General features: G+C 42.1%; 2 protein-coding genes across 2 annotated transcripts; one reads left to right on the forward strand and one right to left on the reverse strand.

The window, feature by feature from the left end:
* Positions 1–20,168: 20,168 nt before the first annotated feature.
* Positions 20,169–54,991, reverse strand: PRRC1 (proline rich coiled-coil 1). The gene is made up of 9 exons (XM_004609825.2): positions 54,864–54,991; positions 48,157–48,268; positions 46,784–47,179; positions 44,552–44,712; positions 41,613–41,715; positions 37,537–37,700; positions 30,887–30,990; positions 28,512–28,614; positions 20,169–23,375 (listed from the first exon to the last, which is right to left on the reverse strand). The coding sequence occupies exons 2-9, from the start codon at positions 48,257–48,259 to the stop codon at positions 23,166–23,168; spliced, it is 1,344 nt and encodes a 447-aa protein (XP_004609882.1). The 5' UTR covers positions 48,260–48,268; positions 54,864–54,991; the 3' UTR covers positions 20,169–23,165.
* Positions 54,319–55,116, forward strand: LOC129405612 (basic proline-rich protein-like). Its single transcript, XM_055142040.1, has one exon. The coding sequence runs from the start codon at positions 54,319–54,321 to the stop codon at positions 55,114–55,116; it is 798 nt and encodes a 265-aa protein (XP_054998015.1).
* Positions 55,117–72,089: the final 16,973 nt, after the last annotated feature.

Genomic DNA, 72,089 nt, shown 5'->3' on the forward strand with positions numbered 1-72,089 from the left:
TCAAGAGGGATGGAGGAATCAAACCAAAATCGTCCACATGCAAGGCCAACGCCCTACCGCTGTGCTATCACTCCAGCCCCTGTATCACTGTATTCTGTCATCCCATTGCTCATTGATTTGCTCGAGCAGACACTAGTAACGTCTCCATTGTGAGACTTGCTGTTACTGTTTTTGGCATATCCAATATGTCAGCGGGTAGTTGCCAGGCTCTGCCATGTAGGCAAGATACTCTCAGTAGCTTGCCGGGCTCTCCAAGAGGGATGGAAGAATCAAACCCGGGTCAACTGTGTTTGTTTGACAAGGCAAATGCCCTACCCGCTGTGCTAAATTGAAATGTTATTTTTTTTTTGACTTAAAAATTTTAGAGTTGGGAGATTGGTTTGGGGGCTACAGCAGGCAGAGCTCGGAGGCTCCTCCTCACAGTGCTCTGCAGTCACTCCAGGCAGTGCTCAGGGGACCATGTGGTACTGGGGAGTGAGACCAGACCTCCTGCACATACAACATGTGCTCCAGCCCTTTGAGATCTCGCCCTCCCCTTCCTCTCCCTCCCGCCCTTTCTTCCTCCCTCCCTTGCTTTCCCTCCCCTTCTCCCACCTCTGTCCCCCTTCTCTCCCCCTCTCTCCCCCTCTCCCTCCAGTTTTCTCTAAGCTATCACTGGAGTCTGACGCAGGGAGATGAATTTCACCTCAATGCTGCCGTCCCTGCCAGGCATCCTCCCCTTCTGCAGGATCCGAATTAATGTCCTTGTAGAATTCACCAAAGGTCTCACACGGTGTCAAGGGCCAGCAAAAACAATGAGGTGTTGTAATTTGGAGGGGGGAGGAGGTGGCACTATTTTTATATCCTCTTAATTTAGTGCAATTCTGTTATAAAAAATGAGTTCTTGTTCCTCAGTGGTAAAAATGAAATAGATAAGGAATGAGGTATTGGGAAGTTTCCTTTGGGGAAGTCATGTCCCTGTGACCTTGTGCAGCTTTAAGAGTGGGCATGGATGGTGACACGACATTTTATATGCAAGTGGTGCCCTCTAGTGACAGGGGGAAAACTAGCAGCCCTGTGACCTCAGGTTTTAGCTCAAGAAATCCTCCTCCTCCAGCACTTGCCCTGCCCTTACCTAGATTGTCTCAGAGGAAAGAGAAAATGGTGGCACTGGAAAGCCAGGGACTACTGGGCGCAAAGGGTCCTGCGTGCCTCTAAGGGTTCCCGGTTCTTCGGATACAGGACGCACATGCCGGCAGTCCATGAGAGAGCTGGGCTCCTCCAGTCTGTCTCAGATCATTCAGGCGTGCTCCAAAGGTCACACCACTCCTTCCGACCGGAAGAATGAGTCAGAGCTATGAGTCAGCCCCACGTCCCTACTTGTAACAGAATGGGGACCTCTTGTGGGCACATGTCCTGTCTCAACCAGAACCAAAGACCCCCCCCACTACCCACCACAAATATTACTAAGTATAATACCCACTGGGCTGCAGCGATAGCACAGCGGATAGGGTGTTTGCCTTGCTAACCTTGGTTCGATTCCTCCGTCCCTCTCGGAGAGCCCGGCAAGCTACCGAGAGTATCCCATCCGCAAGGCAGAGCCTGTCAAGCTACCCGTGGCATATTCAATATGCCAAAAACAGTAACAGCAAGTCTCACAACGGAGACGTTACTGGTGCCCGCTCGAGCAAATAGATGAACAACAGGATGACAGTGTTACAGTGCATAGTATCCATTGTTCTCCTGCCGATTGAAATGATTGAAACGGCTGCTCCAAGCCTAGAGCTCTTCCTTACCTCCCAGGACACTGACCTGGCTTCGTTCTGATCCACCATTCCCATGCAGAGGGATGTCATTCATTCCTCAGTCTGTGCCTTCCTGGAGCCAGTCACTTCTCAGAAAGATGCTTTTGTATCTCCCAGGTTGGAATCCCTCTGACTTGCAGCTTCATCTTTACCCTCTGGCTACCTTTCCTCCTCCCGTCACAGTCCGGTGTTTTATTTCGTGGTGAACTGCTAGAAAGGTGTGATACCACATGGTCACCTCCTTCTCCCATCCCCAACCCCCGACAGACAGTGCAGTGCCTCCCTGAACACGTCCCTCTCCACCCGCCTGGGCACAGGGCACTTGCTCCATCCTCTATCGGACACTGCACTTTCTTCATGCCTGTAAGTGGCACTGCCTCCAGGGAGGGTCCCCAGCATCATGGTAGCTTCCTTTGTGATCTAACCTCATCTGCTGACAGCAGTACTGGTCATAGTGGGTTTGTGGTCACTCGCTTCTGGAGTCCTTTTCACATTAGTCTCCTTCCGTATGCCCCGGCTTAGCCTGGCAGGCAGCAGCCAGTTTACCTGTGTCTCTCACCCGTCAAGCTGCGTATCGGAAGAACCATGGTCTGGAAAGTGCGTGGAGCTCAGCACATGGCAGAAAGGGGCACCTTCGGCAAGTAATTCCCCTTTGGGGGTAGGGGAAGCAGTGCTCACAGAGTATAGGAGGCTTGGTACTGAGGGACCTTGCAGTGCCTGGAATTGCCCCCAAATCTCCTGAGATTGGCCTTCTGACCTCTCTCCTCTACCCCATAAATTCACCTTTTTAAGTGTAGGTTTCTCATTTGCAGAATGGAAGTGAAAGTATTGTCTAAATGAAGTGATGACTAAGTTGAGTAATGGGTGTAAAGTCCCCAGGAGGACTAGATCTGGGGCATTCACTGCCTCCATCTGGTGCCTAATCACTTTGTCCTATGATCTGGATATTGGATCTTTCTGGAACAGGAGTGGTAGAAAATCCAGTTAATTATCTCTTCGCTCTCCTGCTGAATATACATGCACTTTCCTCCGTGATTCCCTGCATATTTTCACTTGTATTTGGCACAGACTAATTTCTTCCTTTTTTTTTTTTTTTAAGAAATCATGAACACTTATTCAAGGAGCAATTATTACTTCATGGAAAAAAATCTCCCATTGCTTAGTTTCAGACTAAGAAGCAATGGGGAGAAGAATGTGTTTTACTAGACAATTTAATCCTTTTTCTCCTCATACCTTGCATCCATCCACTGGGACCAAGTCAGCTGAAAAAATAATAAAGCCACGGAAGTAGATCTCTTTCATAATCTCATCTCATGGGTCCCTGCTGGCAGTGCACATTCCGAACACCCAAGACAGGGTGTTTTGAAAGAGACAGAGGAGCTCCATCTCCCCCTTATTTACTACTCTCCTTTTTTTAATATCTGATTTATAAAACATTGCCTGGGTAATTTTCTGTCTGTCTGTCTTGAGACTGAAGCAGGGCCCAGGAGGCCCAGGAGAGATGTAAGTTGCCAGGTCCCTGCTGACAAGAATACTTGCCTACACCCTATGAAAGTACTTAACATAGGCAAAGGACCAGGGGAAAAAGAGCCAGCTTGCCAACAAACCATTACGCAAATCTAAAAATGTGGCATTAAGTTTTGCTTCCTAAGTGTTCTTTCCATGACAAACCCTGTTACTTGGTGCTTTGGCTTCAAAACTATTTCGGTTTTTGTGTTACAGGAAAGACTTAAAATTCTAATTACCTGTGTTTGTTGTAAGCACTTGGGGGTTTTCCCCTAACTGTTTTCATGTTAAGTCAAGTTTTATCACAGAGTCAAGTGAAAGGTGTATTAGGCCATTACATTGGGTTCCAATTTTTCAAAACATGTTCAGATTTATCTTGGATAGTAAGAGCAACTCAGTGAAGACAAAAGAAATTCTCTTTTGCTTTAGTTAGGGGAAAGTGCGGGTGAAACAGCCTACATGGGTAATATAAATCAGGGCTTCTCAATTGAGGGAACCATGAGCATATTCCTCACAGTGGGTCTCCAGAACGTCCTCAGGGGTCCATGGCCCTGGACGAGGAGAGGTGAGGTGGCACAGGAAGAAAGCAAGCACTTATCTATATGATAGGTAGGGGGCACCACTGTCAGAGATATGTGATAGTTTGGTTTTATTCTTTTGCCACTTTTTTCTTTTTGTGGCTATTCAACTTTCCCAGTAGCATTTATTGAAAGATTATTCTTTCTGCATTTTTCAGTTTGGCTGTTATAAATTAATCAATTATAAATGGATGATGCATGGGTTCAGTTCTATGCTCTTGATTCTATTTCACTAATTTATAGATCTTATGTTAGCATCGTACTGTTTTGATAATAATAGCTCTTTAATATTGCTTGATATTAGAAAGTATGATGCCTCCACCTTCACTCTTTATCAAGATTTATTTTGGCTATTTCGTGGGTCCCCACAAACATTAGGATACTTTATTATATTTCTGTGGTGAATTAGTACAGAGTTTTGATAAGATTTTCGTAAATTTTTATATTGTTTTGGTAAATATGGACACCCTAACATTCTTATGGATGCATCTTCCCGTTTATGACATCACCAGGGTTTTTCTTTTCTTTTGCCTGAATGTTCAGTGTACAGTTATTTTACCTTGGCTAAACTTATTTCAAAATATTTTGTTTTTAATGCAATTGTAAGTGGGATTGATCTCTCAGTTTCTTTCTAAGAGTTCATTAGTGTATACAGAAACAATTTTATAGGCTTATTTTAATCATCATCATGCCCGTTGATCATCGATTTTCTCAAGCGGTCTCAGTAACATCTCCATTCATCCTAACCCTGAGATTTTAGAAATCCAAGAATATTACTAAATTCATTTACAAGTTTTATAGCATCTTTATAATTTTAGCTATATAACATGTAATCTGAAAATAGTTATGATTTTACTTCTTTCATCCCAATTTTAATGTTATTTATTTAGCCTAATCATTCTTATTTAGAATAAGATACTATGTTGAATAAAAGCAGTGAGTCTGGGAATCCTTGTCTTATTCTGAGTCTCAAACGAAAAGCTTTCAGCTTTTCACTCTTATGAGATTGCTGTGGACTGGTCATTAGATTGAAGTAATTGAGATGACCATATGAGATGATTTCATTTTGTCTATGTGATATATCACACTGATTTGAAGATATCACACATAATTTGCAGAATGAGACTTCCATCTTTAGAATAAATCCCACACCATCATAGTGAGCCTTGTAATGAATTGTCGAATTCAGTTTGCAAGTTGTTTTTGAGGATTTTTGCAAAGTTCATAAGGAATATTGGCCAATAATTTTTTTCCTTATGGCATTCATGTCTGGTTTCAGTATCAAGATGTTAATCATAGAAAATGAGTTTGGATGGTTCTTCTTTGTATATTTTTGAGGATTTTGAAAAGTAGTAGTAATTACATGGTGGTGGGTATGTGAGTATGTGGGGGGATGCTCAGGAGGTCCAAGGAACCCTCCCAGGGACTTAGAGCCAACAACTGGACCTGCAGTTCAAAGTGAGAGTCTGATGATGGCAAGTGCCTGGGATTTCTCGGGCTATCAGTGGTGCTCTGGGCCCTCCATCCAGAGCTGTACCGGGCTATGTTCATTTTTCTGTCTATGTTCGCTTTGCATTTTGTTGGATTCCTGTGATCACTGTTCACATAATCAAAATCTGGAACCAATCCAAGTGCCTGGATAAAGAAGCTATCAAATATACACAATGGAATAATACTCGGCTAGAAGAAAATATGAAATTCAATTTGCTGCTATGTGAGTGGATCTGGAGAATATCATGAAGTTAGTTATAAGGACAGAGACACACACAGGATAACCTCTCTCATATTTCAGATATAAAGAAACATAATCAGGGCATAGCAACTACTCCAAAGCAACAGAAGACAGAAATGGAAATTTACCACAGCGGAAAATTACCACAGTGGAATGATGGGGGAAGGTTTTGAGAGAGGGACATTGGTGGAGGAACATGGACACTTAGGGATAGTGTAGTGAAGGATTATGCATGAAACTGTATCATTACTAGTACTGTAAACCATGGTGCCTAAAATAAAATTAATCAAAAGGTTAAAAAAATTGTGTTATATATTTAGGTGTGTCTATTTGGCATAAAAAATGTACAAATGCAATATTCTTTTCTTAAATGTACTCTTTTTACAATACATACCCTTTGTCTTTTATTGGTCTTTTTTCTTAAAATCTATTTTGTCTGATAAGTATCCCAACTTTATTTTATTTATATGAACATAGAATATCTTTTACTATTCCTTTACATTCCATCCTTTACATTCCATCCGTATGTATTCTTCTGTCTGGTGGTGTGTCTATGAACTTCAGTGCTTGGCTTGCACCTTCTCAGAGATTTAGGTTGTGAATCTGAAGAGCCGAGCCAGTGGGTAGGTGTGTGGACATGGAGGTGATTTTGGAAGGTGGGCGTGGCTGCCGGGGCTTCCAGATGGAAAGGGGTTGGGGGAGGCTGCCCACCCCAACTCAGAGAAGACCCCAGAGTTCACACCCCAACACTGGGGTACCCGGAGTTTACGCAGTTTAGTATCTGTAGAGCTTCTTAGTGTAGCAGTGAAGTCAGGCCTTCATAGGTAGGATGGCAGCAGTGCCTGTGGGTTACATTGTTTTAAATGTACATATTTTTAAAAATACAGCACAATTGTACCACAGAAGTTTTCTATTTTTCAATTTTTCTGTAATCTAGTTTGACTCCTTATGTCTAGCAATAAATCAGATAAATGTCTTAAAGTTAGTCACATTGTCCATGTGACTGTTAAGAAAATGTGCAAAGGTTAATGCATGTTTTAATTATCTACAAAAATACCTATTTGATGGAACTTATTCGAAATATAAAAAATAGATAATTTTCATGTTAATATACTGTTTTCCACACAGGTCAAAATGTCGACAATAGTCATAATGACCTCAGAAAGCCCGGCAAGCTACTGAGAGTATTCCGCCCTCACGGCAGAGCCTGGCAAGCTACTTGTGGCATATTCGATATGCCAAAAACAGTAACAACAAGTCTCACAATGGAGATGTTACTGGTGCCCGCTCGAGAAAATTGATGAGCAACGGGATGACAGTGATACAGTGACAGTCATAATGACAGTTATAGGAAAAAATGTAGCTCAATCACCAAGTTAGGAAGAAAATAGGCAATTTATCATATAAAAATGTTAGTGATTAGCTGAGGAGTTTTTTAATTTAACACTTGATCTGCATTTATATTATTCTATTTCACCCATTCCACTTATTAGTTATATGTCTAACTACAAGGAAACATTATATTGAGCTAATTAAAATAGTATCAGTAGGCTTGCTCTCCTGTGCTTTTTGTTGAGATATAATTGGTATGTAACGTATTAGCTTGTAGTGTATAACAAAGTTGTTTTTATGTATTATATTGTGATCATCAGCAGTATAACCAATATTATGACACATAAGGATTGTTTTGTTGTAGTGGTTAGAATTTCCCAGATCCACTTTCTTAGAAATTATCAAATGTACACCAGTTGTTATAATTAACTTTCTTCACCAAACTGTGTATCATATCCCAGGATTATTTATTTTATAACCAGAAGTTTGTGCCTTTTGAACATATTCACCCATTTTGCCCATTCCTACCCTTATTTATGACAGCTATTAATCTGTTCTATGTGTTTTGTCATGTTTTGTCATTTTAAAAAGTTTACATATAAATGAGATGCTATGATAGTTATCTCATTTAGCATGATATCTTCTCAGTCCTTCCACGTTTTTGCAAATGACAGAAGTTCTTAATATGGCTGAATGACAATAATATATAACGCAGTGAGGCATGCACACATGTGCACACATGCGCATGCACACACACACACATTATTCATTCATTAATGGCCACATAGGTTGTTTCTATGTCTTGGCTGTGGTCAACCTGGCAGTAAAGATAACTTATCCATTTATTGTTTTAATTTCCTTCATTTATAGCCAGAAATGGGATTTGAGGAAATATAGTTTATTTTTAATATTGTGAGGAAATGGACTAGCTGGACTAGAGTGATAGTATAGCGAGTAGGGCATTTGCCTTGCACATGGCCAACCAGGGTTTGATTCCCAGCATCCCATATGGTCCCTCGAGCACCACCAGGAGTAATTCCTGAGGGCAAAGCCAGGAGTAACCCCTGAGCATCGCCGAGTGTGACCCCAAAAGCCAAAAATATATATATGTATATATGTATATATGTATTATATATATATATTGTTAGGAACTTACATCCTTCCATAGAAGCACCACAACCTTAGTTCCCACTAGTAATTCATGGTATGTTCCCTTCTCGCCTGCACACTGTTCCTTATTTTTCCCAGTTAAATACAATTTTTAATTTTAATTCATTTAATTCCAGAAGAATGATTAAAAATTAATCTTCACTTAAAAAATAATCATATTGGTTTACAATATTTTGAAATTTCAAGAGTTTAGCTTCATCTTCCTGGATGTAATTGCAAACACTCCTTCCACCAAAGTTCCAGTACCATGTGACCACGCACACGTTCTCTTCTCGTTATTCCAACCCCTCTCGCCCCTCAGTGACTGACATAGTTTTCACAACATCCAGGAGTTAAATTTTTCTTGTCAGTTAATTTGATTTAGTAATTCAAGTTCCATATTAGTGAAATCATTCAATGATTCTTTCACTTTCTTATTTCACTTAGCATAATCACCCCAAAACACCCTACCCACGTACTATTGCTCCAGCCCCAACTCTTAACTTTTTTATCCAGTCACCTGTCAATGTCTATTCAGATCAACCCCGATGTTTTGGTATTGTGAATAGTGCAGTTTAAAACACCAGGAGGTGTGTTCTTTCAAATAAGTGGTTTCATATCATTTTTGGATGATTGTTATAATAGTATTGCTATATCCTATAGAGTTTCCTTTTTTTTTTCTTTTTGGGTCACACCCAGCGATGCTCAGGGGTTACTCCTGGCTTTGCACTCAGGAACTACTCCTGGCGGTGCTTGGGGGACCATATGGGATGCCAGGGATCGAACCCGGGTCGGCCGCGTGCAAGGCAAACGCCCTACCCGCTGTGCTATCGCTCCGGCCCCTAGAGTTTCCATTTTAAATATTTAAAGAGTCTCCATCTCATTTTTCCATAGTGGTGGTAATAGTTTATTTTTCCCCCAGTAGCGTCCCAACTTTTCTGCACCCTCACTTTTTACCAGTCTTTCTGGTATAGAACATGATCATAGCTGTGTAGTGATAGTAAGTGATGCTGCACATGGTTCATTTGCCTGTAGGACACCTGTATGTCTTCTCCGAAGACAAGTCTTTTCAGGTACTCTTTGTGTGTGTGTATTTAGGGGATACACCTGGTGGTGCTCAGATCTGGCTCATTCCTGCGGGTCACGGGAGAACACTTGCAGTTCTGAGGATTGACACGCACTCAGCAGCATGCGAGGCAAACACCTCACACGCGGTACCCTCTCTCCAGACCTATTTTTCCTTCTTAATTTTTATTCATATTTCTATTGATTTGCTTGCTTTCTTGTTGAATTATGTGAGTTACTTATATAGTTTGGATATCAACCCCTTTTCACATGAATATCCTGCAAATTCCCTTCTCCAAATTGCTAGGATCTCTTTTTGTTGTTGTGGCAGTTTTCTCACCGTGTAGAAACTGTATTAATTGTATGTAGTTCAAATAAATTTTATCTGATTCATTGCATGTACATAGATTTATGTACTTTGATTCTGTACAGTCAGATATGGACTAGGGGTCTCCTAGCAGTAATCAGTATTGATAATTGTTCCTTGCACTCAGTTGTTAGGGGTGGTGCAGCTGCCTTGGGGATTTGCCCTCAGTATCTTTCACTATGGAGAAGTAAGCACCAAATTCTCCCTAGTCTGCCTAGCAACCAAGATTTTGTTGAGTTTTGCATCTACATGACATTAGAAGTCCAGTCTATAATTTTGGGGTGTGTGTGCATGTGTGTGTTTGTGTGTGTGTTGGTACCACACCTGGTAGTGCTCAGGGCTTACTCCTGACTCTGTGCTCAGGAGTCACTCCAGAGTGTGCTCTAGGGACCATATGTGGTGCCAGGATTGAACTGGTGTCAGCTGCATGCAAGACAAGTACCTTGTCTCATGTACTATCTCTCCAACTCAATTCTATAAATTTTGCAGAATTGGAACCAGAAAGATAGTACAGTGGTAAGGCTCTTGCCTTGCATACAGCAGCTGACCTGGGTTCAATCCCCAGCACCCTATATGGTCCGCTGAGCACCACTGGGTGTAGACTGACAAATAAAAAGAAATTTAAATAAATAAAATTTTGTAGATGTACTGGTGAAGCCAACTAATCTTTTGTCCCCAGGAAGACCTTTTATGATTTTTTGGCATCGACATTATGATTGGTCAAATAATACTTTCGATTTCTTCCTGGCTCAGTCATTTCTGCTAGTTTTGTTTTTGGTCCACACTCAGGGGTTATTGTTGGCTCTGAACTCAGGAATTACCCTTGCTGGTACTTGGGGGACCATATGGGATGCCAGGTATCAAACCCAGGTCGACTGCATACAAGGCTAACGCCCTACCTGCTATACCATAACTCTGGCTGCTGTACTATCTATCTCTCCAGCCTTATCATTCAGTCTTATAGAGCTACATGATTCTAAAAATTGGTCCACTTCTAGGTGGTCCAATTTGTTTGCATATTGATGTTTCTAGTAATCTCTTATGATTCTTTGTATTTCTACAGGATAGTTGTGTCTTCACCTCTTTCATTTCTGATTTTTTTAATCAGATGTCTCTCTGCTCCCCTTCCCCTACATGGAGTTAGAATGGAGACTGGGCAGACTAAAAATCAGGAGGAAGGGAATAAAATAACTGGAGCAGAAACAAATAAAATAGAAACCAAGTAATTATATAAAAGATCAACCTAAAAGAGCTGTTTGCTTGAAAGGATCAATAAAGCTGACCCTCAAAACTGCATTTGCTGCATCCCATTGCTCCCCCAATATATAATTGCTAGTTTCAAAACGTTGTGGTCAAATAATATTTGATATAGTTCATCCCGTATATCCTGATAGCTCATCTCTTTGTTTTTCTTATTCAGGTAGTTTGAAATTTCCCATTTAATTTTTTTGTTCACTATCCAAAAATATGTTGTTTAGTTCCCATAGTTTGCTTATTTTTAGTTTTGCTTTGGGGCCACACCAGCTGTGCTCAGGGCTTACACCAGTCTTTGCATTCAGGTTTCACTCCAGGTGGGAAATAGGGACCATATGGCTAGACACTAATGTACTATCTAATTCTATCTTGTCTTTTTCTCTTTTACGAGGGCAGGGGGTGATGGTACATCCAACTGTTCTCAGGGTTTATCCAGTGCCTGTGCAGGGATTTTTCCTGTCAGGACTTGGGAGACCATATGCAATGCCAGGGATCTAACCCAGGTCAGCTGTGTGCAAGGCAAGCTCTGTACACTCTCAAGCCTTTGTTTATCTTTTCAAAGAACAAAAATCCTCTTATCTTTTCACTGTTATTTCCCTATGTCTGCATATATATGTATGAAGAAAAAAATATATATGTATGCTGGGGATCAAATCCAAAGCATCATACATGCAAAACAAATGCTCCATTACGGGGTTACATCCCTGAGCAAATACTAATTCTGCTAACTTTGGGTCTAGGTTTTAATTTTTTTTCTAATTCCTTTGGGTGTAGAAGAGATTGTTGTGAGTAGACATAAACTAGAAACATCCCTCTCATACTATTGTTGCTATACTCCATTGAATTTTGTATGTTATTATTCTTTTTACGTTTGTCTAAAATTTCTTGTGGATCCATTGGTTGTTCAAGACAGTCCTTTTTAATTTTCATTAATGAATTTTTCAGTGTTCCTCCAATATATGATTGCTAGTTTCAAAACCTTGTGGTCAAATAATATTTGATACAGTTCCGTTTCTTTTTTGTTTGGTTTTGGTAAGTGCTTAGAGCTTACTTCTGGCTCTGCACTCAGGGATCACTCTTGGAGGTGCTCAGGGGACCATATGGATTGTCAGGGATCCAATCTTGGTTGACTGAGTGCAATGCAAGTGCCCTACCTGCTGTACTATCTCTCAGGCCTTGGTTTATTTTTTTTAATTTTTTGATTTTTTTTTCTTTAACAGAACTTGTTTTATTTTTTATTTTTTTTTAAATTTTTTATTGAGTCACCATGTGGAAAGTTACAAAGTTTTCAGGTTTAAATCTCAGTTATACAATGCTCGAATACCCATCCCTTCACCAGTGCTCATATTCCACCACCAAGAATCCCAGTATAGCTCCACCCCACCCCCTCACACCCCTAACCCCCCCAGGCCCCTAGCCCCCCCGCCCTAAGCCCCCCCCGCCTGTGTAACTAATAAATTTCACTTTACTTTCACTTTGATTGCATACAATATTTCAACAAAACTCACTATTATTGTTTGGAGAGTCTCTCCCCTAAAGTCAATTTTTTTCTTGACTCACAAAACTTTTGTGATTACGTTTCAGTCATACAATGATCGAGTACCCATCCCTCCACCAGTGCCCATTCTCCACCACCAATGTTCCCAGTATCCCTCCCGCAAACCACCACCCCACCCCTCCCCCTGCCTGTGTCAGGCACATTCTCTTTTCCTCTCTCTCTCCTTTTGGGTCTTATGGTTTGCAGTACAGTAATTAAGTAGGTCCTGGTTTATTTTTGCTTCCATTTGACTTGCTACTGGAGCTGCATCAAGGACATCCCTAAGGCCAATGTTGAACAAATACCTGCTTTCCTCTATGCATTAATAAGCCCAAACGTTAAATCCAAGCTTTGAATCCATTTTGCATTTTTGTGACGTCAAGGATCTAGTTTCATTCGTCAACATGTCCAGTTTACATCATAATAACTTTTGTTTAAAAGACTTTCTTGTTCCATTGCATGGTCTTGGCTGCTTTTTCACATACGACATGCTCCCCATTTGGGGAAGCATGCAAACTCCCCAAATTATACCTATGGTTTAATTCTAGGTTCTCAATTCTTTGCCTGGTTGATCTGTGGTCTGTTTTCATTTCAGCACTAAGTTATTTTATTTGTTTAAGTTTTGTTTTGTTTTTGGGCCCATACTAGGCTTTGCTTACTCTTGGCTTTGCTCAGGGATCCCTCCTGACAGGACTCGGGCAATATGAGATGCCAGGGGTCAAAATTAGGTTGACTCTGTTCAAGGCAACTACTTTACTCCCTGTACTTTCTCTCCAGCCCTTCTCTCCCCTCCATCTTAAGGGGACCACACCCATTTGATGTGTTCCCAGAGCCACTTCAGGCAGTATTTAGAGGCCACCAGAGCCTCACATAGGCAAGGCACCTGCTTCAACACTTTGAGCCCTCTGCAAATCCAATTATCTCCTTTTTTTAAAACAAGATTTTTTGATTTCCAGTGTACAAGTCTTTACCTGAATTTACTCCAACGTGGGCCAGAGAGATGGTACAGGACTAAGGTACTTGTTTTGCATGCAAATGACTTGACTCTAATCCCAGGCACTGCATATGGCCCTCTGAGCATAGCTGGGTGTGGTCCACCACCTCCCCAAAATTTATTCCAAGGTATTTAATTTATTCTGATAGAATTACCAGTGGGATTATTTTTTTCTCTTGCTAATTTGTGTATATACAGAAATTCAATTTTTTTAAATGAAAATCTTTAGTCAGAACTTTATTGTTTCTCCTATTGAGGTCTTTGGGATGGCTCATGTATTTTATGTCATCAAGCAAATAGTGACAGCTTTATTTCCTTTCCAATTTGAATCCTTTCATGTCTCTTTCTTGTGTAGTTGCTCTTGCCAGAACTTTCAAATACAGTATTGAGTGGTGGTGGTGACAGTGAACATTGTTATTTTACTCCTGGGTCTGAGAGGGAAAGCATCTGGTTTTCCACCATTGAGTGTGATGTTGACTATGCATTTTTCAATATGTGATCTATATAATATTGAGATATATTCCTTCTATACATATTTTGTGGTGGATTTTTATTTTTTTTTAAAAGTTACATATGGGGCCAGTGAGATAATACAGAAGATAGGGTGCTAGCTTTGCATGCAGCCAACCTGGGTTTGATTCCCCACATTCCATATGTCCCCCAAGTCCTTCAGGAGTAATTCCCAAGTGCAAAGTGAGGAGTAACCTCTGAGTACTGCTACGCATAAAAACAAAAGGTTGGATCTAGTCAAGTGATTTTTTTTCTGTAACTTTAATCTATCTTATTGTTGACTGGAATCATGTGTATTGCATATGCTGAGCATCCCTGAAATAAGTCCCTTATAACCATGGGATTAATAATTCTTTATTCTTTAAATTTTTTTTTATTTATTGAATCACTGTGAGAACAGTTACAAAGCTTTTGGGCTTAAGTCTCAGTCATATAATGATCAAACACCCATCCCTTAACCAGTGCACATTTTCCACCACCAAGAACCCCAGTAACCCCCCCATCCCACCCCTCCCCCTGCCTGTGTGGCAGATGATTTCCACTTTATTCTCTACTTTGATTACATTCAATATTTTGACACCAGACCCACCATTATTATTTGGAATTTTCCCCCAACAATCAGACCGGCTGAACAGGCATCATTGGATAATGTTTTCTATTGCTGATTATGAAGACCATACAATGTTGCGCAGCCACAATAGTGGCCACACAGTTTTAGAATTCTGATATTTTAATAATTAGATCTGGAGGGATTTCTGCCAAAAGCCTCTGGGTTCCAAATTACTTTGTGTGCCTCTGGGATCATGGCTGTTAAGGAGCTCAAATAGTAGCAGGAGGAGCCATTTTTGGGCGGCAACTCAGGGTCTCGTCAGGGCGAGGGAGAAGGGCCAGTTCCACCCCCCATCCTGTGCAGTCCTTCATGTCTTGTCACTGCTGGCTTGTACTTGAGTGTCTAATAGGCAATAATAGGTGCCATCTGAAAGATGGGGGCCACCGAGCCACCAGGGGGAATAGGCAGAAGGGACAATACCTTTTCCCACCCAGGGTGATGCAGCACCAGTAGCTTAATGCAAAGTCCGGACACAATTCTGCCAAAAGCCACTGGGTTCCGAGATTCTTTTGTGTGCCTCTGGATCATGGCCATTTAGGAGCTCAATAAGTAGCCAGAGGAGCCGTTTGTGAGTGGCAACTCAGGGTCTAGTCAGGGGAAGGGACTTAATTCTTATTTTTATATTTTATATTCTTTAATAATTATTCTTCATCATTGTCATCATCCTGTTGATCGTCGAATTTCTCGATCGGTCTCAGTAATGTCTCCATTCATCCTAGCCTTAAGATTCTAGAAGCCTCTCTCTGCTCGTCCTTCCCAACGATGCTGCATTGGAGGCTCTTTCAGGGTCAGGGGAATGAGACCTAACTTGTTACTGGTTTTGGCATATGAATACACCATGGGGAGTTTGCCAGGCTCTCCCATGTGGGCAGGAAACTCTCGGTAGATTCCCAGTTTCTCCCAGAGGGAGAAGTAGGCTATAAGATATAAGATATAAGCTTTGCGGCCACATGGTTCCAGGAGCTTGCTTTTCAGTCTCTGGATGTTGGCCATTGATGGGATTCCACAGTGCTGGAGGCAGTCCCTGGGTGTGACTGACTAGCTACTGGAAAATGGGAAATCTGAGCAGAAGAGGCCCAGTCCCGATCCGAGCAGGCTTGAAGGTCTCAGCCCTGGGTCCCACACACCTGAGATCCTCTGCTGGTACCTTCATGCGTGAGGCTGTCCAAACGTGTGGAGAGGGGCCTTGAGCATGGCTGTGGCTAGGTTCCAGAGGTCTTCAGCGGCCGGGAGCTCTGCTCAGGGCGGGGAGGGAAGCTAGAGCCCATCCCCTCCCAGGGGCCCCGGGGAAGACAGTCAGGAACTCGGGCAAGAGACTCTCTGCCAATCATTAAAGAATGAAGAATGAAATCACAAAACTTGCTTATAAATGGATGTGGAGAGTGTCACGCTGAGGGAAATGACTCAGAAGACATATAGAATGATTGCATTTTTGGGATATAAAAATATATATAGTATGAAACTAATATCCAAGGCCAGGGAAAATAGGGGCCAGGAGGACTGGTCAATGGTTGGAAGCTTGCCACAAGATTGTCTGGGGGGGGCAAAGGGCAATTAGGATAGAGAAGGAATCAGTATGACAGTAACAGTTGGAAATTATCATTTTGAACAGAACTGGGTATTGAAAGTCAGTAAAGGGATATATACCTGATAACTTTTCAGTAGCTGTATTGCAAACCATAATGCCCAAAAGTGAGAGGGAGACAGACAGAGAGGGTGCCAAAGAGACAGTGAGGGGGAATAGGAGAAAAACTGGAGATACTGGTGGTGGGAAGTGTACACTGGTGAAGTGACTGGTGTAGGAACACTGTATGATTGAAACCCAATCATGAAAAACTGTAATTTGTAACTGTATCTCACTGATTCAATTTTAAAAATCCAATAAAAAAATCTAAAATAACTAATTGGTAGCATTTTAAGATTTTGCAAGCTTGCTCACCAGAAAAAAATGGTCTCTGATTTTCTAATTTTGTGATGTCCTTTTTCTGATTTCAAAATTAGATTGATGTTGTTTTCATAGAATGTGCTTGTTTTCCTTCCCTTTCAATGGGTTTTAGGCTGGAAGAAGGGGTATATTAATAATTTGAAAGTACAGTAGAATTCACTAATGAAGTCATCTCATCTTGAGTTTTTGTTTTTGGGGAAGGGTTGATTGTTTCAACTACCTTACTTGTGATTGGTTGACTCATATTTTCTTTCTTCCAGATTCAGTCTTGCTATAAGTGTCTAAGAATTCATTTGTTCTAGATTGTCCAATTTGTTGTTTTATAGGTATTCATGATACTCATTCCTTGCATTTCTGTAATACCTGTTGTCAGTTGTTTCATTCCAATTTTGTTTTTTCTATATTGTAGTATATTTTGTATTGCTTTTTCATTTTTTGTTTTGGAGCCATAGCACAGTTTTGTTCCCCAACTGTGCTTATGGCTTACCCTGGTTCTGAGCTCAGGAATCATTTTTGGTGGGGGATGGGGCCAACATGTGGTGTCAGGGACTGAACTTGGTTGGCTACAGGCAAAGCAAGCGCCTTATCCACTGTACTCTCTCTAGCGCCTATTTTATCTTGTCAAAGAACCAACTCTTGGATTTCATCTTTTTTTTCTTTAATTTTTATCATTTTATTCCTTCTGCTAGCTTCTGATTTTGTTTTCTCTTTCTAGTTTCTTTAGGTATTGGCTCAGACTTTTTTAGTTCAGGTTGCTATTTCCACAGGTAGGCCTGTTTTGTTATCAACTGTGAGCCTCACTTTGTGTATTTAAAGAGGTCTCCTCTTCCAAATATTACATGTTTGCATGGGCCAAGAGTTGGTGCCTCTAGTCTTCTTCCAGCCCTCTCCTCATCCCCATGGCTTTTTGGCTGATCACCCCTCCAGAACGTTACAGCCTTCATACATCTCTCTGCAGTCAACTCACACCACATACAAGGTGCATTCCTTGGCATGCTTTCTAATGCCACCTGTATTGGTCTTTGTCCGGAGATAAGGAGGTCCATTAGCTTCACTACTGTGCTGTGTCACGGGAGTGTCCCACTCCTGGTCATTTCAGTCGTGCCTCTAGAGAAAAACAAGGAACTCCCGTTGTTACTATTTTGATGAGATCTCTCATCAAATCCCTCATTGTTTTGGTTGCCTGACTGAACCATTTGAAATGTTTTCCTCACTTTGGTTGTCACCTCTGCTCTCAACGCTCTCCTGCTGTTTTAGCTTGAAAATTCCTGTTTGGGGGGCTGGAGCGATAGCACAGCGGGTAGGGCGTTCGCCTTGCACACGGCCGACCCGGGTTCGAATCCCAGCATCCCATATGGTCCCCCAAGCACCGCCAGGAGTAATTCCTGAAGCCAGGAGTAACCCCTGAGCATCGCTGGGTGTGACCCAAAAAGCAAAAAAAAAAAAAAAAAAAAATTCCTGTTTGGGTGTTGGTGATTTTTAATGGTTCCTTCTTCCTAGTTGAGCTTTTCTTTTTGCAAGTGCAAAAGAAAACATACTTCCATGTATGTTCATGGAGTTTACCTAGCATCCTAAGCTTTAAGAGGATTACTCTGATTATTTGTTTTCAATTTCTCTTTAGGGTCAGTTTTGGAACTTTTAGTTTTCCTTTTGTGTTGTCATGTTTTATGTGATTTTTCATGATTCTTAATTCCTTATGCTAACATCTGTGTATTTAAAGAGGTCTCCTCTTCCAAATATTACAGGTTTTCATGGGCAAAAACTTTTTCGGCCTGCCTAGTATTGGTAGGCACTTTTGCAATAAAGCTCTATTTTTCCGCTGTCATAGTTTATTCCTGGGCAAGGCCACTGAACTCTGAGGTCACACTTGGAGTGGCAGGGTGAGAATATAGAGTTGGCTGAGAATACCTGGATAGGACTATTGATGGTCGCCTTCTGACATGAGGAATGGAGGGTGGACTGCAGTTAGCCGAGCTCTCTAGTAGGATGGACTGAAATGGTCAGGACTGCACAGGACACTCAGCACTAGGTGGGGCTGTGCACTGTCCTCCCTGTCCTGTCCTGAAGGGGCAGCGAGATTGTCTGGGGAGCCAGACCAGAGAATACAGAATGCCTTGGAACACAAACATCTAAACCTTTTTAGTTTGAAGACTAACTTAACAATATTATTTCTGGCTTTTATTCCAAAATGATACTTAAGGGGTAAACCTAATTCATGGTTTCTCAAATATGGGAAAGACTATTTAAGTGGCATAGACATATTCTTCATGCCAAAGAGCAAAGACCAAAACTGCCCTTCCAAACAAGAATTTTATTACAAATGGATAAACACAGAGAGTATCATGCTAAGTGAAATGAGTCAGAAAGAGAGGGACAGACATAGAGGGACTGCACTCATTTGTGGAGTGTGGGGTAGCATAACATGAGGTTGACACCCAAGGACAGTAGATACAATGGCCAGAGGGACTGCCCCATAGATGGAAGACTGCTTCGTGAGCGAAGGAGAGAAGGCAGATGGAATAGAGAAGGGATCACTAAGAAAATGATGGCTGGTGGAACCAGTTGGGGTGGGAGATGCGTGCTGAAAGTAGATAATGGACCAAACATGATGACTTTTCAGTGTCTGTGTTGCAAGCCATAATGCCTAAAAGTAGAGAGAGCGTATGGGGAATACTGTCTGCCTTAGAGGCAGGGGGAGGGTGGGAAAGGGGGGGTATACCCAGGATATTGGTGGTGGGGAAAGTGCACTGGTGGAGGGATGGGTGTTTGATCATTGTGAGATTGTAACCCAAACATGAAAGCTTGTAACTATTTCACAGTGATTCAATAAAATTTTTAAAATTTTTTTTTAAAAAATAAGAATTTTAAAATATGAGGTAAAAAGTCTTAATATTGTGAAGTTAAATAACAGGAGGGCTTTGCCTTGTATTATTTTATTAGTCTAATTTGACGAATACTTAAAAAGGATTAATATATGCCCTAAAATTCCCTGAAGCAGAGGTTCAAAATGCTGTGGATGAGAACAGTTTTGACTTTTGTCACTGTAACTCATTTGTTGTCATGATTCTAGATAAGCAGCATAATCTGAGACAGTGACTTTATTACCACCAAGTTCATTCCTACTTGACTGTACAATCAACTATAGATTAGTTTGTCCTTTCCTTACTACTTTAAATTCTCAAAGATTTCTGTAGTGTTAAATATTTATATTTGACCACATATTTTCTCTGGACAAGGTTTTTTCTCTTTTTCTGGGGTGGTGGTGGTGGTGGTGGTGGTGGCCACATCCTCCCGAAAAAACCTGGTTTTTTTTGGTGTGGTACTGGGGATCAAACCCAGGTCAGCCATAAGCCAGCCGAGTGTCCTGTCTGCTACACTATCTCTTAGGTCCCCAGTTCCTTCCGATATGAATTGCAAATTCAATGGTATCTCTTGGCAAGGTCTCTCTTCCCCTAACAGACTGAAAAAAATGTTCTCATCCTGGAATAACCTGGATAACAGGTTTAGAATGACAGATACAGTAATGAATATGTGTGTTTTTCTTTAATTTACCCTTGACCACCAAGTTTTCTTTTTAATCAGCACTCCAGGGGTCTCCTGACCAGAAGCCTGAGCTTCTTACCCAACAATGCTACCTCTAGTGCATCCTCTACCATAAAATTTCTGAATTCTCTCACCTTGAAGGTAGCAGCTACAATATTGTTCAACATTATAGTTCCACTTGAAAGATCATCTTGTTTCTTTACAATTCTTGCACACACCCCCACTTAGAGTTAAAAAAAAAAGGAATACTAACATATTAATATCTTGTGTTGAGGTATTATTTATTTGTGACTTATTTACATACTTACAGAATTGTTTTTAACACATCATATCCTGCATAGTACCTTAAAAATGAACACTATTCTGGAAGTAAAAAAAACCGAGTTTCTTAGTAATTTGTCCATAAACCCAACATCTTTTAAAACACAGTATATGTATCAATTTGGTTTCAGACAACACAAATTCCTGTGCAGAATTTTTTTTAGATAAGAAAAAAAAGTAAGTACACATATTAAAGTAATTTAGTTGACCCTGAGTATATTTCTCATTTGCATATTTCTGAACAGATATACATCATAAGCTTTTGCCAGTACTCATTTAATTATACTACCCTAACTCCACTTCATTTATATTCATTCCCCTCAATTTTCCAGCTAATGAATAACCTGAAAGAAAGAACAAAGAATGGGGAATAACGGTAAGAAACTCATATAACCAGTCACTTGCCAACTCCACATGACAATGCCAGGGTGACCTTGCTTGAATGGAAGCCTGAGCACCTTCTGTCAACAGAGGCTGATAGAAATGTTCCTAACTGTCCTGTTCTTAATACAAAAGGTGTATAACATTAAAAACTAATTAAATATGTAGTTACTGGTACATTTTTCAGAAATCACAAACCCAACCAAAACAACTGTGTTAAAGATGGGCTTTTCCTAAGATGGTTGAAGAAGGAAAAAAGCAAATAGCTTCCAGTGTGACTCATCCTTTAAAATGCTAGTGTGGGAGTTAGAAGGGAGGAAAGGAACGGGAAGAAGCCAGAACTAGGCAACCCTGGAAGACTCGGAAAGGAACGGAAGACATTGTGCTGCTGATTCGTATCAAGTCAAAAGCCAACACACACACAAAAGGTGACTAGAGCTGCTGTAGTGTTACTATGTAGAAGTAACTTTTCTCACCCATGGACAATGGTGAAGTCAAAGCATGACAAAAGTAGAGGCCGGGAAAACTGAGCATGTGCAATCAGTCATGCTCTGATGCCTTTCAAAGATAACTGTGGGCCAAAAAAAGATTCAGAGAGCAGAACCAGATCATGTACTTATCTTTTCCATCTGTGCTTTCCTAGTCCTCACCCACTCACACTGTTCCAAAGAGCAGAAGGCTTACCAAATGACCAGGTGCAGAGAATGAGCTGGCTCCAACCAAGCCAGAGAACTCTACCATTGCTATTTAGGGATTCTAGGAAACTGCAACCTGGTGGGGTGCCATTGTTTGTGGTTCTATGAAAACAGCTCTCAAATATGGTAACAACCTTCAAATAAGGCATTTGAGGCTTTGTAAGAAGAAAGGTTGAAATGTGGAATTTTTAGGAGCTGCAACATTCCCTTTAAATGAGGGAAACTATCAGAAACTCTTAAGTTGGGGCAGACTGCTCTAGTGTCTTGTCAGGAGAATGCCATGATAAAGTACCCTTAAAAAGGGGTAAATAGGGGGCTGGAGTGATAGCACAGCAGGTAGGGCGTTTGCCTTGCCTGCGGCCAACCTGGGTTCGATTCCCAGCACTCCATATGGTCTCCTGTGCACCACCAGGAGTAATTCCTGAGTGTAAAGCCAGGAGTAAGCACTGTGCAACGCTGGGTGTAACCCGCGCCCCTCCCCCCCCAAAAAAAGAAAGGGTAGATAGAGGCTTTTCTTAGCCATAAAAGTTGGAAAAAGCACAGAGGTAGAGCTCCATAAACACCACGCAGGTAGGAAAGTTCCTGTCCCCATTAGGTCATAGTAACTGCTGACTTCTCTCACTGAGCCATTTTCCACATTACTTAGAAATTAACATATACCATAGTATGATGAGACTGACTTATTTTTTCTCATCTGTAAGCAAAGAAATAGCAGAAATCAAGTGCTTGAATCAAGAACAATAAACAGCAAACCATACATGTACTGATGAGTGCAGGACAAGTGCCTCAACACCTTTTATAAAACTCAGATTGTGCAGATTCTTTTACATCCAAAGAATTGTATGGAGTAGTAAGTAAAAATTAAGTTACATATACATAAGAAATTCTTCAAAAAGTCATATGAACGTATATATAGAGTTCAATGGACAAACTAATTCTGATTTTATCAATCCCCAAATGGTAAAATATATTATGGGTGGGGGAGAAGCTTTCATTAGATATAATGGACTAAATAAACCAAATTGAATATAGTTTCTCTGAAAACTTTCATAAAAAGGAAACGCAGAATGGCTTAAGTTTAGAAAAGCAGCGCTTATGGGAAACTACGAATAATCTTATTTAAAATAAGAGATACATAAATGGTCTCTGAATTGGAAGAATGAGTATAAGCAGAAATGATGGACGTACAGAATAGTATTACATGAAAATAACATTCTTCTGGTTAAAATACATTTGAATCACGTTCCACTTAGGTATCATATAGCAACGAAAGAAAAAAACGCAAGACTACACTGTGCATAGCGTAAATCTGTGAAGCAGCAAAAGTCTCTTGTGCATCTATATGGCCACAGATGATGAGTTTTGTTATTCTGGCCCATGTTCAAATCTGCACTGAAACACAGGCTTCTTGTGGCCACTTGTTGAACATAAAGTTCAGCATCAAGCCTGAGATCAGTGCACACACATACCCCTTCAGAGATTAAACATGAATGAAAAGAAACAAAGCTTTTAAGGAATAGTCAATAAACATGTTAAGTCTTACACCAAAATAATCAAGTATTTATCATTAAGTTAAAGGTCACATAGCACACAAAGTTGTATCTTATAAATTTGGTGTATCAAATTGTCTTATAAAAATATTTATATATTTTCTTTGAGAACTGGTATGTAAAATTGTAAAAAGGACCTATCTCTTTCCATCTACTGGAATGACACCAGGCCCTTCTATAAAGAGAAAAAGCAGCGCCTACAGGGAAACTATGAAAACGGTGAGATGCACCGACACTCGGGCCACGGGAAGGGCCAATCTCTCTTCCCCCTGGAGCCCCGAGTGAGGAGTCTGGCTGTGCCTTGGCGCTTTCTCACATGGGCCGGGGCGGCAGGCGCTGCTTGTACATGCCAGCGATGGCCTTGGCCGCGCTGTAGATCATCTGTCGGCGAGACATGCCAGTGAAAGCCATGTGCCAGTCAGTCCGGCTGATGTTCACCAAACTTTTTTCCAGGACTTCGCCCACTGTCACCAGAAGGCCTGACCATCTCAGATTGTAGTCCTGGGGAGTCAGACTTTGAGCCTATGGAAAGATGAGATTAGTATTAAAGCACATTTAAAACTGTCACTGGAACTGGCAATGTTGAAATATTTCAGAATCTCAAGTTACTTACATATATCATTTCTTTTAATATTTCAATATACAGTTTATGACTAGTCTTGAGATACACCATCAGTGTTGCCAGCTGTAGGAAGGCAGCCACACAGCATCACTTCGATAAGTATCTATTTATTTCAGTGTCCACATTAAATTCATGCTGCTGCTAAGATAATTGAAGTCTAATGACTCCATCTAACAGAGCAATAGGTGGTAGTGAGCATAAGTTCTAGTTTCTAGTCTCAGAGTCCCTTCAGGTTCCTAAAAATTAGTATTAAAATAAAAATATAATAATTTTTTAGAGCCACAAAACTATTAGAAAAAGGGAAACTGTATATTAAGGCTTCATCCCATTCAACTATGTAATTTGTAGAGGAGTATCCCAAGAAAGTTCATTCACATGTGAATCACCTAGTAAGACATTCTCAAATGAAAATTTAGTCCAGGTCATATTAAGCACTGCTAAGTCATTCACTTGCCCCAACCGCTATCTCTTTCCACATGCTCATGTGCTTCTTCAGGGGAGGAAAGAGGAGAAAGGACATTGGTTGCTAACTTGCAAGGTCTGCTCTTCTGACAAGTTCCTCAGTGATGCCCAGGAAGCTCAGTCAAGGAGTGTACTTTTGAAAAATAAGATCCTTGACAGTGATCAGCAATGATCCGGAAAAGGAGGATTTTTAGTGCCTGTATATGTGTGCTGGGGGAAGGGAAGGAGTGGTGGCAATTTATATTTCATCATTAATGTGCGAAACATTTTCTAGATCTCACTAATAATCTTGATTAATGCTGTCATTACCCAAAAGGACCGATTTACATCACTTTAACATTTCAAGATGGAGAAAAAGGAACAGAAGACCCTTTCAATGCTTCACAACGTATCACATTTCTTTCCAGTAGCAATAAACTATCTAGCAACAAACTAAAAACTGTTCTTTGCAGTGGTCGGGAAGAGACTGGGGTTGCCAAAGCTCTGAGAAGAGCCAGATAGTAAATACTCGAGGCCCTGGAGGTCAGCTGTTTGTGCAGCTGCTTCTGCACTACACAGAGGCGGCTTGAACATGAAGAGGCAAACGGGTGGCAAAGCCTGACAGACGAATAGGTAGACTTGACTGCAGGGCATGCTTTGACCACAGAATTAGATGGTGAACAAGGTGAGGCCCCCAACACTGAGCAGGCATCATGTGTTTCATCATTAGGACTAACCTTGCTTCGGTTTTCTAGTATATAAACACTCTTCTAATCCTCACTTGCTCAGGGGTCACACATGGTTAGTTCTCACAAGTATCTTTCGACTACTGAAATCCTTTACCCTCTTCTCTTTAATCTGTTTATATCATGAGTTCCATATATGGACTTAGTACTGATTTATAGGAAATGTGGATTTGATTTTTATCCCCCTGAAATGATGCCAGGTGACTCTGGGGAAGCCCTCGAGGAAGTTAAGAGGCTGGTAGTTAAGGAACCAAACCTGGGAAAGACGAGTGATGGAAACAACTGTTGGTGGCCTCTAATTGCCTACTTTGCCTGTGTGCTGATGCTGTCGGAGACCCCGCCCCAAGGATGTGGCCCCGAGCTTCCATGCTGGTGATCACATGGTACATTAGACCCGCAGGGACTGACTTCCCTGCCTTGCAGGGTACATATCCTTGCTGTTCCTGGGTTATATTCTTTTAGAATGACTGCTTGTCTTGTAAGGAAATGGATTTCCTCCAGAAGGGGGTGCTGGACCCCTGATTTAGAGATGGATAGTTGATCCTAAATAGAGGAGCTAACCTTGACTTGGGGTTGCCATCTACAGTGGAAAGAGACAGCTGTGGACTGAGCCCATAACCTGTGGGCTCTGACACTATTTCTGGGTAACAGTTGTCAAGAGCAGAATCGTACAACATCCAGCTGACATCCAGAATTACTTGGTGGTATGAAAAAACTCCTCCTACATACTGGGACTGGATCCAAAACCTAAATAGCTGGTGTTAGAAGTGGGATCTGGAAGGCTGGGGCAGCCCAGAATGGTCTGGGCAGAGAAATGATGAAGGGTGGTAGGATGGAGGAGCAGTGCTGGTTACCCAGTCATGTGGCGACCTGTGGACTGGAGAAGTCACTAAAAAGAGCAATTACCAGCAAACAGAGAGCTGGGTCAACTCCTGGAGAGGCGGTTTACTGGGTGTGATTTTTGGACAATCTCAGAGCAATCCTTCCACAGTGAAAATTGTGGAAGAACAAAAGAAAATGGCTCTAAGATCTTTAATTTCTATGAACAGTTAAAGTGGACAGAAGTTAGAACTAGGGGTAGAGCAGGAAGGGTTTGCTGATCTCATGCACTGGTCTGACAATATAGGCTATCCCAAAGGCAGGGGGAAGTTAGCTGCGTGTGTGGGGCAGTGGGACTATTTCCAAGAACTGGTGCTACAGTAAAGCAGGGCATGGGGATCGCCACCCAAAGAACTGCCATCCAGGGAGGGAAGATGATGAATCGAGATGGTCACGAGCATCTCTGTAGTGAGTGGACAGTGGGTACCACAGCAGAGATGTACTAAGTTCTAGACATATTTCTCAGAAGCGCAAAGTGCCAGTAAGAGCCGTGTGCCAACAAGAGCAACGGAGACTGATTCTAGCTATTGTGGGAGATGCCCTGGGGAGGAAGGCACTGGAGTAAGTCCATCAATAGGTCCACAGATCCCGACTGGGTGATTCTGCCCAGTGGAAGATGCAAATACTTGCTTGGAGTGCTGAGAAATACTGGTACAGAAGACAGTAGACCAACTTTAATCCTCAGCACCATTTCTTCAGAGCAAGGAAAACTATCTCAAGTGGGGAGGCCACGAGGGGTGTATATGCTGCCCTGGGTGCTCATAGCCCAGGACAGGGACTAAGGTGCTGCCTCAGGGGCCTGGTGGAGGTGGAGGTTCTCAGGCAGATCTGAAGGAGCGAGGAGGACGCTGATGGTATGACCGATTCTTGCCCAACAGGGAAGACCCTTGGTCCACTGCTGTTTCCCTCACTAAGTCATCTCTCAACTTCTCAGAACACCCTCTCTCCTGTGCATGAACCATGAAGTGAAGGCACAGCCTTTCCACTGGGCAAAAATGGTTCTGCAGCCAGAAGCTGTGACTATGATGCCCACACAGGTGCTGCCACACCCAGAGCCCAGTATTTTTTTTTCTTTTATTTCTTTTTGCTTTATGGGTCACACCCAGCAATGCTAAGAGGCTTCCTCCTAGTTCTGCACTCAAGAATTACTCCTGACAGTGCTCGGGGGACCATATGGAATGCCAGAAATCAAACCCGAGTCAGCTGTGTACAAGGCAAATGCCCTACCCGCTGTACTATTGCTACAAGCCTAGCAATGGTCTTTTTCAAAGATGGAAAGTTTGGACACAATGGAGAGGTGTTCTGGGTTTTCAGAGAATACTTTTGACACGATAAGGGAAACCAGGTATCAGACATCCTAAAAAGGGAAAGCTACACACAGCTGCTTTGGGAAACTGCAGGAACAATTTCATACACTAGGATGATGGAATATGCTAGTATCCATAGTATAAATAGTACTTAAACTATTTTATTATGAGATACATGTTTAGAGAGGGAACCCAAACAATGATACTGTCAATTATCATAAATATTTGTAATATATGGTTTTTGCACCCATTTTTGGCACAGAGTGCAGAAAATCTAAGGAATTCCGTGGGGTGAGCAGGGTCTTTGATTATGATAACGAGGTGATTATGATAATAAGGTAACTTTGGACGCAATCTTACATAACCTAAGCCTGTGGAGCTGCACGCCTAGGAGAAAAAAACCTTGATTAGTGAGTTGGAACTTTTGTCAATGTCTCAAAATCCAAAAGGATGGGTTTGGAAATCTTCTAGGCTCGTACATTCATTAAGATTTGGAGACAGGGTCCAAACACTGTATGCCCTTCCCAGACCTTGCCTTATGTACGTCCTTCATCTGGCTATTCTCAAACACCCCCTTTTTAAAAGGTGCTCTAGTGAGTATACTGATTTCCTGAGGCCGGGAAGATTGTTTGAAGTTCTGTTGCATACACAGCAGCTAAGTCAAGTACTTAGTCAAGGACTAAGCAACTGAACTATGGGATCTCATGTTCTCTCCCCCCTCAAGTGTCAGAAATGAGTTCAATTGTGGAAAACTCAGCTGGGTGCTGGAGAATTACTTAGTGGTAAGAGAAACCCTTGGAAATAGTTCAACCTGGAGGTTAATAGTGTCCAGCCTGGAGGTCTTGAAATGCTATACTTTTTGATCATCAAAATATTCTTAAATGGTCAATTTTTCTTATCCCCACCCCAATTGTTATAACAGTATGCATTAATGTTAACATCAAATTCTCAGAATCAATTTTCAGTCCCCTCGCTAAGCAATACCCCAACACAGTGTCACAGGTTATTTTGGGGGAGTCTAAGAAGTACACAACAAATATGTAAGATCACACAATAAAATTCTCAGGAGAAAATCCAGTAACTATCAACTAAGATATAGTTTTGAAGTAAAACTGAACAATGTACAAAAGTATAAATGCGATGAAAACTTTATGACAGGACAAAGTTGAAACTATGTAAGCTAACCATATTAAAGTCTGCAGCAAGTCTAAAGACATTTACCTATGGTTTACTAAGGTTTCCAAACTGTTTCTTAACAAGTTTCTACATCCTACTATGAACAGGAGGAAGATCAAGTCCAAGGAAAGGAAATGGTGCTGGGTAAACAAAACATGAGATAAATAAAGGGAAAGTAAATGAACAGAAAACCAGCAGAAAAGGTAAACCTTTGTCTCATCCTAGGGTAGTAGGGAACAAGGTGTTAACTATTTGTTTCTTTCACATTATGCCAACATGGCAATTTGTAATAATTAAAAGCATATCAACAGTGAGCCCCCAGCTGTATGTGCCACGTAATGGTGTCTCTTCCTTTCAAAGACAGCCAGAAAAGTAGGAACTAAAATAACATGGAAGGAATAGAAAACCAAGAAAGAAGGGGGGGCGGAAATAGGGAAAGAGTAAAGCAAAATGTCCTATTTATGGTGAAAAAGACAAGAAAACTAACCTGCTGTACAAATTCCAAAGGTATTGGTGTGGCCTGTGTAAATGTTTCTAGATGAATGCCATGGACAGGATCTTCAACTATCACACAACCAATGTCAAACCACCTGTAATGGAAAATGAGTTAGTTTATATGCCAGTTACTTTTCTTGCTAAGATGAAAGAAAAAGTATGGAAATAAAGGTTCTCAAATGTACAAGAGAAGAACTTACTTATGTGAACAAGAAAAATTTATTAGGAAAAACAACATGTTCCTAGTATAAGCTGGATGAATTAAACAGTTTATTTTTCAAGGGTGAGTGAAAGACCTGCATTTGATCCCAAACGCACTCAAACCTCCCTCCGTCTGTGAGACTAAAAGATGCCCACTAACCGATTCCACACACGCCCCCACCCTCCACTGCTGTTCATTAGATGAAATAGTAAACATTCCTCAAAATTACCTGAAGACTCCAGAGTTCCTTATGTTTTTCAAAGAGTGTCTTTACCCTATCACTGCAAGTCTGGTAAACAAAGACTTTACAATAATCACAATTTTGTATACTGAAGGGAAAAAAAAAAAAAGTAAAGATAGTGTAATACTAGGGGGGTTGACATAAGAACCCTCAGAAAGTAAAAAGCACATAAACTAGTCAAGAAAAGGGAGAGAAAATGGGGTAGAAGCAATATTTTAGACATACAATGGTGAAGTACTTTTCAAAACTGATGAAAACACATTAGTCTGAATAAAAGCAGAGCAAACTGACCAAAAAAAAAAAAAATCAAAACCAAAACAAACGACAGGCTTTTTTTAATGAAACCATGAGAAAAACTTCACAGAAACAATGGAAGTCAGAATACTACAATGCCATCTTTAAAATGCAGACAGAAGAGACCTGCTACCTGCAATACCTTAAAAAGGTCTTGTTGGCTTTAATGAGGCAGTAAATGACCATAAAGAGGACAAAATAGCAATAGTTAGTTCCTTGGTACTTGCACAGAAAGTTTCTCAGCCTCAAGTTCAGCGCTCATCAAGCTATCCCCAAATAAGTTCATTTACTCTGTCCAATGCACACCTAAAGTGAGAATTTCTGACTCTAGAGTATACCTTACTCACCCACCTACCTATTTGCCACTTTTCAGGCCTTAACCATTCTTCAAACTCCAGCTGTGGTCCTAAGAATCTCAGCTTCCACCCCCACTATTACTTCCACTGTAACTGTAGATAGATATTTCCTATCAGGGAAAAACCACTCTTGTTTGTGGGCCATGCCCGGAAGTGCCGGGGACTCAAACACATTCAGCTAGGTGCACGGCAAGTACCTTAACCCATGTTCTATTTCCTCTAGTCCACCAAAAAACTTTTTTTTTTTGCTTTTTAGGTCACACCCGGCAATGCACAGGGGTGCAAAACTCCTGGTTTTGTACTCAGGAATTACTCCTGGCATTGCTCAGGGGACATATGGAATGCTGGGAATCGAACCCAGGTCGGCCTCGTGCAAGGCAAAGACCTTACCCACTGTACTATCGCTCCAGACCCACCCCCCCAACCACATTTTAAAATCACATAAAACTTTTCACCTGGGGCCAGAAAGATAGTACAAGGGTTAAGGTATTTGTACAAGGACAGCCCAGGCTCAATCCCTGGCACCAGGGGCTCAAAACAAACAAAACCCCGAAATCCAGAAAAACTTTCCATTTGCATTTTCTCTTCCAACTAATCTGCCTTGATTTGAAGAACAATTTTGTATACAGCCTGTAAGTATTCAGACAGTATTATTTAATATTGGAAAAGGAAACCATGAATGAAAAGACACATGTGATTATAAAGGAAATTAAATTTCAGCAACTGGGAAATTAGTTGAGTATAAATCAACTAGTAAATCAACTGAGATTTTAAAAAAAGAGAAAAAAGGGGAAAAAACAGATATTAAAAGTATAATATCCTAAAACCAATAAGGCATTACACTGGCTGGCAACCAGATACTTTCCAAACTAAAGAGAAGCAGTACCCATTGGAAGCCAAACCCGGTGTGACACCAGGACCTCCTGCTCACGATCCATTATGTCACTTTGTTTGCAGTTGTGGCCAATTACACTAACACACTATTGTAATTTTGTTGTAATGTTGTTAAGTCAAATGACTATTAATGCCATCCAGACACTCAAGTGAAAAGTTTAGGTGGCATTGATAATCTTCACTTGAAAATGAAAAGGGATATTAAAAGATAGAAATGTAGCTGATTTGCACAGAGCACATAACTCGGTGGGTAAACCAACTGGATCAGAAAGAACCTGTTTCTCTGATTCTACGGTGGGATTCACTTTTGGGGAGCTATTCAGTGTGAAGCCCCGGGCCCAGTTATCTCTCACTGCTTAGAGAAAGGACAAGCCTCTTACTTGTCTGGCAGCAATTCTGCAATGAAGTTTTCTACTGAGACAGCAGTCTGTTTTTCATGGATCACTCCACTGCGACGCAAGCTATCTATCCGCTCCTGGGCGCCCTGAACAACAACAGTGCAGTTAGAAACCAGTTCAAATGATTCCTATTAAATGTACTGTACATATTTATGATAACACAATACACAAATACATTTATACACAAACATGTCGCCATTATAAACATTCAGGTAATACAGAAGAAAAGTCCGACTGGGTCTCCCTCAGTAGAGATGCTTTAAGTGCTCATTTCAAATTATTCCCACGTGCATCATTTTTAGGGGCTGCTGCTGTAAAATGAATTATTTTCTGTTCTAACTGATTATTATCGCTAATTTAAGGAAACTTCCTTGTAATCTGATTAACAACATGTTACTGACTAAATGTCTTTTTCAATTTTAGTAGTTTTTTAGTTGATTCTGAGATTTTCTAGGTTTAGTTATGCCAACAGTAACATCTTTAAATCAGTCTTAAATACCAAAATGAGTTATTTTTTGAAACTGCGAAAGTAATTAAATTTAAGCATAGCCATTTTTCTGAATACCATTTCTCAAAACTGAGAGTTGCAAATACTATATAGGTAATTCAAAATATTTAGCTCTTTTTCTATATCTATATACATATATATAAACTACTCTTAAAGAAAAAAACTCTAGATTACAAAGGGCAGGTTTTTGTTTAGCACTTTTATCTGAACCACTTCATAAACAGTAAACAGTAATTTTTATTTCTGAATAAAACCAGTCATGTTTAAAAATACTTATTTTTAATATAAGCACAGCAAAAGGTGAATAAAATTATGTGGTCAATTTATGTTAAAATAAAATTAAGGAAAGAGGAGCACTTCTAGACACGAGTATTTCAGGAACTGAAAAAAGTAACTATAAAAAATGGGTAAGCCTGGGGCTGGAGTGATAGCACAGCGAGTAGGGTGTTTGCCTTACACGCGGCCGACCGTGTAAGGTTCGATTCCCAGCATCCCATATGGTCTCCTGAGCACCACCAGGAGTAATTCCTGAGTGCAGAGCCAGGAGTAACCCCTGAGCATAGCTGGGTGTGACCCAAAAAGCAAAAAAAAAAAAAGGGGTAAGCCAATTTAAGACATGAGCTTAAAGAAAATTTAAACATTAAGATGATTTACAACAAAACAAGGACTACTTTGTTCCAGCCAATGGTTTGAGAATGGAATTCTGCATTATGATAGCATCTCAGAACTGAAAACAATAAAAGCTCCTACAGCACACACTGAAAGCATGTCCTGAGTAATTTATTTCAGAAATTAAATTTTGATGCATCTCTGTAAATGCTTAGAAGTGAACTATATTAGTATTTAATAAATGTAAGCTGTAAAACAGGCTCATAATTATGACTGTTTTAAATAAAATTAATGCTTGATAAGAGTTTCAGAAGGCTCTTATCTGCTAATTTATTTCCTTAAAAAAATTCTTAGGTTTCTAAGAAAAGTTAAATCTAGTTCACACAAATCATTCACCTTAAGTAAAACCTGATGGAGGAAAAAACTGGGTGAAATTTTAATAGCCCAGGATTCTACATTTACTTCCTTCTCATTAGCTCCCTCTACTGTTTAAAGAGAACACAGCTGATAAAATCCACTGAATTCAAGGAAATTTAATTTTAAGCTCATATTAAGTATGGAATGAACCCATATCTAAATTTGAAGGTCAAATACCAGTGGCAATAGTCTGCCAAATACTAAAATCATAATATAAATACAATACTTACCTCTACCAGAAATTAAAAATCTCCATCTGTTTTTCAAGTTTAGTATGTACTGATTTTAAATATCCTCTATGTAAAATATTGTATTGATATATATTAATATTTATAGTAACAAAATTCTTTAGACCCATTTTTTACTCATTTAAAAAAATCAGAATGTAAAAGCAAGTTTTCACAGTCAACACATTATCTAACATCATTATTTATACTATCTAAAATTTAATAAGCTCTATATAAAATAAATGTTATCTTAGAAACATCGTTTTCTTCTTTTCATAACATTCCAGTGAAAAATACATTCAGAACAGTTATTTTTCTTAAGAATAGTCACCCTGGATCTGGAGAGATGGTACAGCAGGTAGGACACTTGCTTTGCATATACCCAACACAGCTTCAATCCCTGGGACCCCATATGATTCCGAGCACAGAGCCAGGGGTAAGCCCTGAGCACTGCCAAGGGAGGCCCAACAGACTGCTTCCTGAAAGATCTCACCTTAAAATAAGAGACAAATTCAAGTTCTAACTCCTCAGATTTTGTGTCCCTTAAAAGCCCCCCCCCAAAAAAAACAACCTCCACATCACATTAATACATCACAATTCAGACAGTTCTTGCTCTAGCCAAACTTCAATAAAATGCACTATTTCCTTAGCCTATCTTTTTTTCCACGGGGAGGCATACTCAGCAGGGTTCAGAGGGCCAGAAAAGGTGCCAGGGATGAAACCTGAGGTCACTGAGTGCAAGGCAAGAGCTCTACCCACTGTACTATCACTCCTAGCCCTGTTCAGTATTTTCTTAGCTCGGTCACTATGTCTTTTATCCTGGTTACCCTCTAGAAGTCTACCTGCCCAGATCTAATAAAAACTTTCCATTTTTCAAAGAATTCGAAGTACCAAACAGCTAAGTACAACCTCAAACTAGACACCTGACTTGTTCTGGTCACCCAAATAGTGGAGCTCAGGGAACCGTATGGGCTGCCAGGGATTCAAACCAGGTGTGCAGCATGCAAGGCAGGTACTATACTGCTGTACTACCTCCTCAGTCCTGGAATGTGTGTTTTAAAAGAAATACCTACATACTTAATTTATAGGGATGGGAGAGAAAGAGCACAGGGCTAAGACCCACGCAGTCTCTAGAAGAACATGGCCCCCAGTGCTGCACGGGCCCTGCTGAGACCAGCACTGCAGCCTCACAGCCTCAGGCCACAATGAGCTGTGCAGGAGAAGGGGAGCACAGGGAATGGCCCCCAGGCTCCTAAAGCACTTCTTTAGAAACAACCCCAACCTACATACACACACAAATTCCAATTTATATGAAGTACTACAGTTACTGGAAGAAGAACTTCAAATCATGCAGTACTGAGAGAATTGAAAATAATATATCAATGAAAATTTATCTAGTGACTAATAATCAGTACAACTTGGATTTTCCCTAATAAAATGCGCTGTTAACTTTCTCATTCTATTGCTTTACATTTAATGACTACAATTATGTACAATAACCACATAAGTTCCTGATCACTGGGCTCTCAATATATAGATTACTCAAAGCTGATATAAAATAACATGATCTTTCAGAATGCATTTCTCTTACAAGTACAACCTATCCTTATTATTCATGATTCTTTATCTGCGAACTGAGCTACTTTTTTAATTTTATTATAGCCTCAATATTGAATGTACACAGCCTCAAAAAATTATCAGAATTGCCCGATAAGAAAACCATCTAAGGGTGAATAATGCAGTCCTCTGCCCTTGCTTGAGCTCACACTTAACTCAAGCATCCTTCTTGCGAACTAATTACCGAATTTCCATGTTTTGGTGCTTTTTGTTGATTTTGAAATCCTAATTACATGCCTCAAGTTTCGGGATCAGAAATCACTAATGACCAAACAGGTAACAACTCTATCTGATCCCCTTTCAGTCTGTGGAGAATAACTGGAAACATGTTCTGCAAAAGAACATTACTTAGTGATCAGGACGTTTGATTTAATCAGCTTCTTATACAAATTCTCCCAGCTGTCTCTTGTGACAGGGCTTTAGACTCAAAGTGGTGAGAGGTGTGTGTTTCTTAGTCAAGGTGATGAGAAAAGAGACAAGAGTCACTCCAGTTACAGCGTGATTACAGACAGAAGCTGGGCAAGCAGAGGGCAAGTTCTTCCAAATTATTTGGGTCTGCTCAGACCTTGAACTCTCCAGCCATCACTAAGACCTCTCTATCCCGTCAGGCTGGGAACCACTGTTTGATCGTAAAGGTGCTAGTCAAGAAGAGCCACAGCGCACAGCTGCAGTCCCACTTTGGGACAAGTCTCTACTCTCATCAGGCTGAAATGGGCATCCCACAGAGATTCAAGCAGACTCCAGAGGGACCACGTCTTCTGTGTCAGAGTGTTTACTTGAGGAAATAAAATTTTTAAACAGACCCTGGCATTTTGAATTCTGTTGTTTGGGATTTTAAACCAAGAAATCTAATACAACTGTTAAATCATTTATTTTAAAGAACTGGTGTAAGAATTTATGTCTGTGAATAAAACAAAATCCCTGTTCTTATGAAACTTGATTCTAGTGGGGGAAAAAGCATTAAGATATGTGGAGGTAAATGAGGAATCAAAGCACTGAGAGCAAGAGGAGTGAAAGCAGGGCGGGAAGGCCTCACTGCAGAGGCAAACAGGAGCTGAGGTCAGGGAGTCAGACGTGCAGGAACAGGAGGGAAGGGAGTCCCGTCCCGGGGAGGGAAGAGCAGAGGGGGACCCTTAGGAGCAGAGTGTACTGGACAGCTGAAAGCGCTGCAAGGGGTCAGCGTGGCTGTGCGGGGTGAGCAGAGGGAGACTCAGAGAGGCAAAACGAGGTTTAGGGTACTGCGCGGAGAGCACTGAAAGGCACAGCACCGTGGTCTGACCTCAGAAAGCAGCACAGAGAAGGCACCAAGGCTCTGAGCCACTCCATGCTCCGGGAGGGAGGTGACAGCGGAAGAAATGGAGGAACCAACTACGGCAGCAGTGGAGAGGAGCGAGCACTCGGCAGCCCAGGGAAAGGTATGGCACCTTCCAGGTTTTCTCTGCAAGCCCGTGTTCTTCCTTGAACATGTGTCTTGCTTGTCTCTATGTATTTTTGCTGGCTTTTCCACTCTGGAGAAGCCGAGTTCTCTCTTGAACATCTTTCTCTTCACATCTAAGTAAGTTTCAATAAAAACTAATTTGCTATACACATACACTCACTCTCACACACACACACACACACACACACACACACACACACATACATACACAAACACACACAGTCTGGTACGTTCTAGCAAAATTTTAAAAGTATCACAGTGGACACTGGTAGGCCAAATGCTCTGGGGTGCCCTGGTGAGCTGGGCATCGTCTGAGGGCTCAGAGTGTGAAGGGAAGCATCGGACAGTGCTGGCAACTCTGCCAAAGCAGTATCACGAAACAGTAAGGTGGAAAGTGATGGAGGAAGTGAGATTAAAAAAAAAAAAGCAAGGTTTATTTTTGGATTTTAAGGTGGGAAAGGTTATTTTTAAGGTGATGATAAAAGAGAAATGTACGAAGGATGCAGAAGTCCCGCAACTGAGCAGGATACAGGGGGGCAGATGGAAGGCACAGTGGTGGGACACTGGCAGTGGATTCATTTTATGTCTACAGAGGACAAATGCTCTCACTGTAACAGAAGACAAGGTGGCAGCCCAGAAAATGTCTGAATGTGCTTAAGTAGCCAGTTTCCCTTCCAAATAAATTCTTTTATCTGTTCCTACAACGCAGGGATTCTCTACTGCCTCAATCACAAGGTCCTCCTCCCTCTGAGGTAAAACCAGGACAGCCAGTCGTTTGCTAAACAGGTTCCAGATGCTGTATAGAATATTTATTTAGAGGGGCTGGAGCAATAGCACAGCGGGTAGGGCATTTGCCTTGCACATGGCCCACCGGGGTTCAGTTCCCAGCATTCCATATGGTCCCCTGAACAAACTGCCAGGGGTAATTCTGAGTGCAGAGCCAGGAGTAACCCCTGTGCATCACCAGGTGTGACCCAAAAAAGCAAAAAAAAAAAATTTACTTGAAACTGTTCTATATATCCATATATATATATAGAGAGAGATATATACATATATGTATATATGTGTATATATCTATATATATATATATATATATATGTTGGTTATGCCAAAAAACAGTAACAATAAGTCTCTCAATGAGAGTCGTTACTGGTGCCTGCTCAAACAAATCAATGAGCAACGGGATGACAGTGACAGTGTTCTATATAGGCCAGTGTTCTATAATGCTGGCGAGAAATTGACAGCTGCTCATCCTAGAGGCAGTGTTTAAAGACACCAGAACCTGAAGTTTCGGTGACGGAGTTAAAAGAACAGGGAAAGGACGAGGAAAAGCCAGCAGAAGAAAGGCCTTCAGGATGAGGACCAACCCCTGCCTGGAGTCTCCAGACTTTCACCACTCTGGGAGAAAAACATCAATATCACGTTTATTAAGTGACAGTAATAAAAAGTGGAGGCAATTCAAGGGTTATCATTTCTGTCACTGACTGAAGACGACCTCTTCAACTACTTTCTCTTCATGCTCTCTGCATTGGTGCCACCTACCCATCTTTCCATAATCCAAACCTGTTTATGTTTCCTTTAAGTGAAAACTCCATCACCTTCGTAGCACAATAGAAGCTGAATTAAAGGCCACACTGACCACCATTTCAGTATGTAAAACCCATTATTTTTACATACTACATACCCAGTATGTAAAACTACATCTACTACTGTCCTAATAAAAGTATGCAAGCATACGGAAAACCACCATAAAATTATTATCGGAATTAAGGAAAAATTAAGTTTCCCCATCTTGAAATGATACTCAATTACTCACTTTTAAGCCAGCTGCATAGCCCACTGGCTGTGGGGCAATACTGGATTGTCCAGCTTCCCCTACAACCACTGCGAGGCCAAAGACCTCCTGGAAGGCATCCCGAACGGCAGCAACTTTTACATCTTTGTTTGAGGTCACTACGATATCCAGTTCACCTCCCGATTCTGCAAACACCAGAAGAAAATTTCAAATTTGATATTATTAAATTCTCATCATTACTATACATGGTACCAATTTACTTCGGAATTATTAACTTCACAAAATGATCAAAGACATAGACTAAAGATTACCTTATGAAGCTGAGAATGGCGGTTAAACTCTTGACAGGAAATATGGCTACTTAGTAATGATGTCAAGACTCAAACAGGAATCTATCAGAGAAAGAAATCTTCACCATACCATCTAAGTTAACCAGACAGTTTCACTTTCTAATCTAACACCTTATCCCAACAAGGCTGTCTCAAACTATCAACTTCTGAACTTTAAAAATGAAAATATATGTATTATCTGAAATAGTCTTATTTGCAAAATACCTCCTAATGGTCCCAATCCCATCTACCATAGAGCACAAATTCTGTATTTCATGAAATATTATCCCAAAATATATTAATATTCCCCCTAAAACTAGCATTCTGCAGTAACTCCCTCAGAACTTGGGACTGCTCACCAAATTTCTTTCTTGAAAAATAATACTGCATTAGGAAAGGCTCTGAGAAGTCTAACAAAAAAAAAATCAGTTTACTTTTCACATTTATATGAAACATAGCACAGTGGTAGGGCGTTCACCTTTCATGCAGCTGACCCGTGTTGGATTCCTCCGCCCCTCTCAGAGAGCCCGGCAAGCTACCGAGAGTATCTCACCCGAGTGGCAGAGCCTGGCAAGCTACCCGTGGCTTATTGGATATGCCAAAAACAGTAACAATAAGTCTCAAAATGAGAGAAGTTACTGGTGCCCGCTTGAACAAATTGATGAGCAACGGGATGACAGTGACACTAATTTCACAAAATGTGATCATGGACTACATTTTTAACACTTAGTAACAGTTCCTACGGCCAAAGAGATAGTATAGTGAATAGGGCACTTGCTTTACATGAAACCAACTTGGTTCTACTACACTCCTAAGCACTGCCAGGAGTGATCCTTCAGCACTGAGCCAGAGAGACCCCAATGTCTCTTTTTTCATTTTGTTTGGGAGCCACACCCACCAAAATATTCTAGTAACAGTTCCTAAAAAGTCTTCCATGGATCCAATATAGGAAATGTTATAGCAGTTATGTAATTTTTCACTATATCATTATTAATAATTCAGCCAAGTTTAATTTTCTTATTAAACTTTGGATACAAACATTTATTGCACTTTTAAGGCTGTAATACCCAATGACATTTTGGCTATTGACACTTTGGTTAATGAAGACAAACAGCTATTATTCAAAAACTTCTAATGCCATGTGAAGGCTATAGTTTCCAGTCCCTCATCTTTGGAACAATCACAGAAATCACACATCTGACTTTTCAAGTTCGAATTATACATTGAGGACACTAAAATGAAGAACCTTATTAATAAATAATTTGTCTGAGCTGAGGCACTTAATGAAGACTGTCATGAAATGTATTTTTATCGGAAAAATAGTGTAATTGTAGTAGTAAAACTTTTCTACCACACATTTCAATCATAAAACATAAGAGCATACACTAAAATGGATGTTTAAAATAAGTTCTACATCTACTACTGTCCTAATAAAAGTATGCAAGCATACGGAAAACCAAAAATACTATATACAATACCTTAAAACGTAAAATGACAAAAAAGTATCAAAATCTTTTAAAAATTGCCAATTCTTTTCAAAGCCTGGGTACTAAGTATTTGTCAATTTTGTTTTAGTCTTGTAGATGTTCCGACTGACAATATCCCATAGATTCCATGGTACTAGGAATTCAGAACTTAAACCTAAAGGCAATGGGGAGTGCAGGAGTGAAGTGAAGGACATAAGTTTTCCACACTATTTTCTCCACAAGACACACCTCCTAAGCATGCTTAGGTACAAAAAAAAAAAAAAAAAAAAAAAAGGGGCGGTCGTTGGTCAGAGAGAAAGCCCAAAGCACTGAGTGTGGTGTGTCAGGGGCCCAGGTTAATCCCTGGTACCACATGGTCTCCTTTCACTGAAAAAGAAACAAAAAGGTCTTGCTTTTCTGCCTGTTACTAAAGTGTGAGCTTTCCACATTTTATTTTATTTTTTTTGTGGTTAACTGGTTGAGATTACGTATATTATGCTAATTGCTAATAACAGAAATCTTATTTTGTATCTTTCTCCTCCAACCCCTTGGTCTTTGGGTCTTTTTCATGAAGTCATGCAGACTGCTGGCTTTAGAGACAGCCCTGGCTTTGAGTCCTGACTTTATCATTTTCTGGAGGAACCACTGAACTTATTTCCTGAGAAAGAAATACTTGCCTCCTCACAGGACTGCTCTAAGGATTAAGTCATTGTCCATGGAAACTAACAATTTCTTACCCACATTCAAAATGAAGAGTTTGTGAAGAAAATGTATGGGGCAGGGATTATGTCAAAATTATTATGAATATATGAAGTTAAGGTATGTACTGAGTCAAATTTCTGAAGCCTCTGGCTGTTACAAACACAAAGATCAATTTAGCTGCCTTAATTCCTCATTCAACTTACTACTTCAAGAGGCAAAGTATGAAAAACAGTGAGCAGGCACTTAGTCTAGATCCAGCAGACTGTGAGGCCCCTGAGTTCCCAAAGCTAAAACCCACACATACAGCACTAATGAAAATTAGAGTCTGGCAGAACAAGCATTTAATAAATGATAACTGCCACCATAGTCAGGTTCTGTATTTTGACTTTACTTAATAGTAAACTACCAACACAGATCAAGACTCAAGAAAAATAATGACTTTTTGAGAGAGACAGACATAGATTGCACTCATCTGTGGAATATAAAGTAACAGAATGGGAGACTAGTGCCCAAGAATAGTAGAGATAAGTACCAGGAGGTTGGCTCCATGGCTTGGAAGCTGGCCTCACTTGCTGGAGGAAAGGGCAATTCAGACTAGAAAAGGGAACACGAGGTGAAGTGTGGTTCGAGGACCCGCTGGGGATGGGAGATACGCACTAAAAGTAGACTATAGATCAAACACGATGGCCACTCAATACCTCCATTGCAAGCCACAACACCCAAAAAAAAGAGAGATAACAAAAGGGAATGCCCTGCCACTGAGGTGGGGTGGGTTGGGGCGGATGGTGTGGGAGGGTGGATTGGATACTGAGATCATCAGTGGTGGAGAATGGGCACTGGTGGAGGGATGGGTACTTGAACATTGTATGACTGAAACACAAGAACAAAAAGTTGTAAGTCTGTAACTGTACCTTACGGTGATTCACTAATACAAAATTAAAAAAAAAAACAAAAGAAAAAAAAAAAGAATGACTTTTTATTGCCACCGAAAAGTTCTGTTTATGTACTTAGCATACAGTTTTGGCTTGTATGTCATTATCTTCAAAACAACTGCTAATAATTCTAATCACTAATCTTGCTAAGTTATATTTTATCAAATACTTAGAGTGCACATTAAAATGAAATGGCAGACAGCATATGTCTATGCCAACAAGAGGAGTCTTTGTACTCAAGGGTTGAAAACTGTTAAAAAACAGCTCTCAAATCTAGTAATCACATATTAATAAATGGGATAAGTCCCTCAAACATAAACACCTTTTACTGAAATAACTGAAGAATGTCAAAACTAAGTATGAACAGTGTCACTTTAAATGTCAATAGTGAATAACCAAAATTCATATAAAGCAACAGTAACGACCTTTCTCATTAAAATCGGTAAATTTGCCAATAATTCAGATTAGCTTATGTCAAAGTTCATTCTGTGTTTTCAAAATGTATTTAGTGGGGAATAAGAAAAGGATTAATAGCAAACTTGCACGGTCAACTTAACATACAAATAAATAGGTTTCCACTGCTGGTATGACCTGTGCAATTACAATCAGTGGCTAAAACTGGCACACACACACAAAAAGAGAGATAATGGTCAGTCTTAAATACATACTGATATATGGAGCCATGCCAGGGTCCAACGTTGTAATCATGGTTTCTACTGAGTGTTTTGTTTTATCAAGCACAGATTTTACCATAGGATTCCCAGCTACACCCTGTAAAAAGATAAATTGCTGTATCAATACCCACTTTAAGCAAATAACACCATGATTACTTGATTGTGAAGGAAAAATGATTTTAATTTCCCAGCACATTCAAGACAATAAAGTATGAATAATGAAAGGACTTACAAAAGGGTTGTGGGTTGTGGCAACGTCAGATTATTGTATTTCAAAGTATTTGCTCAGTTTCTCTTATCACAAACCCTTAGCACTCACAGACCACACTTTTGAGCAGGACAAGTCTTGGAGGTATGTCTGCACATCTATGTTCTATGTGGATAAATTTTATTTCAACTTATTTTGATACGAGACTATATAAAACTGGTTCATTAATATTGTGTACTCAATAAAGACTAGTAGAATGTTTTCATAAATCCCAACTTTTCCAAACTTAATAAAAAAATGAACAGCATAAGAGTATATCTCATCATTCCCCAGAAGTTACTCATTATCTTAGTATGTATACTCTTAGTATGTATACTCTATGTATACTCTGTGTGTCCCTAAAGTTTCTTTCCCTACTTCCTGCTTATTGTTTGGTCTATCCCTAGTTTTTTTCCTGTTCAAACCAGACCTATTCCTCTAGATCCGTAAACCCACTCTCAGAAGGAGCCAGGGCTATGAATTCCCAGAACCTACCTGTCTGCCCACAGTGAGCAATACAGGAAGCAGTGCCACCTGCAGTGGCATCTGCCAACAGGCCACGATTGCCCTCTTCCACCCTCTCATTCACTGAGGTAACTCAGGAAAAGATGGGTTTGTAACGCTGGTGTTTAGTAGGCACAGCCACCTTATGCCAGGTAGGAGACCTTATGCCAAGTGATCCGTGAGACCGCAGAGCTGGACTGGGTGTCACAATGGCTAATTGGCATGTGTTCTTAACAAAGAAAAGCAGAAAGCATTCCCTATATAGTGAGAGCCCTTAAAAACAAGAAGTATACAGGGATCCAAGAAAGCAACCCTAGGAAAATGCCGTCTTGCTGAAACACAAAACTCAAATACTGTAAATCAGTCACCTATCAACTTAGAAGTACACTTAGCTTAGTACAGAATCATAACCAAGCCTCATCAGGAAAACCTGAAAAAGTCATGACAAACTTCACTGAGAAAACTACACGGAAGGAATTAGTAAAGAACTGAATACTGATATATCCTTACAAATATGAAGCCTAGAAGTGGCCTTTCTTCCCCAGCATGGCAGAGTAAGCTTTCCATGAATTCGAGTACCATGACAGTAACAAGTGCTCCAAGAGTGGGATGCTACTGCAGGAACAGGGAGAGCTGTAAGACACTATACAGAGCCCAGAAAATGACAACGCATGACTCAGTAATTAAGACATGTGACGTGATATTGGAACAATAAATTCTGTAGCTGAAAGGAAGTTAAATTTAATATCTGCCTCCTAATGAAGTATAAGTTTATAATAAATTAAAATTTTTTTCTAAATAAGAAACCAAAAGAGAATTAACAAGAACAAAAAATGCAACAGAGATCGTGGTTTGTAGTACTTTCTACCACACAAAAATTGAAAAGAAAAAAAAAGAGTGACAGAAATGACTTCTGAAAATTATAAGCTGCAGTGTCAGAAAAGCATAATAAAATTTAAATGTTAAGTGAAAAATATTTTCTATGGTGAGGGTTCTTACAACCTCATGAAGAGAAAACTGTCCAAATTTAAAACTCGGGAAAAAACCCAGAGAAGTAGCTAATACAAATGGTAAAACGCAACATGAAAAACTGATCAAATCCACTATCAGAGAGGGGCAAAGTATTTATTTTTTGAGACTATGTTTAAAGTAATCAGTGCTGGCATGACAGAAGCGGGATGACAGTATAAGTGACTTTCCCAGAGAACAGTTACATCCCAGGAACTTTTACAGGCTCACTAAGATGCACGTCAAGAGTGATTCTGAAGAGGCTGGGAGGTGGCTGGTGACTGGAGTGCATGCTTTGCATGTGGGAGCTCCAGAGTCAGTCCTTGGCACTGCACGGTGCTCTGAGCACTGCCAGGTATGTCTTCCTCCCCCCAAAGAGTGACCATACATTCACAGATAAGAATTAAACTCAGAAAATGCCCAAGCACATTTAATCAAATGCGCCAAAAACAGTAACAATAAGTCTCTCAATGAGATGTTACTGGTGCCCGCTCGAACAAATCGATGAGCAATGGGATGACAGTGACCAGTGACAGTGACCATCATCATGGCACAGTTCTGGAGTGTAGCTGGTCCAGATGTAGAAAAGCTAAAGACCACTGGCCTATCGCCTAGGGTTAACTGCTGAGCTATGAATCTGTATACAGGACAGGTGCCAACCCAGAGGCGTGTAAAGGCTGAAGAAGAAAGCAGTCATAAAGAACAATTTTTAGGGTCAGAGAGATAGTACACAGATTAAGGTGCGTGTCTTGAAAGTAGTTCACCCTGGCTCATTTCTGGCACTCATATGGACACCCAAGCACCACCAAGAGTAACGTCCAAGCAGAGCTGGGTGAGGCCCCCAAACTAAAAACATAACGAATGCTTTCTAAACAAAAAAAATGGTTTTATGGTTGGAAATAAATCCCTGATATATGACAGGTAAAGACAAAAAATAATGTGCACACATCACTCTGCCAATATGATCTTTACTATTAAAATACATCTACAGAGATGTGCACATAGATTAAGTATAGAAGTATATAAGAATTTTCATTGTTTGACCATTTCCCAAATTCTAATGTACATCTATTACTTTCACAATGAAAACACTTTTTGTGTTAATACAAACACATTATGTAAACATAATGGAGAGACGTTACGTACAGTATATGTAAAAAGAAAGCCCCCTTACCTTAATAAATCCCCAGATTCCACCCGCAGATGCTTCATCCTGCACATGAATAATTCTTGGATCTTCCTGCTCCTCTGGAAAGGTGATGGCTGATGGAGCACCAGTTCCCTGGGCCAGAGACGTCAAACTGGCTTGCTGAGTAATAGGAGTTGGCAAAACACCTAGTGAAAGGCAAAATGTTTTAATGTATAGGATCTATTTTAAAAACTATTTCCAATAAAAAGATACATGGATAAGATGTGGCTTCCAGGTTGAGTGAATTAAAAAACTCACCTGTATCTTTATGAAGAGACAAATTGAAATTTCAGGGGCCCAAGAGGTAGCACATGGATGTAGGCACATGTCCTGCATGTGGCCCAATTCAATTCGAGCACCACATGGTCCCCTGAGCATGGGCAGGTACAGTCCTGGAGCACTACCTGGGTGGTCCTGGTTTTTCCGGGCACTCTGCATTCTTGGGCCTTTGCATTCACTACTAAGTGATTGACGAAGAACTGCCAGGAAGGGTCCCAGGCTTCCTGACACCTCTGGGGAGGTTTTATGTGATTACATAAGCCCATGTGTAAAAATATGTAACAAAGAGTGCACAAACCCAGTTTTTTGGTTACTTTTTTGGTGGGGGAGCACAACCAGGAATGCTGGGAAGCACTACGTAGTGCCAGAGATCCAAATTGGGGCTCTGGTTGGAAAGCATGTGTTCCTGCCCTGTGAACCATTTCCCTGTCTAGATATACCCTATTTTCAACTCAAAATTCAACTCATGAGAATCGAACTGTGCAAAGAAAAAGAAAAAGAAAATCATCTGCAAAGATACATAAGCAAAGTGGGAAAAGTATTACTTCTTTTCCTAAAATAAGAGCTAGGTGAAAAATGACACATTTTTTATATTGATCAAAATTTTTTGTATTTAGCAAACCTGAGCGGTTTCCAACAAACTTTCAGGGAAATCAGGGTAACTGACATAGGGGACAAAAAAGGCCCAGTCCCACTTATGATCCACATAAGCCAATTTTCAATTCTGCTTTGATGCTCCTTCTGCCTGGATCATCCGCTGCCGATTCCACACCTCCCCCCACCCCCAAGGCACCAGGGGTCGAGCCCACGGCCTTACGCACACAGAGAGAGGCTCTACCGCTGAGCCACATCCTAGGCCTCTTGATGAGTTCTGATTATTTTTAATAAAATATTTTGAAAAACTCTCCAAAACCCCTAATGTTAAGGGGCAAAAAAGGTTCTGACACCATAGACACTTATCATATGGTCAGGTTAAATACGTAAAAAATATGTGCAAAATTACATGAGCTTCATTTTAGTAATTTAAATGACAAAAACATGAAGATGCCAAACGCTGGAAACCAAATGAGTTACAACGCAGACACTGGACCCACAGCTGCTGTTGCTGCTGAGACAGAATGGTGTTACTGCTACTGGAGCACCTGCCTTACATGTGCAAGACCCAGAGCTGGACCCCCACAGCTGGGGGCAGCCCTGGTGGTGCCTAGTAGCACCGCCTCATCAGGCTGGTGCACCTGTCAGACCTGGCACCACCAGGCCGGGCACTACCTGGAAAGGCTCAGGATTATCTGGGGATCTCCCACCACCCTCCTCCCCCTACACACATAAACACACACTCTAGTCCCCCTCCAAAAAAAAAAAAAAAAAAGACATGTAGCTGCTTTAGAAAAGTCTGTAAGTTTTTCAAACATTAGTAATTCTGTGCATATATCCAGCAGGAAAAATAATTCAAACAAACTTGCAATACCATGTTCCTTAAAAATCACATTTTTCATAGTGAAAATGTGAGACAAGTTAAAAGTTTATTAACTGATTAAATGAATAAATAAGATATGGTCACCCATGTAATACATATACACCCATATAATATGAAACAGGATGAAATACTGGGAAGTTTCAACATGGATGTGAACTTTAGAGCATGGTGAGTGAAAGCTGCCACTCATAAAAGATCACCTATTATGCCAAGAGAACCGGCAAATTCCTAAGAGACAGAAAACCGGTCCACGGGCTTAGGGAGGACGGAAGTAGGAATATGGACAAGGATTTTCTTCAAGTTTGACTGTAAGTCTCTACAATTGACTGAGGTGATGCTAACACAACTCTGTAAACACAGCAATTACTACTGAAGGGGGAATTGTATGGCACGTCATCACATCAAAAGAAAAGTCATTGAAACAAAGACATCAGCTATGGCTGTTTATGAGAGAGAATTACCTGTGACCGGAGGGGCGGAAAACGATGGCATCAGGGGTGTCTGGGGAGCTCTTCCTGCATGTCCCCTTGTTATGTCGTAAGTTGAACCAACAGAAAATCCTGATGTTGGAGGCCCCGATGGGGGAGCGGATAAAAGAGTGCTGGGGGCAGATGTGGACGGGGGGAACTGGGGCGCAGAAGGATTGCTGATAGCTGCAGAGGCAGGAGCTGGGAGAGCAGCAGGAAGTGACACGGAAGGAGCGAGAGGAGGGCCAGAGGGAACCGGGGAAGGAGGCACAAAAGGCAGCGGAGCGGAAGGTCCTGTAGGAGGAAGAGTCTGCTGTGGGGTGGAGAACGCGGGTGGAGACAAAGACTGCATGGACGATGCACTTGGAGAAGAAAATGAACTGGTTGTGGCTAGGGAGGAAAAAAAAAAACCAACACAAAATTGGAAATGGTTCTCGAATTATCTCATGATTTCCTTCTTGCAAAAGTTTACAATTTAAGATGCCAATCCCAAGAGCTACTTTTGAAAGCATTGTTTCAAATGAACAGCAGGTGCCAGCAGACGGCAGGGCAGACAGCACTGACCCTGGTTCAATTCACTGCTCCAGAGTCCCCTGAGCATCCCCGGGTGCAGCCCTGGAGGTCCCCACACCGCTGCCAGGGTGACCCAGGTAACCTCAATGCCGCACAGCCTAACCAGCGCTGCAGCCTCAGGCCTAGCGGGCTGAGAGAACCCCAAAACTCCTGAGCACTAACTTATTGGGAACCCCACCACCTCTCCACAAAAAACCAACAAATATGATAAATACAAAGGACAATCAACTCCTGGGGAGGAGCTAAATTATGGCACAGCTTTTAAGCAGATCTTTGTATTTTCATTCATTGTGATGCATTTATAATAAAGTGGAGCCACTTCCATTCCTGCTGACTTGAGCATAAGAAACTACCTTACTGAAAACATAAACTCTGAAGTCAGAAGTGAACTGCCTGTAAATCAAATACCTTTAGCTAGCACCTCTATGGGCATTTCTGTCTTAAGAAAGATGACTCGTGGGCTGGAGAGACAGCACAGTGGTAGGGCATTTGCCATGCAAATGGCCAACCCAGGTTTGATCCCTGGCATCCCATAAGGTCCCCAGACCCTCACCAGGAGTGATTCCTGAGTGCAGAGCCAGAAGCACCCCAAAAGATGACTGTAGGCAATACGAAGAACAGTTTGCCTAAAGCAGAGTACATCTGCCTGTCACTGAACACAAATAAGTCTCTGTCCCCTCATTCCGAAAGATGAGAGAAGTCCCCATGCACGCATTAAAAAAATTACCCCCGGGAAAAGGTGACTGTACCTTCACCATCCTCATGACAGATGAGACACTAGAAACTGCACGTACCGAGAGGAGCTGGGGACGAAGACAGGGTGGTGGTGGCGGCTCCCACAGGGTTGAGTGGCGGTGTCCCCGGGGGCGTCGTCTCTATCCCGCTTTCTTCCATCATAGTTCAACTCTGGGGCACAGGAGAAATACAGACATCGCTACATATGCAGCAGAGCCAAGACACTTTGAAAGCTTGTATAGAGAGTAAAAGAGTGGCCATCGGGAGACGGATGACGTTCTTTATTTTTTATAATGGCAATTATTTCCAGGTGAAGCATCTACCAAAATTCCTGAGTCTTGTTTTACTGTTTAACGTGCAAAAATGGGATATTTTCATACTCACACCTTAAAACTGTTATTTTTATGACAACTATGTAATTAACCACCCAATGTATTTCAAATTATAAATTACTAATTTCTGCCACACGAATGCATGTTAAACTTTATATCTACATTAGTCATAGGTGCACATGAAATAAATTACTGAAAGCATTTTGAAACAAAGTTCTTACACATAAAGCAGTGAATGTGGGCCTTTCTAGTCCAAGTTTTCCTTTGGGGGGAGGTAGAGGTCTCTCAGCATTGTGCAGGAGATCCAGGGACCCTCCCTCTCGCCCTCCCCACACCCACTGCAGAGTCACCTCTAGAGACTGCTGTCCTGCCTCCTCCAGGCTCCTCCAGTTTTTAAACAATTAATTTTTAAATTCCCAAGATTTTTTAAATTAAAAATTTTTCAAATTCTGTGATTTACAATGCTATTAATAGTGGGTCCTCATGCATATTATTCTAAAAACAGGTAATTTTTAAATTAATTTCCAGTGTTAATAAAAACAATTTTATTCACAATTTCCAAGGGTTTTTTATGTTTTTGGTTTTTTGGCTTTTTTGCTTTTTGGGTCACACCCAGCGATGCACAGGGGTTACTCCTGGCTCATGCACTCAGGAATTATTCCTGGCAGTGCTCGGGGAACCATATGGGATGCTGGGGATCGAACCCGGGTTGGCCGTGTGCAAGGCAAACCTGCTGTACTATCACTCCAGCCCCCACAATTTCCAGTTTTTATATTTTCATCTTAAAACACATCTTATAATGGCTAAAGAGTCTGTCTCTGGTCCAGCAAATGAAGCAGAGGGAAAACACCAGTATGGAGCAAGGCCCCCAACAGATGCTGGAAGACAACCAGATACAGGAAAATTTCTTTTAAGAAACAAACAAAAAAAATCACAAATGTTTAAGCCCATCAATTATATATAATCAAAACTTCTAATCTGGCAAATCTGTTTTGATATTTTTAAAAACTATCCAGCAAAGATGAACCAGCTGAAGAGCACAGTCCAGGTGCCTACGGAGATAAAGAGCAAAAACAAGCAGGCAACTTACAAACACAAAATATGAATAAAGCAATGTATATGGAACTGTAGCCAGACCCGTGGGCTCTCAGGGGAGAAAGATTATTTCTGGCAGGAAGTTCAAGAAAAGATAAGCTGATTTTGGTGAGGGAAAGGAGATAAAAATCAGATTCCAGAAAAAGGGAGTGCATGGTTTTCTGAGATGGAAGAAAAAAAAAGATACATTTAAGAAAATCCATGTGGCAAGGTAGAAGAAAGGTTGAAGAGGGCTGGATTGAGGCCAGAGTCTGCGTGCACTGAGCCTTACAAAATCAGTCAAGTCTACGGGCTGGAAAGATAGTGCAAATGGTAAGGCACAAACCTGCCTTGATGCAGTTGGTCTGGGTTCTATTCACAGCACCCCATGTGGTTCCCTGGGCCCCAATAGGAATAGTCCCTGAATGAAAAGCCAGGAGTAGGTCCTGAGCATCGCCAGCTGTGGCTCCAAAACAAAACAAATTTTAAAATCTTACAGATTACTGTTAAAAAACAACTTGAAATCAAGTCTTAAGGAGCAAAATTACTATGAGACTTTCCAGGAATAATTTTTTTCTTTCTTTCAGTTCTTGAGCCCCACCAGATGTGCTTAGGGCTTACTCCCAGCTCTGTTCCCAAGGATCACTCCTGGTGGGCTCAGGGAACGATATAAGGTGCAGGAGATCAAACCCAGGTCTGCTGAGTTCAAGACAAGTGCCTTACTGGTTGTATTATCTCTCTATATTTTTAAAAAATCTAAACTTTGGGGGCTGGAGTGATAGCACAGCGGGTAGGGCGTTTGCCTTGCACGCGTCCGACCCGGGTTCAAATCCCAGCATCCCATATGGTCCCCTGAGCGCAGCCAGGGGTAATTCCTGAGTGCAGAGCCAGGAGTAACCCCTGTGCATCGCCAGGTGTGACCCAAAAAGAAAAAAAAAAAAAAAAATCTAAACTTAGAGAAACAAAGATTAGTTCAAAAATGTCTTAAAGCAGCTTCTTATAAGCATCTTACTGAACAACAGTACCAAGTCAAGCTAAAACCTAGGCAACTAACTCTGGGGCAGTACAAGCCACTGAATTACAGACTATGTCTGGGTTCTATTTGTTTTTACACGCCCATCTTTGCAGTTACTTCTATGCAGCTTCATTTATCCTTATATCTGTTGAAAGAGGCTGATTCTAGCCTATGACCATTCATATTTGTGTTCTGAAAGATTCCTTTTACTACAATACGCAGAATGAGCTACAGGATACTCAGAATAGAAGCGCAGTGACCATTAGGAAAGGTATAAAAATGTTGGAAAGCCTGTCTCAGTGCTGGGGGAGAAGGCAGTTGGAATAGAGAAGGAACCACTCACTATGGCAATAATAGTTGGAAACAATTCTTCTGGATAAGAACTGCTTGCTGAAAGGAGGTAAAGGAACAAACATGGTCACCTCTCAGCATTTGTATTGCAAACCATGATGGCCAAATGGGTGGGGAGGGGGGAAAGGGAGAGGGAGGGAGAGGGAGAAAGAGGGAGATATAGGGAAATAGGAGAGATAGGGAAATAGGGGGAGAGAAGGAATGAGAGAGGGGAAAGGGGGGAGGAGAAGGGGAGGGGGAGAGAGAGAGAGAGAGAGAGCGAGACAGAGCGCCCACAGGCCATACAGGCAGGCTGCCCATAGGGATGGTATAACATGGCCAGAGGGACACTGGGGCCATTGGTGGTGGTGGGAAATGAACCCTGGTGGAGGGACAGGTGTTTGAACACTGTATGACTGAAACCCAACATAAACAGCATTGTAACTATGTATCTCACTGTAACTCAGTTTTAAAAAAAGTAACAACAACAACAAAATAATAAATGAATGTCCAAAGTGGAGATGAATAAGGGAGAGTGTTTCCACAGAAGCAGTGAGGACAGATGCCAGGCCGATTCAAACTAGAAGGAGAGGTGAGGCAGAGACTAACACTTTCTAAAGGCGAGGCTATGTATGCAGACAGAGCATCTACAGCACTGAGTTGAGAACAGTGAACCAAAGGGGCAAAGTCCTTTCATCTGATTCCCACACTCCAAACTCCAAAGGCTATGACCTCTGAGAGAAAAGGCCTTCTGGGGAATTTTATCACTGAAGTTACCACTTTTTTTCATTGCCTTGTTTTTCTATGGGCCATTATCTTCCTACTACAGATGCTACCAAATCCTTATGGTGGAAACAGGAAATGAGATTAGAGATAATCCAGACCTGGGCCAAGGCAGCAGGTAAGACTCTTGCCTTACACAAGGCCACCCCAAACAGACCCCCACGCCTGCTAGGAGTGATCCCTGAGCCAGAAGCAAGTCCTGAGCAACATCAGGAATGGTCCCAAGACAAAAAAAAAAATTCTGATCCCTAACTAATACATGGGCAAAAGACCTTGTACAAGGAACAAACCCCCCAAACACAATCAGTCCATTTCTTTCAGGCTTTAATAAGATTTTGACTATTTGAGAACTGGTTTAATGACAATTGGTCCTCAGCTTCCAGGCATACTAGTTCCAAGGGCCACAAGGGATATCAAAATGCATAGATATTTACCACTATGCACATGCTTCTGTATAAAAATCTATGTAGCACTGTCATCCTGCTGTTCATCAATTTGCTGGAGTGGTACCAGTAACGTCCCCATTGTGAGACTTGTTACTGTTTTTGGCATATCGAATATGCCATGGGTAGCTTGACAGGCTCTGCCGTGCGGGCGGGATAACCTCGGTAGCTTGCCGGGCTCAACGAGAGGGATGGAGGAATCGAACTAGGTCGGCCGCATGCAAGGCAAACACCTTACCCACTGTGCTATCAAAGACAGTTTAAATGTTGTGTAAAGTTACACTGAATTGTCTAGGAAACAATGGAAGAAAGAAGGGCTGTGAATGGTTAGTTGGGACAGCGCAGTATTCCTGACTCTACAGTGTGCAGGACTACCCCCATTCTTCTGTATGCAGCCCCCCTCAGAGGCCCGTGACTCCAGTCCAGAAATAAAGCCAACATATATTATTACCAAAACATACACATCTTTACAAACGCTAACAAAATACTTAACTGACCCAAATAAAGTGGCACACAACATGTTTCTGGAATTTCAGGATCAATATTCTCACACAAACCTATTGTTAGTTACATAATAAACAAGACAACCCTTGGAGAAAAAGAACTCTCATTTACTGTTGGTGGAAACGTACACTGGTTCAGTCTCTGTTGAAAACGGTATAGAAAGTTCTCCAAAAATATAAAATAAACTACATATAATCCAGCAATTCCACGCCTATATATTTATCCAAGAACACAGAAACACTAATTTGAAAAGATAAATGCATAACTATGTCCATGGTAGCTCTACATAAAGAGACAAAATTTGCAGGCAGCCCTTGGGCCCTAACAACAGATGAGTGGATAAGGGTATTCCACATATATATCATGATATATATATGGTATATATGATATATATAAAATGACATCCTAATCATCTATTATAGTAATGGAATCTTGTCCTCTGCTCTTCAACAGATGAACTGAGGAGAAGGCTAAGCAAAACAAGCCAAAAGGAGAAAAACAAATGCCAAATGATCTCATTCATCAGAAATAATGGAAGAGAAGAGAAGAGATCTGACAGGAACTAATTTTAGAGCAGTGGTTTTCAACCACTGGACCACTGAACAGTGCCGCTCTGCAGGTACAGAAAGGCTGAAATCATGGTCTACCATCTTGGACATAACTGCAGGTCTGTGGAAGGAGTACAGGAAAGTATGGGTGTGCAGGTGGGTAAAGGCAGAACACTGCCTTTGACTCTAACCACAGAACTGAGATTATCACAGGAACAGGAGTGGGTGTGGGGGATGGGCTGAAAGTTCCAATGTGCAAGGATATTGGTCTCTGGTGATGGGTGTGGTACCCCTAAAATATACAAACATTTACACTCATAAACGCTCCCTCAATAAAAATTAAAAATTATCATACTAAACTAAGTCCTGATATACAAGAAATGCATCATTATAAGGTGGGTGGGTGTGAATTTTTCTAGGAACAAAAAAGCCCTGAATGTCAGTAACTCTAAGTTCTGTGGTGATTCCACAGGAGTGCCCGTATTTTCTGACTCAAATTACCTTCTCAGATTGGGGACACTTACTCTCTGCCACAGTCAACAGGAAGTACCATAATTTTCATCCACGGATGGCTGATGTGGGATGGCAGACACCTGAGGCAAACTGCACTGGGTAAAATTTACATGCAAAAACACCGTGACCTTCTTCCAGTGAGAAGCCACTGGGATCAAAAGGCAGCGAAGTGGAAAGAATCCCGTGAAAGTTTCCGTGCTCAAACTGCAGCATAAAAAGCATTATGCACGTTGTCATATGAAGTAAAAAATGATGAAAATGGCTTGATAACCAAGTCCCTCAGCCTGGTCAGGACCTCCTCCTCCAATTTGTTCCTGACTTGCATTTTCTGTTAACAAGTGGACTACTTGCAAGGATACAAGAAACGGAAAGAGAGGAAAGCGATCAAAGTCAAAGCATTAAGAAGCAACTGTGACTGCTGATGCCTTACTGGGAGATGTGTGTCCTGCAAGGAACCTATCAGAAAGTGCAGAGTGATGAGACACGGTGTTGAATTTTCTTCTGAATTCACAACTCTGATCCCCAAATAAACTCCCTCAAACGTCACTGATGGAAATAGGAGTTCAATTAAACACAGGCGAGGGACTGCACTGCTAAGGGCCATGCGAGCAAGTCTCTTAAAATAACTACTTTGAATGACAAAAATGCTCTCGGGGATCTAAATTCTGCCACGGAGGATATGGGCTCTCCCGTGCATTTGGGTAAAGGGCCCAGGAGCGGGCAGCGGGTACAGGAAAAGGCGCCACCGAGCTGCTCTTCACTGCCCTCCCCGGCCCAGGCGTCTGCAAGGCTGGAGCGGCCTCCCCAGGCTCTGCCACGTCTCCAGGTCGGGCAGGGCTGGGCTAAGGTCAGCGGGCGCCCGCCCGGCTCCCTTCGGGCCCTCTCGCTGGAAGGTGGGGCCAGAAGCCCAGTGGGGGTGCCGGGCCCCATCTCCGGAGTAGAGAGAACGGCCTCGACTTGGCCCCCCAACGGACAACCACACTGCAACCTCGGCGTGGAGGCACTGCACCCCCCCCCCAAGGAATCTGCCCTCACCTGGCCCTGCCCACACCCACGCCCGGCCCCCACGCCGCCGCCGCCGCTGCGCCCCGAAAAGGCCCCCCCGCATCCCCGGGCGCCGGCCCGCCCACCTGGCCAGGAGGGCAACCCTCGGCGCACGCCTGGTCCCCGCATCGGATTCCCCACCGCCCCGCGTGCACGGGATGCTGCCAGGCTGACGCTCACCTGGGAGGGGAGGGAACCCCAAGAGTCTCTGGGTGGCAGTGCTGAGAAGTCGCGCAAGGGGGGAGGCCGGGGTGGAGGAGCCCAAGTAACACCGAAGAGAAGACGAGACGCAGGTAGGAGCGCCCCGCACGACCCCGCCTCCAAGATGGCCACCGGACGCGCATGCCCCTGTAGCTGCCACGTCGCGCGCCTCGCCCCGCCCCGGCACAACGCCCCGCCCCTGAGCGGCGTCCTGCCTCGACCCGGCACCTAGCTCCGCCCCTGAGTGGCGTCCCGCCCCGCCCCCAGCTCCTAGCTCCGCCCTTAAGCGGCGTCCCTCCTCGCCCCGGCATTAGCCCCGCCCCTGATAGGCTTGGAGCCCCGACCCCGGAACCTAGCTCCTCCCCCTACAGTCGTTCAATCCTGCCCCCGGTACCTAGCTCCACCCCTGAGCGGCGTTCCACCTCGTTCCCGGCACCAGCCCCGCCCCTGAGCGGCGTTTCGCCCCACCTCCAGGCACATTGCCCCGCCCCTGAGCGGCGTTCCGCCCCGTCCCGGCACATGGCTCCGCCCCTGAACGCCATCTAGTCCAGTGCGCCGCCCCGCCCCGCACAGTGTCTGGATCCCAGCACCACGCCCCGCCCTTGGCAGGGGAACTCCGCCCAAAGCCTCCAGGCTGAACTTTCAGCTTTGTCTGCATCGTCCATCCTTGAGACTGGCGGTCCAGTTCTCAGTGTAGCTCATTTGATCTCTGCGGTGGCCGCCCAGTCCCCACCTACTGGCAGGGCCTCATTGGAGAACAGGGAACTTAAGTATTTTGAAAGGTTTGCAGCAGTTGAATCAGGACACATCAGATGGAAAACAATGGACTTCACATGAGAAGTCCTGCCTTGTGTCTGCAGCTACCCCAATGTCAGCATTTGTGCCACCTAGTACACATCACTGGGTCTTTGCAAATCTCCGCATCCCCATCTCTTAACCGGCAGAAAACGTTTTGGAAAATGCAGTTTTGGGGTTTTGGTTGGTTTTGTTGTTGTTTGTTTGTTTTTAAAAATCAGGAAATTCCTTCAGGAACTTGGGCTTGATAGTTGTCTGAAATGTCTCATTAAAAGGCTACAATACAGTCTGATGTCATCACTTGCTTTGCAATGGCTTGTTCTCCTGGGTGGCAACTCTTACCCAATCCACTGACAAGTGTGTGTGATTGGCTATGTGGGTTAGTTTCCAGGAGGTGCTGCTGGGCATGGTGCTGAAAGTAGTTACCGCCTCATCTTCTTTGGTCAACACCCTTCAGAGGTGTAAGATCTGTTGGTTTCTTCATTCAACAAAATTTTATTGGTAGCTGCAACGTGCTTATATTGGTACTAGATGTGTAGTAATGGATAGGCAAGGTCTTTACACACTCAATATGCCTGACTTTGCCCAGGATAAGACAGACTTAAGCCAGAGAAATAGTACAGGAGTCAAGGCACATGCTTTGCATGCAGTCAATCAAGTTGAATCCCTGGCAATATGGTCACCCAGCGTCATCAGCGATCTCTGAGCAAAGAGCCAGGAGTAAGTTCTGAGCACTGCCAGGTGTGAGAGGTGTGTGTCTGTGTGTGTCTGTGTGTGTATGTGGAAGGGGTGGGGAGAAGAGCACACATGTAGGAGAAAACAAATACTGCTTGTGATGGGTAGTCTGAAGGCAGCTGTTGTGGAGAGCTCACTTCCTTCAAGAACTATAATGGGAGAGTGCTGTAGTGGAGTCTTTCTTTTATGACTCAAAAACACAGGCAAACAAAACTATTTCCCACTTGAGGAGAGTGTTTTCATAGTTGCATGTAGAGTTTATAGGTCTATTTTTAGACATAGTAGGTCCTCAAATAACAGTTTCCTTCAGAATCCTTTCATTATAATAAGTATGAGAGAGAGAAAAATATTTCTGCAGAATTGTTTTTTGCAGGAGGTGAGTGGAGGATCTGTTTTCCTTGTTTCCTTATAAGTTTTTTCATGTTTAAGTGGCACTTTGTGGCAGTTTCCAAGGATCTATGCACAACATTTAATGAAGACTAATTATATTCTCAAAACAGCCCCCAAAGCATGCAATCTGCATATGAATATTGTGTATTTCCTATTTTGAGGTAAAGAACCTGAGTCTCATCAGCATGACTTGGATGAGGCCAGAGCTGAGCCAGGCTAAACAACCATTAAGAACAGGTCAGCAAATGAATCCAGTAAAGGCCCCAAGACGAAGACCAGGGGTCCACACCTACACCCCACCCATGTAAAAAGTCTATTGTCAACTCCTTCAGTACCTAGGGAGAAGGAAGAGGAAGAGAACTGTCCTAGGTATTGTATGGGGGACATGCCTGTGCTAAAAACCAACCCGGTAGCCAGGGCACCCTGCAGTGCTCAGGAGTCAGCCGCTGGTGGTGCTCAAGGGGCCCAGAGCCCCTCCCTGCAGTTTTCAGCCAATTAGGCAGAACCAGTTGGCCATGAGGATGTGAGGATGCTTCTCATACCTTCAGCCAGGACCATCAGGGCTACCCTGCAGAGCTCAGAGGTCACCAGGGTTATCCTAGAGGTCCTTAGGGACCACCTCCCCACCCATGTAAAACAAAATGAAAACTACAGGAGGGCAAGGAGGTGCTCAAAGGGCTGGAGTTTGATCCCTAGTCCCACCCGGTCCCCTGAGTACCACCTGGTATAGCTCTGGGAGCCTGGAGATTGGCGGCCAACCAGCACCACAGCACCTGACTTGAGTAATGAGCCATAAAGTCTGTGTATGGCTGGAAATGAGTAGCTGCTGTTCTTCCTAAGTGCCACTTGGAAGTTCCCTGCTCCCCACCAAAATCCAAAAGCTAAGTAGGTTTTTTTCTCAAGGATATAATGGTAATCCCATTAAAAAAAAAAGATAAAAGGAGTCTGATAAGACCAACGGATATAGGTGAAATTATTCGACTCATAATAATAAACTCTTATTCACAATACTGACAAACGCCACAGGTCATGGGGAAACTAGAAACTTTTTATGTAAAACCAGTAGCAGTATTAATCATCTGAACGTTTTTAACATGGAAAGGAAAAAAAAATAAAAACAATTCTTATCGAGAGTAAAAATTCCTGTGTCACCAGTTCCCCGAAGCTGGTAACAGTCTTCTCCCATCCACGCTTTAGACAGCATCTTACCCTGACAAGTCTGACCCTTCTCCAGGTGGAGCCGTAACTGCTCTCCTCAAGCGTGCAACCATTCGATAATTGTCACTTTGGTGTCTAATCTTCAGGCCAATCAAAACTCATTTCACCACAAGAGAGTTACTCACGCTCTCTTCCTGTTCCACAAATAGCACCTACTCCGCTTTTCCAATTGCTCTGGCCAAAACAAACAAACAAACAAACAAATCAACGAACTTCCCATTGGGTCACTGCCAGCATCAACAGTGGTTAAGTGGAGAGCCCCTGCCATTGACCTGTGTGTTCTTCCTCCTGCGCTGACGATGGCAGCAGCATCCTGAGAACAGAGGTATGTCCTCTGGCACATGTGACCAGGACCCTTCGGAGTGGTCACCAAGGGCACCCTTGGAGCAGGTGAGCAGTAAAGACAATGCCGTGTGGAAATGATACCCCACCCCGGCCTCCTTCCTTGTGCCCATGGACACTGAAGCAAGAGAGGGACCCCACACGCAGCAAGAGGTCAGAGGCCAATAGAGGAATGGGGTAGCCGGAATGAAGAATGGAGGAAAGACTTGAGGTTTAGCCTGCTTGGAGGATGTGGGCAAAGGGAGGTCAAGTGTGTCTAGCTCGAAGGGGGTGAAAGGGTCCTGTGAGCTGGGGAAGAGGGGATAGCTGGCTTCTTCCAGCTGGCCCGAACTGGAAGTGGGGTCCACACTGAGAGGCGGTTGGTTGTCATCCCTCCCTGGCCCTTTGGGGGCTGAGTGCTGTAGGCTTGCCCATGGCTGGGCCAGGTTTTGGCCAGCAGTGGGGCTGAGTGCAGGTGTGGCGGGAGGTGTGTGTTCAGTCTTGAGCGGCCCTGGATGAGACCTTGCCACTGAGAACTGGCAGCCTTGCAACTGAGAACCGGCGTTCTGTCAACCGAAGGAGTTTCAAGTGTGGACTTGGACTCATACTAAATAATCTGCCAAAATAAGCCCGTTCATTCTAACATGAACTTTCCAAATGTGTAGAATGTCGATCAGGGATGCTGTTGACTGTGGGGGTTGAAGAGAACTCACTGAATCATCTTACATTTTTTTCCCTGTGATCTCTGAAGTTGTTTCAAAATAAAATAAATAAAAATTCATGCTTTTGTTTTTTGTTTGTTGCTGTGTGGAAAATTGAATTCAGGATCTCATTCTGTACCTCAGAGCATACCACTCACTGGCTTCAGCGTCTGTTTGAAAGGGAACACCCTGGGGGTCCTCCTCACAGGTGCACCTTTGTCACAAGTTCAGCCTCGAGTGGCTGCGGTACCCAAGGCCCAGCTCCATCCTTGCTCATGAGGAAAACTCTGTAAGCTTCGGGGACCCACCGAGTCCCTACCGTGCTTTTCAGAGGGTTCAACCATGACCTACACAGCACACTGTCTCCCCATGTACCCCCGCTCCTGCCCACTCCCTTCCCCAATGGACTTTGCCATTTCACCAGCTCCCTCACACTTGGGTGTGGGTCATTTAGGTCCCTGGAAGGCTTGCCCTAAAGGCACTGTGTTATTTTCTCTTCAAATCCTGTCTGTGTGTGGCCAGGCCTGTGCTCTACCACTGAGCCACCTTTCGTGCCATTAATCGAAGTGTCCCTGAGCTCCAGGACTGTCCTTCTGTCACCACTGCACTCCCAGTGTTAATCATGCATTGAGCAGGTCCTCAAACGAACTTTTGTGAAATGAAGAAGGCAGTGGGAGTCAGAGAGCTGATGTGGCACAGGGCTCTTGTTTTTTCATTTTGTTCTTGTTTCCCCCCCCCCCAAAATTTCTTAATTTAATTCCTTAAAATTGCAAATATTTTTGCAGAGATAAATTTCATTCCTTGTTTTCTTCATCTACATAGAATGTATTTTACTTAGTGTGAGTGAATCAGGCTTAATTGATTTACTGAATTAAACTCAGAAATGTGATCTGAGATGGGAGTTAAGATCCCCTATGCAATTTATAAGCATAGGTATGAGGCTTCCATCTGTGGTTTACATTTCTAGATGTCAGAGTTCCTGGGAACATTCCAAAACATTCATTCAAACCAGAGCTTAGTGACAAAAGCCCCATGCTGGAAGCCAGGCGTCGGAAAGAGCATGAATTAAGTCCTGCCGTACAAGAGGGAATAGAGAATGGCAAAGACGTGAGCCCCCAATACACAAATGCAAGGAAGGAAATGTATCCTCTTACCACAAGTGAACACAAATGCTATGTAAGAGCAAACTTGATGGTCCCGTGTAGAAAACACCTCACTTTTCTTTCTTTCTTTCTTCATTTCTTTCTTTCTTCACTTCTTTCTTTCTTCCTTTCTTTCTTCCTTCCTTTCTTTCTTTCTTTCTTTCTTCTTTTTTTCTTTCTTTTTTTAAATTTTATTGAATCACTGTGAGATAGTTACATGCTTTCATGTCTGAGTTACAATCACACAATAATCAAACACCCATCCCTCCACCAGTGCACATTCTCCACCATCAATATCTCCAGTATACCCCCTGCTCTTGTCCCACCCTCCCGCTGCCTCCATGGCAGACAATATTCCCCAGACTCTCTCTCTCTATTTGGGCATTATGGTTTGCAATACAGATACTCAGAGGTCATCATGTTTGGCCCATTATCTACCTTCAGCACACATCTCCCATCCCAACTTATTCCTCCAGTCATCATTTTCTTAGTGATCCATTCTTGATTCCAGCCACCTTGTCCTATCCATTCATGTGGCAGGCTTCCAGCTATGGAGCAGTCTTTCTGGCCCTTGTGTTTACTGTCCTTGGGTGTCAGCCTCATGTTATGTTATTTTATACTCCACAAATGAGTGCAGTCCTTCTATGTCTGTCCCTCTCTTTCTGACTCATTTCATTTAGCATGATACTTTCCATGTCTATCCATTTATAAGCAAATTTCATGACTTCATCTCTCCTAACAGCTGCATAGTATTCCATTGTGTAGATGTACCAAAGTTTCTTTAACCAGTCATCTGTTCTAGGGCACTTGGGTTGTTTCCAGATTTTGGCTATTGTGAACAGTGCTGCAACAAACATATAGGTCACTTATCACTTGTCACTTGTCATCCCATTGATCTTCAATTTGCTCAAGTGGCCGCCAGTAACATCTCCATTTGTCCCTGTTACGTACTAGTGTAGCCAATGATATATGCTCACTCAAGGAACAGGAAGAGCCTCAAAATCGTTCATTGAGGGTTTTGACGAAGGAGTCTGACCATGTCATTGGTGGGCGGCCACGAGGTCTTTTGACGTCCTGTGTAATCCAGTGGGTAACAGCTCTAGTCCAGCGGTCATCTCTGAATTGCATTATGTGTCTGACCCATCTGATTTCTGATGCATTAGCAAACGAGAAAGTGTCCCTGATTCTTGACTGTCAATGAAGGTCAGAACTCCAGATTCCTTCTCTCACTTGAGTGAAACGTGATACTCCTAGCATAGCTCTTTTGATTCCTCTTGGGATACCTGAATAGCGCTCTCATCCTGTTTTCAAAGGGCCCAGGTCTCTGAGGCATATGTTAGTGCAGGAAGAATGGTGGAGTCAAAAAGATGGGCCTGGAGCAAGAGATTCTTCGTCCTCTTAACCACTTCTTCAACGCCCTTGAAGGCGTTCCACACTGCTCTCTTCCTCCTGTGCAGTTCTGGTGCCAAATCGTTCCTCATGTTGAGTTCTCGACCCAGGTACACATAACTGCTGCATTTGGAGATGTTCTTTCCATTGAGAGCAAATGGAACATCAGGGACTAGTTCATTTTCAAAAACATATTTTTGCTGAGAGTCCAACCTTTCCACACTCGTGGTCTAAGTCAGCCAGCATTTGTGCCACTGGCTAATATTTGGTGTTATGAGAATGATGTCATCAGCGAAGCAGAGGTGGTGTAGTTGCCAACCATCTATCTTCACTCCCATTCCTTCCCATTCCAGTCATTGCATGACGTTCTCGAGGGTGGCACTGAAGAGTTTCAGTGAAATGGTATCACTCTGTCGAACCCCTCTCATTACATCTATGATCACTTCTGTATAGAATAGTAAGATCCTGGTGGTTAATCCATAATACAACTTGCAGAGGATCTTGATGTACTGAGTTTGAATGCCCCGTTTGGCTAGGGCTTCAATGACTGCTTCAGTCTCAACAGAATATAAGACCTTCTTTAAGTCAATGAACATTAGACAGAGCGGCATCTTGAACTCTCGCAAAACTTCAATGAGTTTGGTCATTGTGTGGATATCATCAATGGTGCTGAATCTTTTTTGGAACCTGGCTTACTCGCATGGTTGTCCTTCATCTAGTGTTCTGCCTATTCTATTCAGGATGACTTGAGTGAACAACTTGTAGATGATGGAAAACAGGCAGATTGGACGATAGTTGCTGATCTCGTGGATGTCTCCCTTCTTGTACAACAGAACTGTCTTGCTGGTTTTCCATTGGGACAGAACCTTGCATTCAGACAGGTAGTGTGTGAAGAGCAAGCGAGTGTATTGATGAGTACTGGCAGCAGATTCTTCAGGTGTTCAGGTTTGACCTTGTCTAGACAAGGTGTTGTACTTGTCTTTATGGTTAAAATGTTGTGTCAGATTTCAGAAAGGAGGACGTTGGGAACAACATATCCATCCTGTGGAATTTGGTATGTGGGCAGATGGACGTGGCTGTCAAAGAGATCCAAGTAGAAGTGAATAATTCTCTCCATTGCCCTTCTGGAAGATGTGATAGATCCATCAGGACGTCGGAGGGCAGTAGTTGGTCCTGTAGTTGGCAAAGGACAGGCGAGCATTGCGAATACTTTTCCCGACTTCTGCCACATCAGCCAACACTGCTGCTCTTCTCTCTTTGAGGTATTCCTTTATCGCTTCTCTGCACCGCTTACAAGGTCAGATGTTAGCTTGTGGTTGCCTGAGGCTCGTGCCAAACCATGTTCGTGAATGAGCTCGAGAGTTTCCAAAAAGGTGTCTATTTGTGGCTTCCCCACTCTCAGCATTTTTCGCACAATCATGGAGTTGCTGAACCAGTCAATAGTATTCCTCGTCCATGTTGTCAATGACGGCATCTTCCCATGTTGCTGATATAGTGCCAAAGAGCTCCCAGTTGGTGGTCAATTTGGGAGTTCTCTTCTTAAACTTTGAAGACCTTTCTCCCGCTCTATGAAGTAGAATTTTGCATGAAGGAGACAGTGGTCCAATCCCGTTTGGAATTTTGGGACAACAGCAACACCAGTCAGGCAAAACCTTCGATTGAATATGATGTGGTCAATCTTGTTGGGGAACTGTCCACCAGAAAACTCCCATGTCCAACATTTATATTCAGCCTTCTGGAACTGTGAGTTACCATGGATGATTGATATGATGAACTCAGATAGTCTCTCACCCTGTTCATTCCATTCTAGGCCATGGGACCCAATGTGGAGTTCTTCGGGTGACCTTCTCCGTCCTATGTTGGCATGAAAATCATGCCAACTTGTAGAAGGTGTGGTCTTTTTTATAGAACTTCTTGTAGAAGGTGTGATCCTTTTTATAGAACTTCTCCAGTTCCATGTAGAACTTCTCAATTTCTTCTTCATCGTAGTTAGATGTTGGTGCATAGATGACAAAGATAGAAACTGCCGGCAGTGAGCCACATCTATACAAGTGTAATCGTCCGATTCAGGTTGTTAGGCATTGGAATGAATCAATGCTCATGGCCAAGTTCGTATTGACAAGAACACCAATGACACTGACGCCTCTGTTGTCACATGTTCCGAGGAATAATTCTTCTCCAGTGTTGAAAATGGCGTGATGTGATTGATGTGATTGATGTGATTGGTCAGACCAATGGTGTCGTACTTGATCTTCTGTGCTTGCACCATCAGGTCTTCGATGGATGCTTCTGATGCCAGTATATGTGCATTGAAAGTACAGACAGTCATTTTAGTCTTTCTTATTTTGGCAATCTAGTTCATCCCTGAGATTTTATCAGCCTCTCCTTGCTCATCCTTCTTAACACTGCCATATTGGAGGCTATTTCAGTGTCAAGTAAATGAGGCCCACTGTTGTTACTGTTTTTGGCATATCGAATACACCACCAGGCTCTGCCGTGCGGGGGGGGGGGGTACTCGCGGTAGCTTTCCAGGCTCTCCGAGAGGGATGGAGGCTTTTAGGGTGGCCTCCAATCGCCCTTACAGGTGTTCCCATGGTTTGAAGCCCATCAAATATGGTGCGAAAATATAGGTACAGATGTCATTTCTACTGTGCTTTTTTGCATCCTCGGGAAAACCTTTGCTTTTCAATCCAGCTTTGGGAGAAAAAGCCCCTGCAGCTGGTGATGAGGGAATGGCCCTGCAGATTGTCATATCGTCTTTTATCCCTGAGATTTGTTCTTCTCTTGAATCCAAGATTAAGGCTCCAATCTCTTCTCCGCACTCCATCAGTTAATTACTTCTACCTGACCTCTGCTATGCTCTTTTAGATGTTCCTGTCTCCTTTGAGGAATAGAGGAATACCAACTTTGCAGGGAGACCATGTCCTGGACTTAGTCACTAAGCATTGCAGGCTCTGAAACATAGAACTGCAGCTTCCCCCGACACACAAAGTAAGAGAACTCGGGGCTGGAGCGATAGCACAGTGGGTAGGGTGTTTGCCTTGCACGCGGCTGACCCAGGTTCGATTCCCAGCATCACATATGGTTCCCCAACCACTGCCAGAAATAATTCCTTAGTGCAAAGCCAGGAGTAACCCCTATGCATTACTGGGTGTGATCCAAAATGCAAAAAAGAGAGAGAGAAAGAGAGAGAGAACTCATGATGGGGTTTAGAGTGCAAGAGTGCGTCTTTCTACTGGACACAGGCTCAGCCAAACAATCTTCACCTCAGTTTACACAACTACACCCCTCACCCTCACATGTTGCTTTTATTTATTTATTGGGTTTTGGGTCACATCCAGCAGTGCTCAGGCTCAGTGATCACTCCCGGCAGTGCTTAGGGATGGTATGTAATGCTAGGGATGCAACCCGGGCTGGCCACATACAAGGCAAACACCCTACCTGCTGTACTTTTGCTCAGGTCCCACTTGTTGCTTTTTAAGGACCACCAATCTGTCAGGGGTGACCCCCAAACCCAAATAAAAACATCAAATCCACTTGAACACTCCATGCCAACAGACAATCTACCCTTTGAGCCACCACAGGAGCCCTCTAGTCTTTCTCTCAAGCCTCCAGTTCCTATTTCTAACTTCCCCAAACCTTCAACCTTTTCTTAAATTCAGTTAAGTAAACGATGAAACGATTGCCTTAACCACCAAGCTATTTTTCCAGGCTCGTCTTTTTAATAGCATCAATGCTGTCATTAATGTCCAGTTCCCTGAGGTGCTATTCAGGAACTCTCTCTCTTGTCCAGTTCCCTGATGTGCCATTCAGGAGTTCTTGCTCTTGCAACAACTGTGTCCATCCAGCCCCACACCTGTTAAGACCGTGGAAGCTGAGGGACAGTTCACAGTGAAGGATAGTGAAAGCAGGTGAACAGTTTTAGAGGTGACTCAAAGAGCTGAGCGCATGCTTGCACACAGGAGGTTTAGGTTTCATCCTGGCACCAGATGGTCCCCTGGGCACCACCAGGAGTGAGGCTAGAATACCAAGCCTGGAGTAGCCATTAGCACCACTGTGGGGTGTGACTCCAAAACAAACCCCAATTTTAAAAAAGCTAGTGAAGACTACCTGGAGAGCAATGATGGGTCAGAGCTAGATGACAGCAGGAGTGGAGGGGATGTGGTTAGATAATAACACAAATGCAGGGTAAGTTAGCAATTTGCTCTTTTCAGAGTCTGGATTCTACCAGCACAGGTGATGACCCCAATACCAATTTACACTCTCAGCAGTGGTGTGTGGGGGCCGTGTCTCTATTTCTTCTCCAACTGTAGCATTGTTGCACTATCATCCCATTCATCGATTGGCTTGAGCAGGCACCAGTAACGTCTCCATTGTGAGTCTTGTTGTTACTGTTTTTGGCATATCGAATACGCCACAGGGAGCTTACCAGGCTCTCATGGTAAGCTCATGATACTCATGGTAGCTTGCCAGACTCTCTGAGAGTGAATCAAACCTGGGTCAGCCGTGTGCAAGGCAAATGCCCTACCTGCTGTGCTATTGCTCCAGCCCATCTCCAACTATAGTTATCAAATATTTGAATCTTTACTAAGTACAGGTAGGAACATCTTTCTTTGCTGTGATCTCATGGACAGTGAAACTGAGTGGAATATCTAATTTGGCATCATCTCTATTTCTTGCAATGTGATTTGTTGTATCATTATTTTCATAATTCATTTGCTGATTGTTATACAAAAAAGAAGTTAAACCTATATACATTGTATTGAAAAATTTTGTTCTCTGTGTGGCTTGGAATTTTACATTGTGGGATTATATATGAATCCACAAACAGTGTGTATATGTTGTAACTCAGAAATTTTTTTATGATCCTAGAGTGACATTTATGAGATCTTTACAATGATTTTACTAATATTGAAATACAAACCTGATAACATTTTTGAGATTCTATTAAGTATATATTAGTATTGGCATCTTTTAAGTGCCATGTCTTATTTAAAATATTGTTTTGGGTTTTTTTTTAAGATGTATTTTTTTATTATTCCAGAGGCTTCTCCTGGCTTGGTGCTCAAGCCTGTGGCACGGGCCTCCCTCATGTAAAACACATGCCCTATCTCTTGGCCTCTCAAAGCTCTTTATACATTTATTTTTATTGTGGTTTTAATGTTCAGTTATTGTCTCTTTATTACCAAAGTGTCCAAGACCCTCCACCACTGTCATTGTGTCCTTTCTTGTCCACTTCTTCCTTCCTTATCCACAAACCTCTTGCCCTACTGCTAACTTTGATTTTTGCCTTAATAGCATTTGATTTTTTTTAGAAAAATAGTACTTACATGGCTCAGCAGCAGGGCATTTGTTTGCATGGAAAAGTTTGTGATTTTGACCCTGACACTGGAAAAAAAATTTAAGAAATAAATTTTGTTTTGTTTTTCTTATTTTATTTTTTCCATTATTGATAATGTTCAAATTTTTTCTCTAAATATTATTTATCTGTAGAGGGGCTATCAATTTGATCATATTAATCTTATAACCCATCACTAGACTGACTTAGTCTAATTCCAGTATCCATGAACTGATTGGATTTTATTTCTCATCCTTCTCAACAGTTACACTTCTTATTTATTTCTGTCATCTAATTTTCTTAAGTTCACTTTGGTTTGTTCATGCCCTAAAATATGACTAGTTTTATAGGACTATGAAGAGAACATGAAGCACAGGACTTAATTCTAGGCAGAGCAATTCTGCCTCTTAATCACATGATTTATCTGTTCCATTGGCAAACCCATTTCTTATTCACTTGCTCTGTCAAGAACTGAGATATGGGAATTAAAAAAATCCCATAATGAATGTGTCTCTATTTCCTCTGTGTTTCCTAAAACTTCTTGCTTAATTACGGTGATACAAGGCTATTTGATCCATAGACATCCATAATGGTGAGATCACCAAAGTGGACTATATTTTTCATCATCTCCTTTCCATTTTCCATAAGGCCTTTTGCTCATCCTTTAGTTCTCCTATTTTATGGGTTATTTCAATCTTAGGTGTGTCTCTTGATTTTCAAATATAATTTTATTTATGATGGATTTGAAAGTTTTTTCTAGAGTAACTAGTCAGCTTACATTAGTTATAAGACAGAGATGTTTCATTTTTATTTGCAGCTATATTGAGTTTTTTCCCTAATCTTTCAGCCAAGTGCCAGTCATATTTTATAGTTTGTGTTTTTCCTGGCAATTTAGGGAGTTCATGTTTTGTTCTATGCATAGCCTTCATAATTATTACATCATGTTTTAGATTTGACCTTAGATTTTCTTCCTCCTGCAAGTAAAGATGAAATCTGTTTATGTCCGTGGTTTGTCCTGAACTGCCATGTCCCATTTTAGTTGATTACATAATGTTGGTTTTATCTGCCTTCATGTGCTTGAGTCAAACACTTGTGTTGATTTATTGAGTTAATTGGATTCCTAAGATTCTGTCTACTTTTCCTGTCTCCCTGAACCTCAAAATTGAGCACCTAGGGGCTGGAGCTATAGCACAGCGGGTAGGGCATTTGCCTTGCACTCGGCCGACCCAGGTTTGATTCCCAGCATCCCATATGGTCCCCCAGCACCGCCAGGAGTAATTCCTGAGTGCAGAGCCAGGAGCAACCCCTGTGCACAGCTGGGTGTGACCCAAAAATCCAAAAAAAAAAAAAAGAAAGAAAAAAATTCAGCATCTAATCTGAGAGGAGCAAACCCTCTCTGGGACAAATCAGAAACTCTGGTCCCTGCAACAGAAAATCTGAAGAGAACATTGCAAAAACCAGCAGCAATGGATAATGTTGCCACCTGTCTAGTTTCAAAAATTGGGAGAATGAAGAGTCAGGAGGACTTGTGGGAAGGAATGTTTTAATCCAGTCTGGACAAGCCAGATAAAATAGACACTGAAGCTGGAGCCAATGACAGCAGTCACTCAAGTACAGTTGACACTCTGGCTCCAACTGCTCTTACCTTATGGAAGGGTGATTCTTGTCAAGTTCAGTAGTGTACCTGAAGAAGCATTTACTTCTTGGCAATGTCAAAGCTTCTCCTCCCAAAGCCATCATTTTTTTTTTTCATCTTTGACCACACTTTCATTTATTTGGGGGCCACACCAGTGGTGTTCAGGGATCACTTCTGGTGGTTCTAGGGGATCATATAAGGTACTAGGTATCAAAATGGCATCAGTTGCATGTAAAGCAAGAGCCTTAACCCTGTTACTATCACTCCATCCCCAATCATACTTTTGATTGTGTACCACTCCTGGTAACTTTTTTGCCCATCAACATTTAAGGACTATCAAACACTCATGTCTACAATGTTCAGAAGTTAGTAAGCACTTAATATGTAGCATAAAGAAAGTTCTCTTGGGAGTTTTCTTGTGTTAGCTCATGAGAAAGTCAAGTAATACTAGGAAGTGTGAATATTATCTTGGTTTTTTTTTTTTTTTGCTTTTGCTTTTTGGGTCACACCCAATGATGCACAGGGGTTATTCCTGGCTTTGCATTTAGGAATCACTCCTGACGGTGCTCAGGGGACCATGTGGGATGCTGGAAATCAAACCCGGGTTTGCTGAATGCAAGGCAAACACCCCACCCGCTGTACTATCACTCCAACCCCAATCTTGGTATTACGAGAAAAATTTGCCGCTAAATTAAAATGTTGAACACACACATTTTAAGGGGCAGGATTTAAATTCTTATCAGATTCCATAACTGTCTCTTCCTCTCTTTTATTGTTGCTGTTGATGTTGGTTTTTCTTTTTAACAGAGTTTAAAGAAGTTGTAGGTTTACCAAAATAGAGGACCAATAAGATAGCTCAGGTGGTAGGGCACACATGCCTTATAGGCAGAAGGCCCCAAGTTTGATCCCAGGAGCCACATGATCCTGCAGCACTTAGATGGGTCCCACGCACAGCTAGCGAGTGACAGGCTGAGCACTGCTGGTTTCTATTGAAGAAACAACTAAGTAACAAATATAGTTATAAAAATATACCTTTCTGGGGGCTGGAGAGATAGCACAGCGGGTAGGGCGTTTAACTTGCACACGGTCGACCCGGGTTCAAATCCCAGCATCCCATATGGTCCCCTGAGCACAGCCAGGGGTAATTCCTGAGTGCAGAGCCAGGAGTAACCCCTGTGCATCGCCAGGTGTGACCCAAAAAGCAAAAAAAAAAAATATATATATATATATACCTTTCTGATTAGAGTTTTCCACATTAACATCATGTAGCGCTGTCCTTCCATTGTTCATAGTTTTGCTCAAGTGGGCACCAGTAACGTCTCCATTGTGAGACTTATTGTTACTGTTTTTGGCATATCAAACACGCCATGGATAGCTTGCCAGGCTCTGCTGTGTGGGAAGGATACTCTAGGTAGTTTACTGGGCTCTCTAAGAGGGGCGAAGGAATCGAACCCGGGTTGGCGCCACATGTAAGGCAAACGCCCTACCTGCATTAACATTATGTGTTAATGACAATGCTGGCTACAATTGATAAAACAATATTGATGCTATAAACTACTATATTTTTTATTTTTGGCTTTTTGGTTCATACCTGGCAGTGCTCAAGGGTTACTCCTGGCTCTGGGCTCTGGAATTACTCCTGGCAGTGCTTTGGGGACCATATAGGATGCTAGGGATTGAACTGGGTTGGCCTCATGCAAAGTAAATGCCCTACATGCTGTATTATCACTCTGGCCTTAAACTTTTATCTTTAATGTAGACCTGGTCTTTGTTATTTTGTGTCCCTGGGAATTGAACCCAGGCCTCATGATTGCAAACCATGTATTCTAGCACTGAGCTCCACCCCTGAGCCTATGGATATAAGTTTTTACCTCATTTGAATAAATGCCAAAGATTTTTGTTTCTTCAGTGTAAGGTAAGAGCATGCTTATTTATTTTTTCCTTTAGTCAGACCTGCCTGTACTCAGGGCTCACTCCTGGCAGTGTTCAAGGCTCATGTGTTACCAGGGTTCAAACTGGAGTCAGTTGCATGCAAGGCAAGTGTCCTAACCCTTGCCTACTCTCTTTGGTCCTTACTCATTGTTCTTTAAACTGCTGTTCCCTAACACATTATACTGAATATCTTCTCATATACCTATTATCTGGACTGGAATGATAGCACAGCAGGTAGGGCATTCGCCTGGCATATGACCGAACCCAGGTTTGATTCCTCCATCCTTCTTGGAGAGCCTGGCAAGCTACTGAGAGTATCCCACCGGCACGGCAAAGCCTGACAGGCTCCCTGCGACATATTCGATATGCCAAAAACAGTAACAACAGGTCTCACAATGGAGATGTTACTGGTGCTCGCTTGAGCAAATCGATGAACAATGGGACGACAGTGCAACAGTGCTACAGTGCTATACCTATTATATATCTGGATATTTTAATCATGTGTCTGCTTAGATTTTGGAACAATTTTTAAATCAAGTTGTGGATTTCTTGAATTTTAGGAGTTTTTTAAAGGAAGATGGTGTCTTTGAAGGAATTGTTCCATTGTGTTACAAAAGCTGTGTGCAGGGTATTTGCTAATATACTTTTATTATCCTTTTAAAATACTAGGGGGCTGGTGAGATAGCACAAGTGGATAGGGCACTTGCCTTGCACACAAATGACCTGGGTTCAATCCCAGCATATCTATATGGTTCCCTGAGCACTATCAGGAGTGATTACTGAGTACAGAAGCAGAAGTAACCACTGAGCATCACTGAGTGTAGCTTAAAACAAAAACAAAACAAAAATTAAATTTAAATTAAATTAAATTTTAAAAAGCTTAAAAAATAGCTAAGGTAATCATAAATTAAGAAATCAAAGGACCAAACCTGACCTGGCATTACTCAGGGCTTCCTCTTGGCTCTGTGCTCAGGGAATCACTCCTGGTAAGGTTTGGGGGACCATATATGACTCTGGGGATCAAACCTGGGCCAGCTACATGCAAGGCAAGCATCCTACCCTGTACTATCTCTTTAGCTCCTAATCTCTTTTTTTTGCTTTTTGGGTCACACCCGGTGATGCACAGGGGTTATTCCTGGCCCTGCACTCAGGAATTACTCCTGGCAGTGCTCAGGGGACCATATGGGATGCTGGGAATCAAACCCAGGTCGGCTGCGTGCAAGGCAAACGCCCTACCTGCTGTGCTATCTCTCCAGCCCTAATCTCATTTCTTGAGAAACTCTATTTATTTTTTTCCATTTGGGAGATAATTTTTCTGGGAGCAAAAGTCCACATGAATAGGCTGTTTTTTCCCATGGTTTAGTGTCTCTTTACCCACATTTTATTTTATTTATTTATTTTTTTATTTTTTTTTTTAATTTATTTATTTTTAATTAGAGAATCACCGTGAGGGTACAGTTACAGATTTATACACTTCTGTGCTCACACTTCCCTCATACAAAGTTTGGGAACCCATCCCTTCACCAGTGCCCATTCTCCACCACCCGTAAACCCAGTGTCCCTCCCACCCTCCCCAATCCCATCTCCCCCCCACCCCACCCTGCCACT

The sequence above is a fragment of the Sorex araneus genome, chromosome 6 (assembly GCF_027595985.1).
Source record: "Sorex araneus isolate mSorAra2 chromosome 6, mSorAra2.pri, whole genome shotgun sequence".
NCBI lineage: Eukaryota > Metazoa > Chordata > Mammalia > Eulipotyphla > Soricidae > Sorex > Sorex araneus.

Excerpts from the sequence above, each read along its gene's own strand:
- PRRC1 (XM_004609825.2), bottom strand. The coding sequence starts at position 48,259 with ATGATGGAAGAAAGCGGGATAGAGACGACGCCCCCGGGGACACCGCCA. Across the intron at positions 47,180-48,156 it reads TTCGTCCCCAGCTCCTCTCG|CCACAACCAGTTCATTTTCT; the intron begins GTACGTGCAGTT and ends TTTCCTCCCTAG. Across the intron at positions 41,716-44,551 it reads GAATCTGGGGATTTATTAAG|GGTGTAGCTGGGAATCCTAT; the intron begins GTAAGGGGGCTT and ends ATCTTTTTACAG.
- LOC129405612 (XM_055142040.1), top strand. The coding sequence starts at position 54,319 with ATGGGCTCTCCCGTGCATTTGGGTAAAGGGCCCAGGAGCGGGCAGCGG.